Source organism: Aegilops tauschii, chromosome 4 (assembly GCF_002575655.3).
Source record: "Aegilops tauschii subsp. strangulata cultivar AL8/78 chromosome 4, Aet v6.0, whole genome shotgun sequence".
In the NCBI taxonomy this organism is placed as follows: domain Eukaryota; kingdom Viridiplantae; phylum Streptophyta; class Magnoliopsida; order Poales; family Poaceae; genus Aegilops; species Aegilops tauschii.
This window is the reverse complement of record NC_053038.3, coordinates 524,869,207-524,940,390: the sequence shown is the minus strand read 5'-3', so window position 1 is coordinate 524,940,390 and position 71,184 is coordinate 524,869,207. Positions and strand designations below refer to the sequence as shown.

General features: G+C 43.0%; 4 protein-coding genes across 5 annotated transcripts; 1 reads left to right on the top strand and 3 right to left on the bottom strand.

Moving 5' to 3' along the window:
• Positions 1 to 29,502: 29,502 nt before the first annotated feature.
• Positions 29,503 to 36,903, bottom strand: LOC109732947 (protein ACCELERATED CELL DEATH 6). Its single transcript, XM_045232080.2, has 8 exons — positions 36,819 to 36,903; positions 35,941 to 36,007; positions 35,609 to 35,843; positions 34,943 to 35,011; positions 32,987 to 34,873; positions 32,126 to 32,696; positions 31,485 to 32,014; positions 29,503 to 30,282 (listed from the first exon to the last, which is right to left on the bottom strand). The coding sequence occupies exons 5-8, from the start codon at positions 33,029 to 33,031 to the stop codon at positions 29,683 to 29,685; spliced, it is 1,746 nt and encodes a 581-aa protein (XP_045088015.1). The 5' UTR covers positions 33,032 to 34,873; positions 34,943 to 35,011; positions 35,609 to 35,843; positions 35,941 to 36,007; positions 36,819 to 36,903; the 3' UTR covers positions 29,503 to 29,682.
• Positions 36,904 to 37,111: 208 nt separating this feature from the next.
• LOC109732948 (polyubiquitin 11) lies at positions 37,112 to 40,239 on the bottom strand. The gene is made up of 5 exons (XM_020292161.4): positions 39,600 to 40,239; positions 39,423 to 39,495; positions 39,133 to 39,206; positions 38,779 to 38,913; positions 37,112 to 38,061 (listed from the first exon to the last, which is right to left on the bottom strand). The coding sequence occupies exons 1-5, from the start codon at positions 39,783 to 39,785 to the stop codon at positions 37,345 to 37,347; spliced, it is 1,185 nt and encodes a 394-aa protein (XP_020147750.1). The 5' UTR covers positions 39,786 to 40,239; the 3' UTR covers positions 37,112 to 37,344.
• A 4,814-nt stretch (positions 40,240 to 45,053) lies between these two features.
• LOC120970283 (DNA (cytosine-5)-methyltransferase DRM2-like) lies at positions 45,054 to 50,164 on the bottom strand. Of its 2 annotated transcripts, XM_073497273.1 has the most exons (8): positions 49,928 to 50,164; positions 47,839 to 47,955; positions 47,631 to 47,739; positions 47,507 to 47,553; positions 47,250 to 47,405; positions 46,623 to 46,722; positions 46,448 to 46,539; positions 45,054 to 46,357 (listed from the first exon to the last, which is right to left on the bottom strand). In XM_073497273.1, exons 1-8 carry the CDS (start codon positions 49,931 to 49,933, stop codon positions 45,179 to 45,181), a joined length of 1,806 nt encoding a protein of 601 aa, XP_073353374.1. In that variant the 5' UTR covers positions 49,934 to 50,164; the 3' UTR covers positions 45,054 to 45,178. The 2 variants fall into 2 exon arrangements, with proteins under 2 accessions (XP_073353374.1, XP_073353373.1); XM_073497272.1 differs by lacking the exon at positions 49,928 to 50,164 and having other exon boundaries at positions 47,839 to 49,892.
• A 7,465-nt stretch (positions 50,165 to 57,629) lies between these two features.
• On the top strand, positions 57,630 to 62,838 carry LOC120961868 (DNA (cytosine-5)-methyltransferase DRM2-like). Its single transcript, XM_073497271.1, has 8 exons — positions 57,630 to 58,007; positions 59,965 to 60,081; positions 60,181 to 60,289; positions 60,367 to 60,413; positions 60,515 to 60,670; positions 61,198 to 61,297; positions 61,381 to 61,472; positions 61,563 to 62,838. Exons 1-8 carry the CDS (start codon positions 57,945 to 57,947, stop codon positions 62,739 to 62,741), a joined length of 1,863 nt encoding a protein of 620 aa, XP_073353372.1. The 5' UTR covers positions 57,630 to 57,944; the 3' UTR covers positions 62,742 to 62,838.
• The last annotated feature ends 8,346 nt before the right edge of the window (positions 62,839 to 71,184 follow it).

Sequence of the window (71,184 nt, the reverse complement as noted above, 5' to 3'; positions counted from 1 at the left end):
TTTTTCAAGTACTTCCCATTAAGAGCTCTGGGCAATTTTTCTCCTTGCAAACCTTGCACTAAATAGGAATTTCCAGGGACGACTTCTAAAATTTTATATGGTCCTTCCCAATTTGGTGACCACTTTCCAAACCTATTATCTTTGGACCCAACAGGCAAAATCGTTTTCCAAACCAAGTCCCCAATCTGAAACGATTTTTCTTTTACTTTCTTATTATAAGCCTTGGCTACTCTCAATTTATCTCTCTCAATCTCTCTTAAAGCTTTCATCCTCTCATCTGACACTTCATCTATTCTATCCATCATGAGGTTATGATAATCTACGGCCGACAAATCATCTTGTTTGGCCAACCTAAGTGCGTCCAGATTTACCTCAATAGGTTAAACGGCCTCTTGCCCATATACTAATTCAAACGGTGTCACTTTCGTAGCACCATGTTGAGATATTCGGTGAGCCCATAATGCTTCATGCAACACCTCATGCCACTTTTTTGGATGTTCCTCTATTTTCTTTTTGATAAGCTTAATCAAAATCTTGTTACTGGACTCGGCCTGACCATTGGCCTGAGCATAATATGGTGATGAATTCAAGAGCTTGATCTTAAGTGATTCGGCAAATTCGCGTACTTGATGCGATATAAAAGATGAACCTTGATCTGTGGTTAAAGTTTGTGGTATGCCGAATCGATAAACAATATGCTCTAAAATAAATTTAATAACCTCCTTATGAGTCATATTTTTAAGAGGAACAGCCTCTGTCCACTTTGTAAAATAATCAGTAGCAACCAAAACAAAACGGTGACCTTTGGATGACTTAGGGTGTATTTGGCCAATAAAATCCAAACCCCATCCACGAAACGGCCATGGCTTAATTATAGGATGCAACATAGAAGCAGGTGCTAACTGTATATCCCCAAATTTTTGGCATGAATCACACCCTTTATAGTATCTAAAACTATCTTCTAACATAGTCGGCCAATAAAACCCAGCTCTTCTTAACAACCACTTCATCTTATGAGCCGACTGATGTGTACCACACATCCCCTCATGTACTTCACCCATAGCAACTTTGGACTGGTCTGGACCTAGGCATTTTAAAAGCAATCCTTCTGGTGTCCGGCGATATAATTCACCATCTAATAATGTATATTTCAATGCTTGGCGTCGAACCTTTCTGTCTACTGATTGGCTAGGATCTTCTAAATATCTAATTATGAGTCTTCTCCAATCATTAGGTTCAGCCATAGAAATTTCAGCACACTGTAACACCGGCTGTCCCAGGACATATAATTTTCCTCTACTAACTTGATAACCTGATGCTTGCTGTGCTAGATCATTAGCTTTAACATTCTCTTCTCTAGATATATGGCTAATGGCAAAATCATCCAGGACTGCTATGATTTCCAAACACTTCTCCAAATAGTTATTTAGTAACCCATCAAAGCATTGATAATTCCCACGAATTTGCTGTACGACTAATAATGAATCACCAAAAGCTCGTACACTCCTCACACCCATGGATTCTAAAATTTGCAAACCTAACAAAAGAGCTTCATACTCGGCCTGGTTATTGGTACACAAATATTCTAAGCGTACTGATGTTTCAAAAACAGCACCCCTTGGTGAGACTAAAACAATACCAACACCTTGTCCTTCTCTACAAGCCGAGCCATCAAAATATAATTCCCATGGATATATCTCAATATAGCCGACCTCTATATCATTTTCATCACTAACCCGATGATCAACAATAAAGTTAGCTACAATTTGGCCTTTCATGGATTTTAAAGACTTATAAGCCAAATCATATTCTATCAATGCATATGCCCACTTACCGATTCTGCCACTCAAAATCGGTCTTTGTAGCATATATTTGATAACATTGGTCTGGCATGCTATTTCACAAGTACTAGATAGCAAATAGTGTCTCAATCTTGTGCAAGCATGATATAAGGATAAACATAACTTCTCAATAAACACATACCTTTGTTCTGTTTCCAATAGACGTCGGCTCAAATATGTTATCACATACTCCTTTTCATCAATTTTTTGTGTTAGGACAGCACCAATAACATTATCTTCCGCAGCAACATACATCCGAAACAGTGTTCCGGCTTTAGGTGCCCTCAACACAGGATGCGTAGACAAATATTTTTTGATCTCATCAAATGCACGTTGTTGCTCTGCCCCCCAAGTAAATTCATTTTCCCTCTTCAACCGAAGTATAGGTGTAAATGCACTAACCTTTTCAGACAAGTTAGATATGGACCTTCTCAAATAGTTAACTTTGCCTAAAAATCCCTCTTACATTGCGGCGCCTCTATTTTCTTAATAGCTTCTATTTTACTAGGATCTATCTCAATGCCTCTCTCATGTACTATAAATCCTAGAAATTTACCAGCCGACACACCAAAAGCACATTTAAGTGGGTTCATCTTTAAACCATACCGACGCATTCTCTCAAAGGCTAAGCGTAGATCGGCTAAATGATGATCCACACTATCCGATTTGACAACTATATCATCAATATATATTTCTACTACTATACCAAGTAAATCATGAAAGATTAGGTTCATAGCTCTTTGATAAGTCGCGCCGGCATTCTTCAGACCAAATGTCATAACAACCCATTCGAATAAACCAACAAAACCGGGACACCTAAAGGCCGTTTTAGAAGTATCCTCTTCGGCCATAAAAATTTGATTGTAACCAGCATTACCATCTAAGAAACTAATAACTCTATGTCCTGAAGCATCATTAATTAACATGTCGGCTATAGGCATAGGATATTCATCTTTAGGTGTAGCCCTATTTAAATCTCTGAAGTCGATACATATTCTCAACTTACCAGTATTTTTCTTCTCAACCGGGACAATGTTAGAAATCCATTCAGCATACCTACAAGGCCTTATAAAACCAGCTTTCAATAATCTCCCTATTTCTTCTTTAATCCCATCATACATCCTAGGATTAAACTTTCTAGGTGGCTGTTTGTGAGGCCTAAATCCAGATTTAATAGGCAACCGATGCTCTACTAGCTCTCGGCTAAGACCCGGCATTTCATGATACTCCCAAGCGAAGCAATCAACATATTGTTTAAGTAACTCGATCACTTTCACCTTGTAATCGGCTGTCATATTCCTATTAATAAAAGTCGGCCTAGGAATAGTACCATCACCTATATCAATCTCTTCTAATGGATCAGCCGACGAAAAACCTTGTCCTAACTTTTGCACTTCATCAAAATCACCAATAGCCTCACAAATATCGTTCTTATCAGACCGATATTGTTCCACACGTTTTTGTAACCAATCTAAGTTATCTTCTTTACCCATCTATAACATCATATTCTTGAGCCGAGCTACAACAACCGGCTTTACAACTACGGGTACAAACCCATCTTTGGTTACACTAAGAAAATCAAAATCTGAAAGATCTAGCCCTGACAAACATTGGGCATCACCATGTTGCCAATTAGCTGAAGCATCAGCCATAGCAATATAGGTCGACGTATCCGCATGAACAATTTCCACATCATCATCGACCCACTGTATCAAAAACTGGTGCAAAGTAGAAGGAACACACCGGTTTGCGTGTATCCAATCACGACCCAATAAGACACTATAATTACCTTGCTTATCAGCGACGAAGAAAGCCGTAGGTATGGTCTTGCTTCCAATAGTAAGTTCCATAGTGATAACCCCTTTTGCTTCTGTAGGCTCTCCCCCAAATCCATTAAGTGTCAAATTGGTCTTCATAAGCTCGCTGTCCTCTCGTCCCAATTTCTTAAACAGTGAGTATGGCATAAAGTTTACAGCTGCTCCGCCATCAACTAACATTCTAGATATTGGTTTCCCATTAATATGCCCCTTAACATACAGTGGCCTCAAATGACGGCTTGATTCATCTGGCTTTTCAAAAATAGCTTCCTTGGAACCAAGACACAATTGTGCCGCTTCACTTTCTTCCACAGCCCGGAATTCTGAAGGCAATACAAATACCATATTAATATCCATACCATCGCATGTTGGAGAGCCATTTTTAATCATCGGAGACCCTTCATCATCCAGCAGATCATCTTCATCATCACTAGGCGTTGGATCGGGTACATTGACTTGTTTTACTCTCCACTCCTTTCGGACGGGAACCATAGGCTTCCACTCATTGAACAACTTGTCCCTCAATTTTTCGGCTTCCTCCTCCCTCAATTTCTCCGTGCGTAGCCTCTGTAATCGTCGTTTTTGTGAATTGGAAAGACCCTTGGGGCACCAACGTGGTTGCGGCGTTGTCCCAGACAGCAAAGGCACATTCCTATCAACCTTCTGTATTTCTGAACCGTTGCTCAGGTTGGCACAATGTGATATTTTTGGTGCTCCAGAATCAACACAGGAGGTAATCAAACCAGTTTTTACTGTAGCAGAATCACTATTCATGGATGGTATTGTGGCTTCCTCACTGTTTGTTGTTCCTGTAGCCTCATCCTTCTCATGTGTTGTTGTGGTACGCTGTACTCCATTGTTGGCACCTGCAAATTTGCATCCTGGTTGTCTTTCACCTGTAACCGAGCTTGGTTCCTCATTCACATGCTTAGTCTCCTTCACACGGTATACTTTTCGATTAAGCTCACCTCTACCATAAGACCAATCCCTTTGACCATAACGGTTATGATTTGGATGTGACAATCTATCAAAAACCGGCCTTCTGTGAGGAGCCCAACCTAGATGAAACTGTCCAAAAGGCATTACCGGAGGAGGCGGCATCCATGGTCCGCACCAACCCCACGGCGGACAAGGAGCAAAATCGAATCCCCATGGCATAGGCATTGGCGGCCCGTTAAATGGATATGGGGCTGCTGCATGAAAATCTCCACGTCGATATTCTGGCCCAGTAAATCCCTGTTCTGGTGATCTCGGCCGCTTAAAGTTTCTCGGCCGATCAAAATATTTTTGACCTGCCTTGCCATGTTCGTACTTAGCCAGAAGCTTATCAAAAGTGACCTTTGGCTTCTCTTTCTTTTTTATTGCCTTACTCTTTCCCTCATTAATTTTCCAACGGTTAACTTCGGGGCTCTTTGGTTTGATCATTCTTGGCCTGGCACTTTGCATAGCGTCAGAGCCTAATACTGGCACTGCAATTTTAATTGATTCACCACCCCTAGAATTTTTCTCAATCTGCACTTTTCTGGCCACCTCCCTGGTCTCTTCCAGAGACTTTGAGCTACTCTCAGCCACCACCATATTTTTTCCTCTTGCTGATTCGGCCTGAGATGGCCGAACAAGAACTTTCTTATTCTCAAAATCAATCGTGTTGACAGGGAAAGGATTAGCATCTAATTGCATCCGCTCATCAAACTTCAAACGTCCTTCATTAATGGCCGATTGAACCTGTCGACGGAAAACATTACAGTCATTAGTAGCATGAGAATAAGAATTATGCCATTTGCAATAAGCACGCCTTTTTAGTTCTTCTGGTGACGGTATAACATGGCCATTATTCAGTTTAATTTTTTTCCATTGTAACAAATAATCAAAGATCTTATCACACTTGGAAACATCAAATGTATATTTTATTTCTTCCCTCTTATGTGAAATTGGCTTCAGTGCAGAGCAAACAAATGGTTTAGACTTAGAAGCCCAATCCCATTCAGCCACACACATATCTGTACCCTCATCATCTGATGACTGAGAATCATACTCAACCATGTTCATACCAGGCCGATCATTTTTACTAGTTTTATCACTAGACCTATGAAAATTTCTAGATTCTTTTGCCCGGCTTTCTTGAGCCAGAGCCTTTTGCAAAACTTGGCTAACATCCACAAAATCATGTCCTTCTAGCTTTTCTTTAAGATGTACAAGCAAACCTGAATAAGCTAGATCAGCAAGATCCCTATCAGAAATTACCAAATTAAAACATCGGTTTCGTGTATCTCTAAACCTTCTAATATATTCAGCAGTAGATTCTGTATGCTTCTGTTTAACCGATGTTAAATGTGACAATCTGAGTTCATTATCTCCAGTATAAAAATATTCATGAAACTTATGTTCCAACTGAGACCATGTATGAATAGAATTGGGTGCAAGCGAAGAAAACCAAGAAAAAGTTGTGCCAGATAAGGACAACGGAAATAATCTCAGCTTTAGCACTTCACTAGCACTAGTGAAAGATCGTGGATGTCGCCTAGAGGGGGGGTGAATAAGCGCTTTAAAATAATTACGGTTTAGGCTTGAACAAATGCGGAATAAACCTAGCGGTTAATTTGACAAGCACAAAACCTACAACAACTAGGCTCACCTATGTGCACCAACAACTTATGCTAAGCAAGATAAACAACTAAGTGATAGCAAGATATATGACAAGAAACAATATGGCTATCACAAAGTAAAGTGCATAAGTAAAGGGTTCGGGTAAGAGATAACCGAGGCACGCGGAGACGACGATGTATTCCGAAGTTCACACCCTTGCGGATGCTAATCTCCGTTTGGAGCGGTGTGGAGGCACAATGCTCCCCAAGAAGCCACTAGGGCCACCGTAATCTCCTCACGCCCTCGCACAATGCAAGATGCCGTGATTCCACTAAGGGACCCTTGAGGGCGGTCACCGAACCCGTACAAATGACAACCCTTGGGGGCGGTCACCGAACCCGTACACTTTGGCAACCCTTGGGGGCGGTCACCGGAACCCGTCAAATTGCTCGGGGCGATCTCCACAACCTAATTGGAGACCCCGACGCTTGCCCGGAGCTTTACACCACAATGATTGAGCTCCGAACACCACCAACCGTCTAGGGCGCCCAAGCACCCAAGAGGAACAAGCTCAAGGGTACCAAGCACCCAAGAGTAATAAGCTTCTCAACTTGTAACTTCCACGTATCACCGTGGAGAACTCAAACCGATGCACCAAATGCAATGGCAAGGGCGCACGGAGTGCCCAAGTCCTTCTCTCTCAAATCCCACCGAAGCAACTAATGCTAGGGAAGAAAATGAGAGGAAGAACAAGAAGGAGAACACCAAGAACTCCAAGATCTAGATCCAAGGGGTTCCCCTCACAAAGAGGAGAAAGTGATTGGTGGAAATGTGGATCTAGATCTCCTCTCTCTTTTCCCTCAAAAACTAGCAAGAATCCATGGAGGGATTGAGAGTTAGCAAGCTCGAAGAAGGTCAACAATGGGGGAAGAACACGAGCTCAAAGGATAAGGTTCATTGGGGAAGAAGACCCCCTTTTATAGAAAGGGAAAAATCCAACCGTTATGTGCTCAGCCCGCACACGAGCGGTACTACCGCTCCACGAGTGGTACTACCGCTCTGGCGGAAGAAGCAGGGAAAAGGAGCAACCAAACATGAACCTTGGGACGGTAGTACCGCTTATAAGCGGTACTACCGCGCACCCCAGCGGTACTACCGCTGGAGGAGCAGAACACGGGACCAAAAATGCAGTAGCGGTACTACCGCCCGACCGGAGCGGTACTACCGCTTACAGGCGGTACTACCGCCCATCGGGGCGGTACTACCGCTTATAGGCGGAACTGTCGTGCCTTACTGCCGTGCAACTACTGCAAAACTCGACACGAAAAATGCAAGACCCAAAATCGAGGCGGTACCAGCGCGGAACCGTAGCCGTACTACCGCTTATGGCCATAGGCGGTACTACCGCTTTGGACAGCGGTACTACCGCTTTGGACAGCGGTACTACCGCTTGGGGCGATAAGCGGTACTGCCGCTCTGGCCGCGGTACTGCCGCAGGGAGAAAACCAGAACTGCCATAACTTCTTCATATGAGCTCCGAATTGAGCAAACTCAAGCTTGTTGGATTGAGAAAGACGAGTAGCATAACCTCCAACATCGAAAACATCATAGAAGATGCGAGTGAACTCCGTTTTCGATGAACTCGAGCTTGTCATCAAGATGACCATAAGCTCCAAAACTCACAAAGAGAAGAACCAAACAAGAACCAACAAAGATGATGCAAGGATGCAATGGTTTGAGCTCTCTATGAATGATACGATCAAGCTACTCATCGAGAGCCCCCCTTGATAGTACGGCAATTGATCCTATAACCCGGTCTCCCAACTACCATCATGAGACCGGTAAAATAGAAAACCTATCAAGAGCAAACCTTTGCCTTGCACATTGTCCACTTGAGCTAGATGATGACGATCTTGACTCCCTCAAGATGGACCACCTTTCTTGGTTGTGTTGGCTCGATGAAGTCTAGTTGATTGCTCCCCCATACTCCACTATGGGTGAGCCACTCTTCCGCACATCTTCACCAGTCCATTGTCACCACAATGGACGGCAAGCTTCAAGCATTTGATCTCTTCATGATGCTTCACTTGAACTTGCACACCGCAACCTAACCCCACAAAGAACTCTCACGAAGATCATGGGTTAGTACACAAAGCGTAATCGACAATGCTTACCACACCATGGGATCGCTTGATCCCTCTCGGTACATCTTGTGCGCTTTGTGTGTTGATCAACTTGATTCACTCTTGACTTAGTCTTGATCAACCTTGACTCTTTCCAACTCTCTTCATTTGGATGATGTCTTGAAGGTAAACATGAATGATCACACAATCTTCTTCTTCAAGACATGCTTGCAATAAGCTCTACTCTCACATGACCAATCTTTGGATAATTCCTTAATAACACCTTGGTCACCACATAAACTCCTTGAAACCAACACATGGACTTCAAGAAATGCCTATGGACAAATCCTTCAAATATAACTCGAGGCAACCATTAGTCCATAGAGATTGTCATCAATTACCAAAACCAAACATGGGGGCACCGCATGTTCTTTCAACTAGCCTCACCGCACTGTACAATAAATTGAGCAATATGCTCCAGTGTTGTTCTGCCATCTTCTCCCGTAAATTTAACAAACTCCGGTAACCTGAACCCCCTAGGATACTGAAAAGTATCATAATAATCAGGATACGGCTTTCTATAAGCTCGTGCATTCCCCTTTGGTTTCAGCCCAAATGAATCCTTCAAGACAGTAGCCAACTGTTCCTTCAGATTATCAGCCCCTGTGTGAGGCTCGGCCATAGGCCGATCTCGTGCCATCTGCTGTTGCTGCCCTACAGTACTAGGTTGTGGAATACTATGGTCATGCTGCAGTGCTTGGTTCGGTTGTGCGGGTGGCAAATTTCTGAAAGAATTATTAAAATTACTAGATGGTAATTGACCATGTGTACTGGTTAAATTCGGAGGTGGCATTGTGGGCATATAATGTATCATAGGCTGGTATGAAGACACAGGAATGCTTGCTGGAATAACATCTACTCGGCTTTGATTATTGATCATCGATGGAACCGAGTTGTAAGGGCTAGCTGTAGGACCTGACGAAGAAAATGCAGGAGGTGCATATGCATGCCCTGATCTAGCAACACTTGGTGAAACACTAACAGCCGGACCACTACTATTGTGGTTAGCATACAAATTCATCGGCAAACCATATTGTGGTACTCCAGGGGGTGTGAAGAGCGCCGATGAATCGAAAGGTATAGCACCGTGCTGCATATTAACAGCATTATTATTTGAAGTTGAAGCCTCGGTTGCTAAGGGCTGCCTATCTCTTTCTCTGTCAGAATACGACACTGATGGCATCACAGAGTTACTAACTTGCATCTTTTCAAACAGATTTTTAACATGACCAGCGATCATGCTGTCTAGGTTTCTAACATAATTTTCATGCGTATTATGAACAGATGCACCTACTGATTGATCAATCATAATAGCCATCTCTTCCTTGAGACCATGTGTAATTTCACTTACCGGTCCTACCTTCGATGCTTCGGTGATGGATGGCAGATCAGGTCCCTTCATGATGACACCTTCGCGAGTCTTCTGGAAGCAGGAAAGCATTGTATCTTCAAACTCTTGCTTGCGCCGGCGCTGAGCGTCTTCAAATTCTTGCAAACGTTGCTCATACTTCTGACGATATTCTTCTGACAACTCATCTAATGTGGGTTTGATGATGTTGCCGGAATTGAGTTCGGCCTTGTCGTCAGACATGATAGCCGATTGACTCGATTCCCCAGCGGAGTCGCCAAATTGTGTTGATGGCAAAATCGTTTGCATGGCAACACAACAGATCAACAATCTGGTTGGTCTTTTCTTTTGCTGTCTTTTGCTGTATGAGGAACAGAACGGCCTTGTTCTTACCGATCTCAAAGAAAACTTGATTCTTCTGGACGATTCTTCAACCGATCAACGGCAAACGGAACCTAAGCGACGTCTAGGTCCCGTTTTCTGGGTGCAGCAGCGTAGGATCGACCTACTGCCACGGCGATCTCTGAACTTGCAGGCAAGAACAGAGAAGTCGAAGGGGAAAAACGAACGAAAGAAAGAAAAACTATGTGTAGAAATAATAGACTTGCTTTTGTCGATGTTGGGTGTGTCCCTCTACCGGCCTCTGACCCTACGTATATATAGGGCGATCTGGACTTTGATCCTTTGATCGATCAGGAGACCGATCTGGTTACAACTCTGTTTTACCAAGATTTGGTCCTTTTCTGTACATTTTGAACAGGAACCTGGTTTCCTTGATAATAAAAACAGTATAACCAGCGACGTCCGCTCCTCTCCGTGCTCCAAATAATCAAGCATATCTCAACCGTAGCCCCGTCTTCATATTATACCTGATGGTGGTTGTACGTGAACAAAACTGGAGTCTAAATCTTCAACTTCCTGTACTCTTACCTCCCCAACTCCATCAGCGTGTGTATATCTTCAGTTAAAAAACAATCTTCAGCTTAGCACATTAGCATCACGATCCATATTTTTCATCTGCCAAATTTGACTATCAACAGTCTGATTGATCCATTTGTCTCGCTTCAAATTCTTAATTTCTTGGTGAGGTTTTGGAGCAGCTAAGTTTCTCCTCTACATACTTGCACATGTCTACATGTTGTAAACCTCTCCTCGGTTTACCACTCATCCAGTCAACTGCTCGGTAGCAAGAGCATGGTGAGTTCATCCTTGATTACATCAAAAGAGAGATATTAAACCCATATATTTTAATTTGACAATTTTTAGAAAAGATCTTGTTGATTTGGCTTTTGTTGTAAAAAGAAAGGCTAGAGTACTTTGAGTTTCTCAGTATTACTCAATTGTTGCAAAAAGCTTTGGTCAACGAAAGCCAAAGTAATATTGGAGAATCTCATAAGAAATATTATCCTAAACTGTAAACGGTAAACAATCGGTCAGTTGCTATTTAGCCATTGTTTGAGCTAAATAGCCACTTAAACAGGCAAAATAATGGCCAATTCAAATGGGATAAACAACTAATTAAATGGAAACAACGTACTATCATGTAATTTAAATAGTGTGTAAATGGACTAAACAACTATTTAGGCTAACAGTGCTCATAAGTCACATTATGCTAACATGTATGCTAGTGAGTAATCTGATAGCCCGGACCATGAAACTAAAGATTGTTTTATTGCTGAATTTTTATGCTCAACACAAGCCAAATCAGTTGCTTACTCTTCCCTCAAGCCGATTCACAAGAATTGGCAAGAGGAAATAGAATGTACATTTCATGTATCCAAGTGCGATCAATTTTATGAGAGATTGAAAAAACAGACACATAAAAATATTGTCACATCCTTTACCGCTCCTCAATGAATTGAAGCACCATGCATATTGTAAATGGTATAATTTTGCTTCTTATACTACTAATAATTGCCATGACTTTTGGCAGTAAGTCCAATCAGCCATTAATGAAGGATGATTGAGTCTTTGAGGGATCTAAATAGGTACATTGTCCTACCTAGTCAATACTTTGGAATTGAAGAATCTTGTTGCCTTGGTTTGGTCCAATCAAGCCGAATCTACTACTAGAAAAATGTGATAATTGGTAATCACAGGGAAGACGACAAAATTGAGAAGGCCTCGAGATGTGAAATTGTGCTCAAGAGGTCTGTTAAATTCTAGACATACATACTCAGCGAAGGGGTATCCTTTGCTTGAGGGTGGAAAAATCTGGCCAATCAAATCAATTCCCCAGCCCCAAAACGGCCATGGCTTGATTATTGGGTTCATGGCCGATGCAGGCGATTTCTGAATATTACCAAAACGTTGGCAGTCTTGGCACCCCTTGTAATATTCAAAACAGTCCTCCAATATTATTGGCCAAACATATCCAATTCTGCAAATGATCCATTTTATCTTACAAGCCGATTGATGAGCTCCACATATCCCTTCATGCACTTCGCCCATCAACACCTTAGCTTCTTCTTGATTCAGGCATTTGACAATGCCCCATCGATTGTTTTGTAGTACAGCTGATCATCCAGTAAAACATACTTAGTCGATTTATACCTTAGTTTTCTGGTAACTTTCTGTGACGGATTCCTAAGGTAGTCGGCTTTTTCAACTCTCCAGTCACTATTCGAGGTTTCATTACTCAAGATTTCTTGAATCACTCGATAACCTGAAGCACTTTGAGCCAAACGGTTAGCTTCCTGAGACCTGCCCCCGCGTCGTCCTCCTGGGCGACTCGGGTGGCGACTAGGGTTCCACCCGCGCCGCCACCCCCTTTTCCCCGCTCTCCCTCGTTGCCACCTGAGGGTCTCGCCCGGAATTTGCCCGCGGACGCCGGGGAAGGTGGCGGCGAGGCCTCTGACGCTTCGTCCGTGGCGGAGGTCTTCGGATCTGGGGCCGTGGCCCTGTTTGGCAAGGCAGCGGCGTCCTCTCGGCTGGCGCCGGCTGCGGGTGCTTCTTGCCGGATTGCTCGACCACGCGGGTGGTGAGCCGCCGGCGGGGGCTGGCTGCGGCGCGGAGTTTTCCCCTCCTCGCCGGATCTGAGGTCTGGCTCCCTCGTCCTTGACTCCCTCTGCACCGCCGTCCCCTGCTGCTTGCGTCTCGTGCGCCGGATCTGGAGCTGATGTGTGCTCGCTGGTGAGGCTTGGGACTACGGGAAACCGTTTGGTTGGCTTGTCCAGCCCGGCGGCAGCGACGCCTTTGGCGCCGTTCTTCCTCCCTGGAGGTGCCGCCGAGGTCCTCCCCTCTCCACCCTCGTTCCCCCTCCCGGGTGAAAGCCCAAAATCCGGCTAGGATTGGCGGCAACGGCATGTTTCGTGTCGTGCTCCTCCTTGGAAGTGCCGCCTGGGGAGGGCTCGTGTTCAGGTGAGGTGTGTCAAAGGTCCGAGCTTTGGGCGGCTCTGGTTGTCTGGCGGCGGCGGTTTCGTCGGGATTCGCATGGCCGGCATTGTCCCCGTTCCCCTCAAGGGTGGTGGCCACTGGTTGTGGCGTGTTTGGCTCAAGGCTGGCGGTACGGCGCCTTCGATCCGGCGATAGGGGATGGGGTTCCCCTTCCCAGCATTAGCAACTCGGCCCCGGTTGTGGGCTCCCGGTTCTCTTCTTCAACGGCCGACGGATCTTGCTCCTCGACGTTCTGCGGTCTTCCTTGATGTCCTTGCTGCCTTTCTTCGGCAGCTGCTCCTGGTGGCTTTCCGGCAGTCTACTGGTGTCCTTGGTTGCGGCGGTACAGTGGATGTTGTGTGCTCATTGTTCATGGTGTTGTGCTCTGCGGTTGCTCCTGGCCCCGAGGTTGCCATCGCTTCTACTCTAGGGTGAGCGCTTCTCAGGTCTGCTGGTTCGATGCCTTTCGATCCAAGGCGAGAGGGAAGGGTCCCTCTGCGGCGCGAGAGGAGGAAGACGCCTGGTTTTCTTCATCCTGCGAGTCAGCCCAGCTCATGCCCACACTCTGTTCTAGCAGGTCTTCATCCTGCTGTGCCTGTCGCTACCTTTGTTATCAGTTTTGCTGCTGTCTTCGGCTAGTACAAGCAATGGGCTCGGTTGTATTTTCCTTTCGTGCTTGTGCGCTGCGTTGAGTTGTAAGCTTCCTATAGTGCTCCCTTGTATCGTTGGGCCGGTGTGGTTTGCTGTATGTTTGTAATTCCTGTCCGGTTGATGGCTTTGTTAATTCAAAGTCGGGCTCTTCGCGAGCCTTCGTTCTAAAAAATAATAATAATAACGGTTAGCTTCTTGATTCTGTGCTCTTGGAATATGTTGAAATGAGACATGAGGAAATTCCTTGAGCAACCTTTGGCACTCGTCATAATATCTTCTCAAAGTATCTTCTTTGCACTCATGCTCGGGTGGGCCGGACTAAAAACATGTGAGCGAGCGGTTTTAGCGTGCGGTTTTAGGAAAGTCCTACCTATAGTTGGGATTAGTTTTATTGGTTTTAGCAACCTATCCGCCCGGTTTTGGGAAGATTTAGCGAGGTTGTTCTTTTTTCTGTCCTTTCCTTTATAGGTTTTCATATGTTGGTTTTCCTTTGATTTCTTTCATGACTATTTTTTCTTGTTTGTTTTCTATTTTTTTAATATAATTTGAACATTTTTGTCTACATGCTGAACAAGTTTAGATGCACGTTGCACATTTATTAATACACAGTGAACATTTGTAAACACAAGTTGAAATTTTTTCACGAATGTCATTAAAAAAATTAGACATACGACAATTTCTTAAGAGTTTATGAACATTTTTTCAAATGTCACACACATTTTTATATGTTACGAACATTTTTAAAAATCTGTGAGATTTTTTTCATTTAAGTAACATTTTTCTAAAATGTCAAGAACATGTTTTTAAATGTATGAATAATTTTATGAACGAAATGATCATTTTCTAGAAATTACAAAAATAATAATTTATATTATCATGAGCATTTTTTAAGTATGTGAAAATTTTCATAAATGCTGTGAACATTTTTTATTTCTTATGAACATTTTCTGTATGTCAGAAATATGTTTTAAACATTGTACAAAAAATAGTCCTGCAAATATAGATTTTTTGAAGCATTTCAGAGCATATATGAATAAGTGGAAAGTGTGTAAAGGCTGCACCAACTATCGCTGCACTACCATGAGCATACACTGTAGAACTGGGCTTGGCCAGTGATCGATGTAGTTGTAGGCGAGACTGACCGATTACTCTCAATAGGCGCGAGTCATAGACCCGCACATCAAATAGGAGGGCCCGTGCCAATGGCTAAGCCGGTCCGGCCGAGCTGACGCACATGCTTCACCCCCCCCCCCCCCCCCCCCCTCCCAAAAAAAACCACAACCACCCACCTATTGCGCCGGCCCATTGCCATCGCACTCTAGCAATTAATTTTGTTTTTCTAGCATTTTGTTTTTACTTTTAGACAGTTTTTTTCAGGATTTAAAAAACTATTCTTTTTAAAAAGTATTTTTTTAAACAATGAATTTTCTTAAAGCGTCTAAAGTAATTTATGAAATTTCCAAACATTTAAAAACATAGATGTATCATGAAAAACATGATTACTTTTTATTTCCTAACATTTTTCGAATTTCTAGAAAAAAATTAACGGAAATATCTTTAAAATTTGGAAAATTTCAAAATAAATAAATAAATATGCAATAAAAGAAAAAACGAAAATAAAAAACCCATAAATGAAAAACAAACATAAACAAAAAATCTAGGACAAACCTTTGTACCGGTCATGAACCTTCTAGAAGGTAACCAAAACCGGGATCCGTGCAACCTGAATGGGACGGCCCAAAATACATTGCTAGGTGTGAGTCGTTTGTTTGTCCAACAACTTGACGGATCAAGCGTCAGTTAGGAAATACCTTGCCAATGAGTAACTATTGTATGCGCCGAATAGATGGCAAAACGCCCGCATAGGCTCTAGCGCTCGATCGCTGGACTTGGCTCGCACTCTCGCATAGTTTTGTTTTTCTTCCACTTGGACGGAAAAAAACGTAGATCTCAGACCAGTAGAAAACAAATGCTAGCCACGCTAGGAAAAATTGGCTATCAATTTTGTTGGAAGATATACAAATGGAATGATTTAAGAAATGTTGTTGAATTGGAAAAACTGTTCATTAATTTCAAAATAGTCCCAAATTTTATAAAAGGTGTTCACTTGTTAGTTTTTAATGAAATTAATGTTTCTAAATTCTAGAAAATGTTGATAATTTCAAAGGTGTCCATGAATGTAATAAATATAAATGCATATGAAACAAAAATAATAAATTTTTAAAGTTTTATCAAAATTAATGCCCGCAAATTTGAAGACTATTTAAAAAAATAAAAAATTCTCAAGAGAAATGTTCATGGATTTTAAAAGCATTGATGAATTTTAAAATGCGTTCGCGCATTTAAAAAATGGCATGATTTGAAAATATAAAAAATTGTAGAAAATAAAAAGGAGAGGTAAAAACAAAAAAGTAAAACAGAAAAAACGAACAACAGAAGAAAAAAAACAGAAAACAAAACAGCCGAAAGAAACCAGTAAAAGCGGCAGGAAAAACACAAAAATAAAGAAAGAAAATGGAACAAAAAATAATGGACGGAACCTTGTAAAAATAGAAACCAATTTGCTCCAGCTGATCCTTCTAGTTAGGCAGGCCTACGAGGCCCTCTACCCTCCGCAAGCTTTGAACCGGACATGCATTATTCCACGCAATGGGCGAGGATTACAAAATTCCTATCGCACGAGTCCCTCTAGCTCATTGGTTGAAATAGGTTGGTACCTGGCAAGCACATTGTTAGGCTAGCCAAACATGTTAGGCCTAAAATAACTTATTTTTAAATTTATTTATGTTCTTTTGTTTTTATATAAGAACTATATAGTATCAAAAAATATTGCTAATGTTTATTGAAATATCAAGAAAATGTTTCAAAAATTGTAAAGCTTATTTGCAAAAACATATTCTTACAATTAAACGAGGTGGTCATGTATTAAAAAAATGATGTCATCCTGTATACCTAAGAGTTTGATCCCCGTTACTTCTAATTATCTCAACATGCATGCTTTCACACCATCAAAACTGTTGTAGCCGTTAGATTTACTAGCTAGATCCGCTAGGATCCGTAGGATCTACACATAAGAATTATCTACCATGCCACATGCATTAGTGGATTCTCATTGGATTTTAAATCACATTAGATTTAATTGTGACACAACTCACTATCTATTTTTCATAGCCATGCAACCATGCCACATCAACATGCAATGCATGTATGTTACAAGTTATATTTTTTACATTAGCTTATCCATGCAGCACTACCACATCATCAGTTCATTCATGTAAGTCATCGATTATTTTTTTGCATTACATTTTGTGCTCTCATAGACACGGTATATGTGTTGGGCATTTGGAGCATACCTATATAACTTATCCTTTAATTCTTTTTAGAAACAATACTCTTTTTCTCTATTGTTGCCACAATTCACTACTTATTTTTCCCAGGCATACAATGATGCCACATCAGCAAGCCATCAATGTAAGTTATACATTATACTCCTTTTTTGTATATCCATGCAAGTAAGTTATACTCCTTTTTGAACCCCTGAATGTTTTTCCATAATACATTAATATTTAATCCTTTTTGAACCCCTGAATGTTTTTTAAACATGAAAACTTTTCCTAACTATTTGAAGTCCTCTTTAATATATGAACATTTCCCCCTAAATCTGTGAGTATTTTTATAACTTGAGACGAATATTTTTTTCCAATATATGATTATTGTTATTTTTGCGGCATATATTTTTATATACATTAATAGTATTTACTAAAAAATATTAACAACAAAATTCAGAAGTAATAAATAAAATTTCTGTAGTCATTGGGCTGGCCCGTATAGCTAGTCTTGAGTGTTATAGGACCTATTTCATGCACTAAACGCTGAATGTGAGCTCCCCGCTTTGTGTGTGATTTCGCTTAAGGGCCAGTAGGTGGGCCTACTACTGGAGCTGGCCATAATTAGGTTTTCTTTACGTCTAGACATATCTCAAGATAAACTAAAAGTGATTCGTCAAAACATTGATAATCCCTGGATATTTGTTGCACTACTCATAACGAATCACCAAAAGCCTCAATATGTATAGCACCTATAGCAAATAAAATATTCAATCCGAATAACAATGTATATTCGGCTTTGATTAATCATGCATAAAAATATTCTAAGCGGCATGAGGCTTAAAAATGGTACCATAAAGAAATATATAAACAACACCAACACTTTGGCCATTGCTACGAATTGAACCATCAAAACATAATCTCCATAGTACTAGAAAGACAAGGCTAATATCAACATTATGCATGTCATTAATACGATGTTCAGTAATAAAATCAGCTATGGTTTGGCCTCTTATAGATCTCAAAGATGCATAAGCCAAATCATATCCAAACAAAGTATAAGCCCACTAGCCAATTCTGCAACTATGAATTGGCCTATGCAGCATATATTCAATGACATCGGTCATGATGTCTCAACTCCATTTAATCATAATATAGGCATCAATATAAGTTTCCATGAGCACGTACCTTCACTACTAGGAAAAGGGCTAAAGATAATATGGACACTAATGGCGCACCACACATGTGGTGCGCCACTACTATATACTAATGGCGCACCATGTGTTGGTGCGCCATTAGTGTCCAAATACTAATGGTGCACCACATCCACGGTGCGCCACTAGTAAATTTTTTTTTTCAAAATTACTAATGGCGCACCAGAGGACAGTGCGCCATTACTAGTTCAACTATATTAGTAAAAAAATACTAGTGGCGTGCTACTAGTGGCGCACCAGTAGTGCGCCATTAGTAGGCAAAACTGGTGCGCCACTAGTAGGCCTTTTCCTAGTAGTGCTTGTCTCACTCTCCAATCGAACTAAGGACGATGTTAGAGTACTACACCGGCCATGCATTGACATAATCTTAGGACGATAGATAAATATCGGCCATTACCATGTAAACTTCATTCAAAGCACATATAGTCGAAATAAACAAATGAAATGACAAATCAAGTATTTCTACTCTTTGGATCAGCAACAAACTTGTAGCTAATCAAATATATAGTGATTTGGCAATACCCTTTCATGATGTAAGAAATTATATTGCAACCATGCATCATTATAAGCCCATTGAGGGTAACCAATCATACCTGATGACGAATTCCATGGAATAGACATTAATGGCATAGTTGAAGAATATGGATAATGTGTGGGCCGAAGATGTTGAAACCTTCGGCTTGGTCCTTCATAGTTTTCACTCTTTTCCCTCTTCACCTTTGCTGCACTTCTTGTAATGGAAGCTTGCACATAATTCTTATTTTGAGTACTTCCTTTGGGAACCCATGCCATGTTCCTTCCTTCAAGTTCTTGTGCACTAAGTTTTTGTAATTTCTTCTTTTGCCAATATGATAAGCCGAGTGGGCATTTCAACTGTGATTCTGTTTTGACCAATGGCAATTCTTTTTTGGCTTTGTGCACCCTCAACTTCTTTTCTTCAGATTTGGCAATTTTATTTTTAACAATTGATTGCTCCACTTCTTTGCCTTTTGTAGCCAATGTCAACACTTTAATTGGCTCTTTGTTATTTGATACCAAATCTGAAGTAGCACACTTACGACCATCTTTCCTGACCCGGTATACTTGCTTGACCACCTCTTTCTTTGTCCATGGGGTCCGGACCGATTCCTTATGATTGAAACGGTCTTTGACATGTGATTATTTGTGAGATGGTCTAAAATAAGATGAAGAATGTGCCCTTGTATCATACCTGTCCCATGATGGATATGGATCTATATGAGTATAGGGAGGCATCCACGGCATTGGCATTGGCGGCCCAAAATAAGGATATGAATATGTTGCATTAAAATTCTCACTTTGCCAATACCAATCCTCATATCTGCGCCTTGGGGTTGATCTTGGTTTCTTTGCATGATTTGGCCGATAAGCATTCGTCTCTTCACTCTTCTTATGATATTTATCCAATAGTTCAGCGAAGGTGATTTTTGATCTCTTACACTTGCGCTTATTTCGGCCTTTGTTTTCTTTTGGTTTGCTTTCATCGATCATTGGATTTTCTTGCTGCCCCCTAGTCCTTGGCGTCTCCATTGTAGCTTCGATGGAATTCTCGCCCTCAAGATTATGTTCATTATGCTCTTCAACAACTTCTTTACTTGAAAGCTTGATCCTATCACCTGCAGTTTTTACCTTCTCTTTAAATGGATCGGCTTGAAGCAGCCGATGCAAAAACTTTCTGCCATCGGGACCAATCGGAATAGATTGGTCATCTCTTCGTGTCTCAACAAATTTTAATCGTCCTTTATCAATGGTCGATTTAACTATTTGAAGAAACATGTTGCAATCCTCAAAATTATGCTTGGACGAATCATGCAACTTACAATACATTTGTCCCAGGATAGATGGCTCAACATGGTGATCAAGAATTCTAATATAATTATTTCTCAACAACAAATCAAATATTTGATCACACATGCTTGAATTGAAGCTGGCCATAATTAGGTTTTTCTTTTGTTTTTATCTTTTGAAACTTTTGTACTTTTATTTTATTTCATCTTTATTTTTTATTCTTATTTATTTTTTGTAAATACATATGACTTGCCTATTTTTTGGATGCATGAATATAATTTGAGGTAACTCAACATTTTATTTAAAGTCATAAACTTCTATTTTCAAATAGATGAACACATTTTTCTACAATATGCAAACACTTTTCTTGTTAAACTTGTGCATAGCAATCTTTTAAATACAAATACATATTATTTTTTAAATTCTAAAAAATGTAGTACATTGTATATGTTAATGGGCCAGGTTAGTGCCCGCTCCACCTACAAAGTTGATGCGATAGAGCACATGTTCTTTGCTTAAGACGGAGAATGTGAGCACTCATGACGTGCTTCAGAAATGCATTTCTCCCTTCACAACAAAGAAATCCATAGAAAGATGAATTTGCCTCTTCTAGTAAATGGAAATTCTGTTTCAAATTATGTGAAATGCATTCTAGTATAAGAAAATGTGATATATTTTAATAAAATTTCATATGGACATGATGTAACATAATATAAGATGACCAAATCAACATCCGGGTCAACAGGCGCCGACCGATCCCCTCCCTCCAAGCCGAAGCCAGGAAACACCGGCGCCACGAGCGGCAGCTCCACGGCCGCCGCCGCATGCCCTACCTCGCCATGCTACCCATCCTGCCAGATCTGGGGCCGATCTGCGTGCCACGCACCAAGGCGCACGCCCCGCAACCAGTCGGAGAAGGGCCCCTCCACTGCCTTCCCCGGAGCCATCCGGACTTTGCCGGAGGGCCCCTCAGCGGCGGCGAAGGGAGAAAGGTGCGGCGATGGAGGAAGGTACAACGGGGGAGGGGGTGGCGGTGGAGGAAGGATCCAACGGCGTTGTTGGTTGGCGGCAATGCTTGGACGCGAGTCGCTTGGTCATGGTAGCTAGGTTAGTTACCCCTTCCATATGTGTTTTTTTTTCTTTCTAGAATCTTTTCTGCCAATCAGGAGCAGGGAGTTCCCGCATTACATTATGAGAAGAGTTGTCCAATTCATTTTGGAAAACCATGGGAAAACCCAAACAAGAACAACAGGGAGGCTTAGTTACCGGGCCTCGAGCACCGCATGTTACCAAGTTGAGGCAAGAAACATAACATCTACTCAAAATACACTAAAGAAGGCTGCAAGATGTCCAACACCATGTCATCATCATCACTCACTGCGCAGGACCTTTTATTCGGCGACCCACGCGCTGGAAACCAGTCGCGCACGCACCCCTCTCCCCTTCGCGCCGTTCTGGGCCGGCCCATGTGTCGGCAGGACACCCCCTATTTTTCTTTTCCTTTTGTTTTTTCTTGGCTTTTTCAATAATTCGGTGCCTCAAAAAGTACAAAAAAATTAAAAATGAGAATTTTATTAAAAAATGTTCACGATTTCAAAAAAATATGCTCCTGAATTCAAAAATTGTTCATGAATTAAAAAATTCTTCATGATTTCAAAAAATGTTTATGATTTCAAAAAATAGTTGCAAAGTCAAAGAATATTCACGGTTTAAGAGAATGTTCATAAATTAAAAGATGTTCATGATTTTTAAAAATTGTTCAGGAATTTGTACAAATGTTCACGATTTAACAGAATGTTCAGGAATTTGTACAAATGTTCATGATTTCGAAAAATTGTTAGTGAATTTTAAAAATGTTCATGATTTCAAAACATGTTTAGGATTTAAAAGAATGTTCGCAAATTTGTGATTTCTTTATCATTTTCAAAATATGTTGGTGAATTTAAAAATGTTTATAATTTCAGAAAACGTTCATGAATTTGATAGATTTTCGTAAAATGAAAAAAATAGAATAAAAAGGAAAAAAATAAAAAATAAAAAAATGTAAAATGAAACAGAAAAGGGAACCTAAAGGAAAATGAAAAAAAAAGAAAGAAACCAAAAAAAGCGGTTGGGATGTAACACGGAAATGGGCCGGGCCATACAAAAACCAAAATAGGATTCCCCCCATCGCGCCTGGAAACTGGCGACTCTGACCCCGGCTATAGCTTCCGAAGTGCCAAACCCCATAATGGCACTGCATGTCTTCCCTCCTTGATAATCCCACGTGACATCTCATTGGGACTGCCCATGTTTTCTGATCCACGTACGGTTGCCTGAACAAGATTTCACTCTCCTTGGTTAATATAGTCAACATTACAGATTTGGAGCTTCATCGAAATGTTACCGTGCCAAGACACAGAGCCCCGTCGAGGAATTCTGCCACCACGATCCACTCAAAGAATGCTTGTACGTAAAATGGGCACCCAAGACAAATGAGAACCAGCAGAAGAGGACATGCAGTGCAAAAAAAATCATATATGTGTGGAACATGATTGTGGCTCAAGGTGTCGAATGCAGCAGCGTACGGGGTCACTTCAGTGAAGAAGACAGTAAGGAGTTGCCCTTCATTTTTAACAAGGTGATTTCCCTAATCAAGCAATGCTTTATTTTTACTCTCTTTTCTTTACTCGTGTAAAACTTTTGCCTCTCCGATCCTGACTAATAAAAAGAAAGGAGCTTAGTAACTGGCATCTGGTTTGACATGGCATCGTAATTGGTCAGTCCCACTCCCATATGCCATCCCCTGTAGAAAATTATAGGATGGATAAATATTTGTGTTGTTGTATTGATCTGACCCTCGTAGGGGTATATAAACGTGCTGGAGTCGCGCGGCTGTAGTTGAGGGCGGTCGTCGATGCAGATCGGGTCAAGCTCGTGACACCCTCCTGGTGTACGCGTTGTGGGACCTCGCCGGCCTGGTGCATGTCCCTCCTGTTGTGCACACGCGCTAGATGCGCATGGAGGGACCCGGCTGGATTCTTGTAGACGCTTGTGGCTTTGCTTTCCTCCGTTGGTGCATGCATGCACCGCGAATCGAAGTAGCTTGGAGGCTGGGGCCTTGGGCTGATTGTGCGGGTCGATGAGGTCGCTCGATGGAGGAGAGACGTGGAGGCGAGAGTCCTGGCCGTCGACGCACTCGTACGCGCGGCTGGCTGCCGACCGCCCATGGTGTTGATGTAGATTGGATCGGGAAGGTGTCAGCCATGGGCTTACGCGCACGGCCAGAGGAAGAGGAGCGGCTGCTTGCATGCATGCGCGCGGCTTTAGAGCTCGGAGAACTTTTCACTCGAATCGCTTCCGCGCGCAACAATGGATCTGTAGTAGGACTTGAGGGTCCGATCAAGTTTATTGATGGCCGAGAAAATCAAACCTAGATTGGAATTTGAAATTTGTAGCTAAGCTAATCTAAAGAACTGATCTAATCTTTGATCGATTGGGTGCCGCGTTCCCGGGGAGAGGAGATTGATTCTCCCCGGGGACGGCGCGCTGCGGAAGAAGGGGAAGGTCCTAGGATCGGCGCCATTGGACAAACCGCTCTGATACCATGTAGAAAAATTATTGGATGGATGAATATTTGTGTTGTTGTATTGATCTGACCCTTGTAGGGGTATATATAGAGTATAATATGAGGAGAGAGACTTGAAGTAGAGGACAAATTCTACATAGTTTAACCGTATCCCTCTCTCTAATTCCTAATCTCTAACTAAATATAATTATACTTCTAACACCCCCATAAGCCTAGCTAGTTCCTAGCTTGGGATTAGATTAGCTGGTAAGTAAGTTAGTTGGTTGAGCTTTGCATCCGACTGCGCGAGAGGCATCCTCAGGCTGAGGCGGCATGCATGGCAAAGAAAGGTGAGCCGGCCTGATACACACTTGTGTCCACTTTGTTTTTGCAGATAAGCAGCCCATCATGTACCTCAACCTCAGGGACGAGCTGCTGATCGGATTGGACCATCCTGCACGGCTCGTCTTTCCGCGAAACCACACAGGCTTGTCCTCGATTAACATTGTCAACGTCACCGATTACTATGTTGGTTTTCGTCTATTTATTAAGCCTGAAAAAAAAAATGCGGCCGTGACCTACCATATGTTTACTGAAGTAGGAATTTTGGCGCCACGGTCTGATCAAAGACTCGTCGTAGCAAGGCTAATAAATGAAAAGGAAACAGAAGATACAACATACAACGACGACAAGCTCTTTATATGGAAGAGACTGGACTTTCAGCTCCCGGGTGCAGGCGCACCCTCTTGAACAGTAAATTCAAAACGATATGAAAAAATAGTCGAAAAAATCTGAAACTTTGAGGAATGAAGTCTGACCAAACATTTAACGTTCGTGCAAAGTTTTAGCATCAAAAAACATTTGTGGAGCCCTCACAAAAAAAATCAGTGTTCAAAGTTATGTGTACTTTTGAGCAGTAATTTTGTTTTTTTCCGGTGAGGGCTCCTTGAGTGTTATTTCTGGCCGAAAATTCGCAAGAAGATCAAATGTTTGATCATATTTGATCCCCCAAAATTTCAGAATTTTTTTTCATATTGTTTTGAAGCTACTGTTCATGAGGGTGTCCCTGCACCCGGGAGCTATCACACCTTTCCCTTATATGGAATGCCATTGTCAGTGAAGGCGTCAAAGTCAGCGACCTTCGTTGTTCCTGTCTCTGCAGATAGAGCAGAGTATGGAGTTGCCCTTAATATTTGATAAGGTAAGTTGAGATCTAACTAAGTTGTCTAATTAACTACAGAACACATTACTCTTACTCTTTTTTTCCTTCTTGTACCATTGCTCGGAGTTGGCGCCTATGAATGAAACTGATCGCCTGTTTCTTTTGTCCCCAATTAATCTGGCGGCCTGTTGATCTCCTCCACGTGCGGCAGCATCGACTTGACCCTCGCTTTCGTGTGCTACTAGCAACCCAGCAGTGACCCTGGAGCGGGGAAGAGATAAGATGAATGCATGTCAACGAGGCTTGGATCGATGTGGGAAGCTAACGGAACGAGGAATCCGACGGTGTGGTGCGGGTGAGGAGGGGATTCGGGTTTCTCTGGGACGAGCGAGCATCCATCCATGGCGGCTGGGGAGACGATCGAGAGGGTTTGGGGCCGGCAGTGCAAGTGGAAGCGTGGCCAAATAAATACTGGACCCTCCTTTGACTCCTCCTTGACCGTCTCTCTCTCTCTCTCTATTCCTTTCCTTTTCTTTTTCTCTTGGTACTATAAGAAATGACGAATTTGCCATTAATTTATTCACTTCCCATAATTTGCAATCCCCTTTTGACCCCCTGACTGCATCTTTGATTTTTTTCGATCCTTTTTCTTTCTTCTTTTGATTTCTTTTTTCTGTTTTCGTTGCTTTTCTTTGTCTATCTTTTGTCCATATGAATAAATGTTAATCACGATTTTTAAAAATATTAAGCATGTATATAAAAATGTTGATCATGTTTTGAAAAATGTTAAACATGTATATACAAACCTTCATCATGTATACAAATAACGTACAGCATAGATTAAATAAAAGTAACACAGTATAACATAATTTTATTAATGTTAATTTAATAATTTAAAAATGTTAAAAATTTATATACAAATGTTCCTGATGTACACACAAATGTAAACTGTGTGAAAGAAAATGTTTAATTGCATTAAATACATTTTTAAATCATGAAAATATATTTATACATGTTTAACATTTCAAAAAATATAATCAACATTTGTTTAGACATATTTAAAAAATTTAAATACATTATCAACACCTTTAAATACAAATTGTACTTTTTTTATACATGGGAAACCTTTTTTCTATACATATTTAATATTTTTTTAAATACTTGATTAACATTTTTCTAGTTCTTGACTAACATTTCGCAAATGCTTAATTAATATTTTTTAAATGCATGATCAATATTTTCATACACATTATATATTTTTCTATACTCCCTCCGTCCGGAAATACTTGTCAGTGAAATGGATGTATCGAGACATATTTTAATTTTAGATACATTTATTTTTATCCATTTATACGACAAGTATTTTCAGACGTATTTTAGAAGTTATTTTCTTAGTCTAAGCATTTAGAGGTACAAACAAAAGTAAAAAAAATAGAAAGCAAAGAACGGCAACAAAAAAGTTATTTGTTTATTTTAAACAAGGTTGTGGCTTCCCAGGTGACTGGGCCAGCCCAGTCTGGTGCTGGCCTTGAGGCGAGGCTGCGCTCTGTCTCGCGTGAAGCGAGGCATGGACGTGCCCGTATCCAAGTTCTTCAGGGAGGTGCTGGCGCGTCCTTGCAAACCCAAATTTCCAACAGAACACGGCGCCAAATTACTAGGATTCCCTCGAGCACAAACAGTAAAATAACAAAGCCCCATGGCACTAAAGCTCCTGATCGCTCTGCAAATGCTATTTCTCGTAAATTACAAATTGTACTAGGACTCGCCTACAACACGGCGCTACCAGTCTGGCCCGATATTTATCTGCACGCGAGTTTTTTCTCTGGTTTTTTTAATGATTTTTCCACTGTTTTTTGTTGGTTTTGTATGGTTTTCTTTGTTCCTTTCTTGGTTTTCACCGGTTTTCTTTGGGGGGTTTTCAACACATGTCCACATTTTCCGTACACATTGTACAATTTTTTCGTATACATCAGCAACATGTTTTATATATGATTAACATTTAATATTTTTTAATATATGATTAACATTTTAAACTATGTTTTGATGTGTATTTTTTCGTATTACTGTACTTTTTTTTAATATACTCCCTCCGTTTCTAAATATAAGACCTTTTAGAGATTTCAATACAGACTACATACGGATGTATATAGCCATATTTAGTGTTTAGATTCATTAATTTTGCTTCGTATGTAGTCCGCATTGGAATCTCTAAAAAGGCTTATATATAGGAACGGAGGGAGTATATAACATTTTTTTATACTTGTTAAACATTTTCTAAATACATGTTTTGATCTCTATTTTCATACATATTGTATAAAAATTTATACATGTTTAAACTTTTTCAAATATATGTTTGATGTCTATTTTTTCATACACACTATACATTTCTGGTGCTCATAAATAAATTTGTATACACCTTTAACATTTCAAAAATACATGATTAATATTTTTATAAATATAATTTACTATTTTAAATGGTATAAAAAAATAAATTTCATGAAATGTTTTTTGCATTGCATAAAAATATTTGTGAAATGTGATGCACATATTTTTTGGATGCACGTGAAATTTGTTTCAGTTTGACAAATTTACACTATCAACATTTTTTTATTATACTGACAATTTTTCCCCTGTGCTAACATTTCTTAAAATTCACTGTAAATATTTTAAATAATTAAGTATATCAAGTTTTTTGTAATATATGAATTGATAATGTTTTAGAAAATATAGAAACCAACAATAAAAATAACAATAGAAACCTGTATATAAACGATCAAACCTAAGAAATATCAGATTTATATTAACTGGGTTGTCCAATTTGAAACTTCCGTGAGGCGACGCGTGCTTTTGTCTCTCTTGAAGCGAGACATAGACTCGCCCATCACTCCATGCCTCCTCCTTTTCTTTCACCAAAAGGTCGGCTCTGATATATGTCAACCTGTTGCAAGCAAGATGCCCGTGTTCCTCAAGCACGAGTCCCTATGAGCTGTACCCGGCGCAAGGGGAAACTCCCACCGGAAGAGTGTGAGTTATTTGTATTATTTGTTCATATATTAATTTATTTATTTTTATTTAAATAATATTCATGACTTGAAGAAGTATGTGAATTAAAATATGTCCTCAAAATCAAAATATGTTTTGCGATTTTAAAAATGTTTATGAAATGGGAAAAACGTTTAATAAAATTGAATATATGTTCATGAATCATTAAAAATCATGAATATGAAAAATATTTGCAAATTCAAAACATTCATGAATTAAGAAAATGTTCACAAATTCAGAAAATATTCATGAATTTGAAAAAAATCAGAAAGCTTAAAGGATAGTGATTTAAAAAACAAATTGTGTACTCAAAACCATGCTCGTGGAATTTGAAAAAATGTTCACAAAATTTTAAAATATTATACTTCAACAAATGTTCTTGAATTCAAAAAGTATTCTCAAATTTAGAAAAAATGTTCATGAATTAGAAACTAAAAAGTAGAAAAAACAAAAATAAATAAATAGTAAAAACTGAAAAATCAGTGAAAAATGAGAAAAATTCCTTCAAAAAATGCCCAATGGTGGCTTAATTATAGCGTGGAGGGCGGCCACCTGCTCATCAGTGGTCGTATATGCCATTTCATCCAACGGTTTGATCCCTAGCGGTTTCCAAATTAGAAACGTCTGGTTAGTGGTTACCCCGATCGCCGACCACCCTGCCCAGGTGCCCCGACCCTGTACGAGGCGAGTGATCAGAGGGGCGTTCCGCCGGTTGCATGACGGCGAGACGCCTATGCTGCAGCAACGGTCGGTGCACATCTCTCTTTTCTTTTTTGTAGCCCAAGGTATCCATCCAATAAGATCCAATTAAAAAGAAAAATAAATGGAGTTTTCTGCTTCAGGATTTTTAGGGTTTCATACTTTTAATGACCTTAACTTCTCCAAATATGTTGTTCTGGTTGTAAAACCCATGCCATGACACTTGTGTCAAAAAAAGGTGGATGAGCTTGCATGTTAAAGAAAAACTGAAACTGCATTATAGGTCTCGGCGTGGCAAGTGCTATTTTCAACGACAGCTATTTTATGTCTTTAGATTTTAATCATGTCATCTATGAGCATTGTAATAGAGAGAACAATATGGTGGCTCATGAATTGGCTAGAATAGCTAGATTCTCCCCTCCTAGTGTTTGGTTGGAATCACCTGTTGAGGTGATACCTTTAATTGTAAACAACACAACCCTCGTGATGATTGAATAAAGGATGATGATGTTTATAAAAAAGAAGTTGTTCTGATAGCATGGGCACTCAGTAGGAACTCGTAGTTGGTGAACTCCAAGATCTGTCATTCGGTTGCAAGACCTATATCAAAACAAATTGTGTGTACGTTGTGTGCATCCTTGGCTTGATTATATGCTGACCCAGTGTTGTAAGATGGACCAACTGTATCAACACCCTACTTGTACCACCGGAGATTACAGTTGGTAGCGATAAACAGTATCAAGTTATTCAGAGGACAACACATTTTGGGCAGCTTTTTTTAGCATCTTTGTTATGGTTCCTGTGGCAACTCTCATCTTTCATATTCTAATGGTACATGGCAATTGTCATTGCAGATGTCACGAACCATCTCTAGAAAGATTGAATGACTGCATCAAACTTGAGTGGAATATAAGAATAACATCACAATTAATATTTTGTCCGAAATTTCAAAGGTATACAAGAATAATACTTAACTATTTTCTCGCCACGAGTCGACAACACAAAATGAGTAGCCAAAAAATGTTGATTACCTATAAATTACAAATTATTGTCTGAAATCGGAACAATCAGACAAATTGTTGAGATCACACCATGTCTAAGAGATCGGAGTTGAAAGTTTTTCCCAATCGGAATCTGAGCTTCAAAACAGGCCATTCGCCAAGAAGTTTAGTTAGAATGGGCAGTAAAGCTACCAGAACAGAAATTGCAGTGGCCAACCAATGGAGACGCAAGGCTAAAACCGTGTATAAACCAGTTGAAAAAGCCGTCGTAGTTGCCACATATGCAAACCACATGAGCTTCTTAGTGAAAGATGTGTAATAAATCAAGAACTCGTAATCCTCCCACCTTGCTATGACACATATGAAGGCAACGGCAAATGAGGAGCACATTGCTAAGGTGTCAGAGATCAAGAATGCTTGAAATGCAATCTTCTGAGACATGATCGGAAGTCCCTCGCTTCCATCAACACTGCTGTATCCTCCAGGCAGGGTGAAAGCAGCAGCAAAGGTGATTGTCGTAATGAGAATGGCCACTAATGAAATGTTGGTTGTGTATGTCTTTGTTAGTGACTTCGCATCCTTCCTTCCAGCATCGATTGCTTGTTGCTTGGCTTTCCCGTGAAGATTATAGAGAGATGTGGCATTTTGGGCATCTGCTTTTAGCATAAGCATCAAGACTTCATTCTGCATGAATTCAAATGAAGGTATTAATGCAGCTCATAAGATAATAAAACTTAGCTATTCTATATGTCTACAAGTTTTTGATGCCAAACTAAGCTGTGTCTACTTGAGCTGATAAATGAAATAATCACACTTGTTATTATATTAAGTGCAGAACAGCAATAAATCATACATTTCTGCACCGTAGAGCAGCAGCACCGTTGGGTTGCCAGGTTGCCAGAAACGACATCGGTTGTCTTTCTTGAGCCGGCTCAGCCTGGAGTCCGAGCCATTGGGGCCTGTGGGTAGCCTGTTTTTAATTGCTTCTCCTTTACCGTTGTTGGTTGTTAGGGACATCGGCGATTAGACATTAGCCGAGTAACTGGTCGCATATGGCATATTTGGTCCGTCAGTGACAGGCATGTGCACTAGTATTGTGGACACTAATTTATCTAGATTAATGTTTACATTGTCATGAATTTTCTTATAGCATGGAAAGATTTGCCCAGAAAAAGGGGGAGGAAGCAGGCATGCTCTACGGCCCGGAGCAACAGTTGGGTAATAGGCTTGGACTTCGACATTAAATGTGTACTAAAACTGTGTCCAGATAATTACAATATACTCCCTCTGCAAACTAATATAAGACTTTTTAGATCACTAAAGCAGTGATCTAAAAAAAGTCTTATATTAATAGAGGGAGTATCTAGCAAAACTCTCACGCATTTAACAAATAATTGGCAAGGATATGAATAAAAATGACCAAAGAGGTCATTGACAAGCAATAGCTTGGTAGTATAGCAAAGTGATTTATATTCTTGGGCGCTAGCGGGTGGTAGACTGATTTACGCACAAATAAAGCGCAGCCAGCTAGCGGGTGGGTCATTTTTCTAAACATAACAATCTCTTAAGATGATTATATGGCCAAATATGACTCCAGTACCTATATGATCGATTAACCTTTGCTAAAAGCCTGGGGTGAGTAGTCATTGTAAGTAACAAACACAGGAAACAAGGAGCAAGAATGTTCCTTCATCCGACCACTAGCTAGGATTAGATTCCCAGGATTAACAATCAAGGCATACTATTAAAGAACATATACATAAATAAATTTAAGAGCCATGAAATGTCAAGTATCGATATGTATATGTGTATTTAAGCGAACAGTTTTATTTGAACAATGAATGGTTAACTAGACTTGAAAACATAGGTCTAATATATGTGCGTACCCAGTTTAAAGTCTTGGCATTCTCCATGACGTACTTCAGTTCCCAAGCCGCTGAAACACCAATGTTGTCAAGCACTGTCGCATCTATATCCTCGTGAGATAGTAAAATACTAACTAGTTCCGGATCACACTTCCGGACTGCATAATGTAGAGCGGTTTTTCCAGTCTTGCCCTGCATGTTGATGAGTTTGCGAAGTAGCGGTGTCGTCAGGACAAATTTAACGAACTTTATTTGGTTATCCCATACAGCTCTATGAAGCAATGTCCCACCATTTTCTTGGCGATAAGGAGCATCAGGACAGTGTTTCAGAAGCTCTCGAGCAGCATTACTTCGACCTCGATATGCGGCAGCAGCAAGGAGAGGATCACCCATGCTGTTTATTTCGTATCCTTTGGTTGGATCATGTAACAGTATTACTCGTAACATGTCAATCTTGTCAAAAAGTACAGCATGTCTTGTTGGAGTAACTTTATTAATGTCTTCAGTGATCATTAGTCCATGATACTTTTCCAGAATCTGTTTAGCCATTTCTGAAGACAAATTATCAAGAAATGACTGTTAACATCATGAAATGATATTGTAACAATTAAGTTGATGTTTAGTGACTGTAATTTGCACTCCATGTATTGTTTAAGACTTACCTGGATTCCCATTTCTGACTGCAGCATGTAGGCAATTGCGACCGTGTAGTCCTCCCGTATAAGAAGAAAGAGGATCTTGAACTAGTTGCTCATACACACGCGTAAAATTCCTTGTCAAGGCGAAGAACATGGGTGACTCGTTGCATTCGCTCACAGCTCGCGACAGAGAAGGCTCTGCTGTAATCAACTCCAGCGCAAGCTCCTCATGACCGTTGCGAATGGCATGGTGCAGTGCGTTAAATCCATATTTGTCTTGCTTTAAGATTGCTTGCCCCATTCCTAGGTGATGGCAGCTTCCAAGTAAAAAAGAAGCCAAAGAGACGTGACCATTTCTCACCGCCGCGAGAAGTGGCGTCTCCCAATCTAAGTTTACAGTGGTGAGGAGAGACTCCTCCAGTGCCACCACATCCTCGGAGAATCTCTGGTGACCATGGATGGAGGATATGTGAAGGCAGGTGTTCATCCGCAAAGTCCTTCCGAGAAGAATGCCTGGATTATGACAAGCATAGTGCTTCATGGACGTGGAATCACCATCAGTCGCTGCTTTCAGGAGGCGTTTGTCCATCTGTGCCTGTGATGAACTAGTTGTTTGATGTACTGAATGACATCTATCTTTTGGTATTATTTATTACTACGGGAAGAGAAGAATACAATGATGTCGTGTGAACAATAACGATGACAATTAAATGAATAGGCACTTATTATTAAGGGGAAATCATTAAACCAAACCACACCATATTTAAGATCAATGGAAGAAAATTCTGTAAAAAAATTAAAAACAGAAAAGACAGTAAAAAATCAATCAACTGAAGGAAAAAGAGACCTCGTCATTAAGCATAAACTTTGAAGAAAGTGACACACCTTGTACAATAGCACCGGGTAGTCGAAAGATGAAGATAGCTTCATAGTAATGCTGTGTCGAGATGGCAAGTACTTAAGGCAGCTGGAAGTCAATGTACACTTCAACTATTCATGGACGGAAACCAAGTTAGTTTATCATTTGCACATGTACACAACGACTTGACTCGTTCGACAACACAGTAAAATTGTCTAGGATTACCACTTGCCAGTTATTTTAGCAATTACATCCCAATCATTAAGTTTTAAAGAACATCGCAGTCGTTCCTGTTTACGAATCACAAGTTGTTTTACCAGACAAAAGTCAAGTGGTTTGTTGAACCTGATAATTAAGGACAGGCTAGCTTGTGGTTTGTTGAATTCAGCTCCCCCTATGGGAGTGGGAGGCCTATATAAAACAATTACTGCATAATATTAACAAATTGTGGCCATGAATTAAATATGTAGTGAATACCATGGTCTAATGGATGTGCAATTTCTCAGAAACTGCCAATTCCATGCACGCCATTTCTTGCTGCGTCTGCAGGCATAAAACAGTCCTCGAATAGAGTATCACTTCATACTGTCTGTGATGGAGAACCAACGCAGGAATGCTTTCTCGTCGCTTTGCTTGTAATGGCTCATCTTGTCTGTAAGGAACATAACCATGGTTTTTGAGTCGCTGATTAGTCGCTGTATAGTCGCCGACTAATCGCCAAGTCGTTTTCCAAAAATCAGGGCGACTCGCGACTATACAGCGACTTATGGCGACTATACAGCGACTTTCGTCGACTATACGCTGAGCCGCAGGGCTCGCGGCGACTCGCCAAGTCGCGACTCAAAAACCTTGAACATAACGGCAGGGTGTTCATTCTTAAGGTGTCGAGCTTCTTCGACATCTGCGATTGCTTATGAAAATGAGCCGAAGACCTACGCGATAATGCTGCGATCAAATGAAAAGAGCATTAACAGTTCCAACAGATAGAACCAAATACAAAAACCTACGTGTTAGCTGCAATAAATCAAAAGGTTCCATGGTGATAACAGTCAGTCTTTCATAGATGTAAAACAATTTCTTGAGAAAATCAAATATGTAGCACGAAGTTTAAAGGTATCGTGATAAAGTCATACTCTTCATCCCAATTTACGTGGCACACGCGTTTCAAATTACAAGTTTGACCATCAATTTAACCAACTAAACATTAGTTATCTGTCACAAAATGTGAATCACCAAAACTGTATCCAGAAAAAGTTTTCAATGGTATGATTATTATGACACATACTCCCTCCATATCAAAATATAAGACGTTTTTGTAGGCTAGTTTAACCTATAAAGTCTTATATTTTGGTACAGAGGTAGTATTATTGATGAAATTAATGGTCACAGTTAAATCACGAAACGTGAGGACGCCGTGTAAATGGGGATGGTGGGACTATTACTCGAGAATCCTACAGATTAGTTATTTTTCTTCTTTCAGATACGAATCGAACATGGACAAGTTTGAAATCGATACTCCCCATCTAACCAGTACTAAGATCTGGTAAAACCTATGAGATCAACCATGTACATGATACATCACCCCTCCAAATTAATCAATGGATGGCAAATATACAAACAGAAATACTAGCTAACAAATACAATCTAGATCACCCGCAATGCAACTGGTGGACTCTACAAGAGAACGGGACCAAAATTTCCATGTACAAGGTTAATTGATCAGTGTGTGTCAGCATCGTTGGATCCACTTGGATGGAAAACAGAGCAAGAAACCGTATAATATCTTATAAGGAACATGTACACTTAGATCACCTCGATTTCCAGAAAAGATGGCACTACAAAAATATTAAGCAGAAAAATAGCCAAGATAATTGACTAGATCTTGAGAAGATCAGTACCACCAAATGCTGGATCTGTGATGCATCGAGCAAATAAGTAGTAGTATGTGAGCAAAGGAGTAAAACTGTAAAAGGGAGACTCACCATGCACTGTTCAAGCTGCAACTCACTGGTATTGCTCCTGCACTTTTGACGACTCTTTGGACTAGTCACCTGTTACAAAACAAACTCTACACAATTAGCACTCCCAGAAGTAGAGGTTCCTACATAGATATTACATATCATAGAAAGGAAACATAATTCCTTACTTTACAATCAGTTTGTGTCTCCAATGGCACATGTTTCATGCAGGTAGCATATCAAGAATCTAGATGTTTATGCCTTTTAGCAGCAAAAAGGAAAAATAAAGCGGCACACAATGAAACATGATTCTTGGTCTATAAAGGACTAGACTACTGTGTATGCATATCAGAAAACAGCCAATGATCACATGTCAAGAGGCAATCAACTAAGCTGCAAGCAGTGATTAGTGAATTTGGTTAAACATCACATTTTATTAGTGTTACCATCGACCGGTCAGATTTACCTATAAACACGATATCGTCCATGGACTACATATGTATCTGTAGAGAGGTCTGCTGTGGATATGCCGCACCATAAACAGATCATTCCGTCACTGGGCAAATGACAGGGAAGGAAAACAAGGTCATTTCAGAATCTCAGGTTGCCCATTTTTGTCTTTCTGGATTCCTTTTTTTTCTTAGTTAAGAGTGCATTTCTAGTAATGTACCCTCAATAGCAAATCTGTACCTTGTTTTCTGCATCAACTGCTTCTGCTCTCAATCTGCCAATCTCATCATCCTTCTCTCTGGCTGCCACTTGCAGCTCCTGTATGTTCTGCTGAAGCTTTTGTGCTGCTTCAGTAGCTTTTGCTGCCTCCACTTCTTTTAACTTGTTTATCTCTGCTCGTAAGTCTGTTGCGATGTCCTCGTGAGCAGAATTGTTTTGTATGCTCTACATGACTTGCAGCTTCCTTCAGTTACATCTACAGTGTTGAGAACAGCCATGCACGCAAAACATGATTACATGCACAAGCTAGATTGAATACTTTTGATCTACAGAAATAATGTTTCTGTAAATACCTCTGGTCCTGCAAAGAAAAGAGCTACACATGTAATGGAATCCTCCAGGTCGCTCTGTTGTTCTACACTGAACACATAAGGTAATGATATCAGCAGCAACATAACTTGATAGAAATTCAGTGTTTCCTTCTACAAGTTAAAATCTCACAGAGGTGCACAATAAAACCCTCAATTAGCAAGGCATAAGCCTACACAAACTCCTCCCTCAGAGATCGAGCCAGAACAAGGCAAAAATAGTGACCGGTTTTTCCACCACAAGCAACACGCGTCATTGAAAATAACTAATTAAGTCAAGAGGAAGGCATCAAAGCGAGCTTGGGATTAGCACCAGGACGCATCTCCGTGTAGGCTGCCTTCCATCTCACAAGGCGAACATACAGATAAATCATACTGAGATGGAAGCATTTGAAACAAAATCAAGCATAGTGCTTCCGTACATTGTGTTCTTGCTGTCAGCTACAGCAATGGGTAGAGTTTCAGTTTCAGAGTTGCACTTTGGTGTCTCCTGATTTCAGGTAATTAATTAATCATCGTCATTCGATGAGCCTACCTTGAGCTTCTGATTTGTAATGCACTAGGTAAAGGTCAGTAGGTAAATAAGATGCGAGATCCCAGTTTTCAGAGCTATTATGTACTGAACTTAAGTTATGACTGAATGATCAAATTTCAGGGCAATTATTTTTAGAGTCCCAGGAAAGTAACCACGACAGGCTCTAGGATGAATTTACTGAACTGAAGTTGAACAGAAAGGAAGACAGTTTTCAGAGCAATTGATTACTTTTGTCAATATCTCTTATCCCCTACCAAATCCATTCAAGGCAGAATGTAGCAACTCCAGAATATATATGCATGGATGCAAGCGCAGAAGCCTTACTTACATCCTTGTATGACGTGCTCTCCTTGAATACTTTGATGCAGGAGACAAATAAAAGTTGTAGTGATCAGCCCTGGTGATTGGTGAAGATCTCCATCTTCCAATTTTGCTCTGCATCTATATGGTTTAGGGATTTTGAAAAGAAACAGAAACAAAATGCAAGCCAAACAGGGCAGCACAATGCTCATCAACAGTTAATGTCTGGACACCAAGGGAATACATATATATCCTTCTCTCCTTAATACCAATCTCAAGATTACTTGTTAGGCTACCGACACCATAAGCGCCACACTGAAATTATCAAGTACTTACACACAAGCATATATATTATTTCCTTCAGAGAAACCCCACGTGCATACCTACGTACACAGGTCTGTTATTACGAGCCCAGAAACTACAGCACTTCACTCATTTTACACCCTGCATATTGTTGTACTAAAATATATGCCCTTCAGGTGCAATCGCTACCGAGCCTGACTGAGCTCTCACTAATGGTACCACCAAAAGCAAAGGACCAATTTACTTCCATCTCACCAACCACCAGGAGGACGGATCTGCAGAACAACGATGCACGAACGACGGATCACTTCCGCCAGGGGGGCGCCGTCCTCGCCAGAGAGCTGCTGCTCCTCCGGGAGAATGCACAACTCAGAGTAGATCCACGCTTTGATGTTGTCAACGGCCTGTCTGCGCTTCATCGCACGTTCAATGACTTTCTTCCCCGTCACCGTCCTGACAGAGATGCGCATCTGACCGCTCCGACGCGTGATGCCGCGAAACGCAACATGAAGAGTAGATTCATTTTGCACGTCGTAGTCAGCCAAGGTGCGGCCATCCTCCAGCTGCTTCCCGGCAAAGAAGAGACGCTGCCTGCCTGGGGGGATGCCGGTTTCATCGAAAAACTTTGCCTTGACACTGTATAGGCTATCTTCTCCGTCAACACCAATAGTCATGATCTTGCCACTCCGTGCCCTGATAAAGATATGCATCCCTTGGGGAACAAGGTCAAGGGTGAGGGTGGACTCCTCCACGATGTTGTAGTCCTCCAGGCAGCAGCTGTCCACCAGCAGCTCACTGCCAAACATGAGTCTCTGCTGGACTGCAGGGATGCCCTCCTTGTCTTGTATCTTTTCCTTGACATCGTAGATCGTATTTGATCTCATGACCTCAAGAGTGATTGTCTTTAAACAGTGGGTCTTTCTTTTTTTGAGAAAAATTGAACAGTTGATCTTGACAAAGATCTGCATCTGTTGAACGAGCACACAAAACATTAGCATCTTATTAGACAAAGGCTTTCTTTGAAGACACCAAACGGTAAATAAAAAGAACAGTAGCAGTTCTAACAGATAATAGAACTAAAAACAGAAATCTGCACATTAACCACAACAAACCATCAGGTTCCACGGTGATAACTGTCGGTGTTGCAAATTTAGTGATAAATATAATCATCAGGACTGCTTGGGCTATGTTGTCAGTCCTTCACGTACAACCATGTTTTAGGAAAATCAAGTATCTTACACAAAGTTGACAGATATTGTGATATAAATACATAATACTCAAGAATCCTACAATTTGCAAATTAGATGATTCACTGGCCAGAAACAAGTGTGGGGCAATGTCAAGTGATGAATTGAACAGAAGCAGGAAGACCTTCAAGTTGCTATAATCGTATAAGGCTGATCACGGCCACAGTTCTCATGTGCAACTTGCAAGGTTAATTCATTAGGGAGTCTGTCAGCAATGTCGGATCCACTCAGTTGACTAAAGGTGAAAGAAACAGCTATCTTATAAGGAATATGAACACTTAGAAAAGACAACACTGCAAAATTGTTTACAGCAAATGAACCAACAAAATTGTCTAGATCTCGAGGATATAAGCAACACAAATGCTGAATCTGGGATGCATCAGGCAAAGGTGGAGCAGGGCGAGGGCATGAGAAAAGACGAGTGAAAGGGAGACTCACCGTGCACCGTTGAAGATGCATCTCATTGGTAAGCTTCGTGCACTTTTCTTTACTAGTGTCCCCATTGGTAAGCTTCATGCGCTTTTTTTGACTAGTCTCCCCATTGGTAAGCTTCCTGCGCTTTTGACTAGTCACCTGTTAGAAACAGACTCCAGTCTGTTAGCACTCCCCCAGAAACTGATTATCCTATATGGACATCAGATATCATGGAAATCAAACTTGATAATTCCTAATTAGATTTCCCGTAACCTTCCTTCGGTTGTATCTTGCACCACTAAGGAAACAAACATGAATACAAAACAACCATGGACAGAATGTTTTTTTGATTTATGGAACTGATGTTTTGGTAAGTACCTTCAGTTGAGAGTTATCAACATCAGGAAGAGCTTCACGAGCTTCCGAATCCACCAAGTCGCGCTCTTGAAGTTCTGCATTGCACACAAAGCCGTCAGTGGCAGCAGCATGATTTCACCGAAATTGGGTGCTTCGTCGTACAAGTTAAAATGACAACCAATTTTTTATTGAGCAGGTCATAAACCTACATTGACAACTCCCTAGCAAAATGGGAAATGATGCCATTTTCTTTTTCCACCCAAATCATTCATCCAACATAGAGAAGAAGAGGAGAGATTGCTCTCTCTTACCGGCGAGCTTGGGATTGGCACCGGGAGGAAGCTCGGTGTAGGCCGCCTTCCACCTCTCCCTGCTCGCCTCCGCCTTCAATCGCATCAGGCACGATTGAGTCAGATTTATGAAAACCCCAAATGAATAAATAAATAAATAAATAGAAACCCTAGAGGGAGGAGAGGAAAGGAAACCACCTGGAGGAGGCGGGCATGGAGGCTCTTCTCGCGGGCGTCCGACAGCTTGATGGCTTCCTCCAGGCGCGCGCGGTCGGCGGCGAGCGCCTCCACCCGCGGCAGCAGCCCTTGGAGCCGGTCGTACACGCGCCGCCACTCCGCGGAGGGGAACTCCAGCGGCGCCGCCTCCGGACCGCCGTCGGTCATGGAGACGACCGACAGATGATTTTCTTTTCCCTTCCTCACTTTCGTGTGCTAGCACCTAGCGGTTGCCCCGGAGCGCAGAGCAGATCAGATCAATGCAGGTGAGCGAGGCTGGGATCGACGGAGAGCTCGCGGGACGGGGAATCCGATGGCGTCGCACGGGTGGGGAGGGGATCTGGGCTTCTCGGAAAGAAAGCAATTGCAAGGAAGCTCCTCATCCATCCATGGCGGCGGCAGGAGGAAGGGGAAGGGGGAGGGTGGAGAAGAGAAGAGATCAGTCCTCTTTCACTCCTTGACCGTGTCTTTCTGTTGCAATCTTAAAATGACTGATTTGCCCTTGATTTACTATAACATGTTGGCTCTCCCCCTCTCTCCCCTGGCGGGCGCGAGCAATGTCATATGGGCGGCGACTCCAATCCTCCCGGTGAGGTTGTTGGTCCCATCTCCCTTCACTTGCACTTCGGCGGCGAGAGGATACTGGCCCTCTGCTTTGGCATTGTAGGCATGTAGTTAGTTAGGGTTTGAGCCGACGTGTCATTAAGCAGTGTTTTACATGACAATAATGGCGCTGTGAAGAAATAAGTCTCCCTTTGGGCGGTAAATGTAGGGGTTATCGATGTCGTGGTGGAGTTTGTGAAGATTGCTTCAGAAGCATGCTCAACGGTTGTTGCCTTGTCGACGGCGGCGTTGGCGGGCTGGAGATGTTGGTGGTGGTTGATGTGGGCAAGCGGCTAGTGGAAAGGCAGATCCAACGCCTTTTCTCCAACAAGGTTGAACCGGTGTGTCAGATCTATAGAATTAAGAGGCACATGGACAAATAGCCATTCGACGTGCAACGGAAACCAGGGCTCCTATATTCACGCCGACATCTTTGTCGACTCACAAAATGTATGGGCAATGATGCATCCCGACTCCGTGGGATCTCCAACGAACGCTCGGACATGCCGGGATTGTGCGTGGTTTATCTCTCAAGGACAATTTCATTTTCCTTTTTTTTTGCACCCGTAGATGAAGGCATAATAAGGTTTGCATTTTGATGTGTGAGAATAATGGTCATCTTACTTAATTCACTTCACATGATGCACCATTACCGGTTCTATGTCACTGCTTATTTTTTTTCAAAGCATTATTTTCCAGAAATTAATAGTGCATTTAAATCACATTTCCCAAAAAAACAGTTACTCCATCTATCCCATAATATAAGACGTTTGTTTGACACTAGACTAGTGTCCAAAAACATCCTACATTATGGGACGGAGAGAGTATCATTTTGTAGCAACTTATAATTTCGACTTGTAGCAACTCATTACATCATCCTAACTAGTACTACTAACCATCTGCTTTCGCTTTCGCCTCTCAATGATTTTATTTTCCATTATACACATCCATTTTTCTTATAACATTGAGCCAGTCTATTCATACTGAGCAAGAAGAGAGACCTTGCAACCACTCATGCCGAGACGGTGAGAACCCTGCAAAAAAAAAAAAATTACCGAGCCAATCGGCGAGTGAGACTGACTCATGGGGCCCAATTTGGACACAAGCAGAAGATAACCCTATCAGTAGCAGTGACAGGCCGAAGAACACTGCCTAGACAACAACATTCACAGGCCGAAGAAGTGTGCTGACGAGGTTCAGGTTCAGAGCACAAGGGCTCAGGGATCTACATCAGCCGATTGCCCACGGGACAGGGTCGACGACGAAATGCAGCTCCGTGTCCGGATCAAACTTCGATGCCCGCAACTGCTGCATCTCACAGCGAAAACACAAAGAAATTAAATCGAGCATCGACACAGTGGAGCATAGCACTAGCTGTCAGCTAGAGCAAGGTGTAAAAAGTTTCAGTTTCGGTCTTAGGTCACTAATCGCCAGCGTTCTGCACGCCTAGCTTGAGCGTATCTGGTTTCCAATGCGATAGGTAAGATCAACTAAGATATCCCGGTTTTTTTCTCTCTCAAAAAGATATCCCAGTTTTCTGAGCAATTATTTACTGAACTGACGATGGATTCAAAATCTGCAGAGACCAAGCAATGTAAACTATCCAAGCAGTGACGACCCTCACAATGCTATGAGCATAACGGTGTTAAACACAATATGTTGTGTAGCGTGACAGCCTTGGAGAGGATATAGACTTGTGCGGCATAGTTAGGTAGTTAGATGAGATAACTCAACTATGTAACCATATATTCTGATCTCTATCTTTTCTTCTCCCTCAAGTTGTAATCTCCAACTGTATGCGCTATCCAGGGAGGTGCGCCCCTGTCTATAAACACGCAGCACGTCCCCTCTCGTTGAGGTAAGACGCTTTCGCCTAACGCACAAACGGATCTGTATGATTTAAGAACTGGAAAGAAGATTGCACGGTGAGACGTACATAGGAAATGGTTTTTACGAGTTCATCAAGAAGTTTGGAATAGTATGAGCTACTCTGGAATTTTGCAATGTCTTCTTTCTGTTGGAAACACAAAGACAGCATGCATGAAGTTCTCGCTATTAGGGTCCTCCATGCGGCCTGCATCCAAGCCAAGAGACACATGTGTGAATCAGAGTGCAGTTCATAACTTAAATGAACAGAACAAAATGTGATGAAAACTTAATGCAAAACGGACAACGGCAGCGTGGCTGTTCCATTTCAGCTTCATCAACTGGTTGCCCACGGGACGGGGTTGACGACAAAATGCAGCTCAAGACACATCTACCCGCAACCGGATCAAACTTCGATGCCAGCGTCTGCATCACACGAGACAAACACGATGAAATTATATTCAGATGGGAATAGATTAGGCATTCGCAACACACTCGAGCATAGTGCTTGCTGTCAGCTAGAGCATATGGGCAGAGAGTTTCAGGTTTTAGCTGACTAATCATCATCGTTACTCTGTGAGCCTAACCTGGAATGGTTTTGCAATGCAGTAGGTGAAGGTAACCAAGATGAGAGATCCCAGTGTTCAGAGCCACTATTTACTGAACTGAACTGAATGGTTCAATTTCAGAGAAGTTATTTTCAGAGCCCCTAGAAAATAACCACAGCAGGTTCTAATGCATCGAAGTACGGATGATCTAGTAATTTACTCTACTCTTGTAGTCTTGCTAGTCTCTTAGCACTGGTTGATGCTCAATTAAACAAAGCTCCCCTTCAAAATCCATTCAAAACAGAATTTACCAACTCCCAATTTTTTATCTATGCAAGTGCAGAAGCCTTACATCCTTACACAGAATTTACCAACGCCCCGCTGTTTGGCCGCGCTCGCCATTTTTCTTATAACATTATGCACATCCATTCCTACTGAACAAGAACAAAGATACCTTGCAACACCACTCTCAATCAGTCAGTGAGTCACTGATACTGCCCACTTTGGACACGAGCAGAAGATAACACCAGCGGTAGCAGTGACAGGCGAAGAACACAGGCTACAACTACAAGCAGCAGCATTCCCAGGCCGAACAAGTTCCATTTCAGCAACACGAGAACTCTGCATCAGCTACGGCTCAGGATCTATCTTTCGGATGTGGCAAAATTCCACTTCAGCTTCAGGTTCAGAGCATGACCGCTCAGGTTCAGAGCTTCAACTTGATAATTGAGTTTCAGAGTTTCAGTTAGAGCATCTCTTGCTGTCTGCTAGAGCGATGTGTAGAGTTTCAGTTTCAGAGTTGGACTTGGTGCCTCCTGACTTTAGGTAGCTATTCATATAAGGAGTATGTAAAAGTGCCATTTTTTATTATTTTTTGAGAGAGAAGATACCAGTTTTCCGAGCAACTACTTACTGAGCTGAAGGTATGGATGGTCTAATTTCAGAGCAACTGTTTTCAGAGTTCCAGGAAAGTAACCACAACAGATTGTAGGGTATGAATGATCCAGTAACTTACTCAACTGAAGTCACACAGAAGCGAAGCCATTTTAGTGAAGATGTCCATCATCTATCTTTTCTCTACAATCTACAATGCTCTAGGGATTCTGAAATGGAACAGAAACAAAACGTAGTGAAAACTTATGAGATGGAAAACTGACAACGGCAGCGTGACTACATATTGTCCCTACGATCCAAACAACAACCTGATTTGGAATATACAACATTAGGATTGCTTCTTTCAGTTCAGACCAAGGAAAAATTATGCACGGGGAATGTCTGTCTAGATTATAAGTTGTCAACATGATCAAGATAGAGGGTGCAGTCAACTGCAGTGGAGATTCAGAGTCATATCAGCAATATGACGGCAGAAGCAGAGGCCTGTACTGTAATGGAACTCCAGGTATCTCTCCGCGGCCAGAAAAAACTTTGACGCCCACATCTGCATCGATTTCACAAGTCAAACACAATGAAATTATATTCAGATGGAACTTGATTAGGCATTCGCGACACAATCGGGCATAGTGCTTGCTGTGCATTATTCTTGATGTCAGCTAGAGCAAATGGGCAGAGTGTTTCAGATTTCAGCTAACTAATCATCATCATTATTCTGTGAGCCTAGCCTAGCTTGAGCTTCAGGTTTTGCAATGCAGTAGGTAAAGGTAACCAAGATGAGAGAGATCCCAGTTTCCAGAGCAATTATTTACTAAACTGACGGTATGACTGAATGATTCAGTTTCAGAGGAATTATTTTCAGAGCCCCAAGAAAGTAACCACAGCAAGTTCTAGTGTATCGAGCTAAGGATGATCTAGTAATTTACTGTACTCTTGTTAGTCTCTTAGTATTATCTGATCCTTGATAAAAACAAAAATTCCCCATCAAAATCCATCCAAAACAGAAGTTACCAACACCGAAATTTCTATGGATACAAGTGCAGAAACCTTACATCCTTGTACGCTGCACACTCCTTGAATAATTTGAAGTCGTCAACTGTAGAAAACAAGAAAAGGTAGTAATCAGCCTTGGTGATTGCTGAAGATCTTTCTCCATACTTCTAGCTTTGCTCTACATCCGGATGGTATAGGGATTCTGAAAAGCAACAGAAACAAATGTAGTGAAAACTTACTTGATGGAAAACGGATAACAGCATCGTGACTCTGCATATTGTCCATATGATCCAGACAACAACCTGATTCGAAATATAACATAGGATTTGCTTTTTCAGACCAAGGACAAACAATGCAGGGGAATGTTTGTGCAAATTATAAGTTGTCAAGCAGATCAAGGTAGAAAGTGCAGTCATGTGCAATTACTCCCTGCCTGTACAAAAGTAGGCTCTGGAAGATTTGAAGGGGGCAATAGTGCTTTTCCAAATAAAGATGAACAGGCCATAAATTAGTTAGCAACAATAGATCATGCAGCTAAATGTTAATGTGATCTTTCTCCCCAATAAACATCCTCCACATCAACTCAATGTTTAAACACAGATCGGTTACAGTTCCTAGATATAAGCATTAAACGATAGCATAGGTACTACAGCGATTAGGCTACATGTTCGCCATAGCCGACTTGACGGAATTCAAGATCCTAAAGTAGTCATAGAACAAAGATGAGTGCTCGCCCTCCAAGCCATCACGATGGTGTCGGTTGCTTCCGGCAAGATTGTTACATGGGCTGCCCCCAATCACCAAGTCGAAGCCGCCAAATCTATGAACATATGATGCAATTTCATCATCCTTGAGGGATTTCACATCATCAATCTCAATCAATGTCCCTGTCTGGGTCTGATCCCACCAACTCCTCAAAATCTTCCTATTAGCTTTGCATATCTCAATAGAAACTACTGCCCTCATGTGGATCCCAAGCTTGTGCAAGGCAACCTCTCCTCCTCCGATACCGGTGAACAAGGACAGCACAGTAATACCATTGGGAAACATGTCCCTCAGCACTGACAAGTGGTAAGCGACCGTGTCGACTTGGAATGAGTTGCCGAGAGACTTGTATCTCTGTGTCTTGCCGAAGCCTCTTGTGTGGTCCTTTGGGAAACCAAGAAGATACTCCATCTCATGAGGTTCCAATGGAGCAGCTTTGTCTTTGCCAACCCAAACAAGGTTCCATTTTGAGCACTGATGCCTGACATATTTCTGTACACTTTGAGGTGGTGGATTGCCTGAGCTTGAAAGTTTCTGCTGGATCCGTTCTGTCACCGGTGCACTTGCCGTACATGTTTGCAAGCAATTGAAGTGCGTTCTCTGGTCCCAGGATGGCCACCACTTCTTGTAATGAGGGAATGCCTCAAAAATTGTCTTTGGAGGCAGAGGGAGAAGCGGTGATCTGTTCTCGGTTGGCAAATTGTGGATATATCCCCTTTTCCTGGCAGCTGCACACAGATGAAGAGAATCCACAAACTCAGGCTGGATGTCAAACAGAAATCTTGTAATTTTTGCCCATACACCTTTCGGAGCTCTGGCCACATTTTCATAGTAGAAATAAGGTGGTCCGGTAGCCAGTTCAGGAAGCACTCGGGTCATTGATGGTCCCCTATAACCAGGAAGGTTAAACCCAACCATCGGATTTGGGAGAGGCATTGATTCCTCATCGCTGCCATCCGAGGAAGGTCGTTTGCCTTGTGCTCCACCTCCATATCGCTTCCTCTTTTTCTTGCTCTCTTCAATCAATCTTGCCCTCTTTTTCCCTCCAAAGGAATCGAAGCATCTAGCTGTAACCTGCCAATGTACACAGATTCCAGTGTCCTTCATCAAATTAAAAGAGCGAAAGCATTTTCCTGTTCGAATGTGCATCAAACCACAAGATACCTGATGGTCAGATAAGTTTCTAGAGTGACAAACTTCTGTAACCTGTGATGCACTAATCGAGTCGACCAATACAGAGAGATCAGCATCCACACCTAGGAAAAATTCAAACAGAAGTACATAGCATAAGGTGGTGCCTTTTCCATGAAGAAAGAATGACGGTCAAACAGAGGCATACCGCATATCGTAATGGCCATGTTTGCTTCATCTTCAGAAAAGCCCATGTCTCGCAATGAGTTGATCTTCTCGTCCTTGTCTGACATCTCTCGTAGAAACTCCTGCACAAAGGTACGACAAAAGCCGAGATTAGATGTCAGCTCTAACAGGTAGATGTTGCTTTCCTGAGGTTGGTCTTGGACGGCAGTTTGATGCAACTAATTAATGTGGTAAGTGATGTTCTTTTCCAGCATTATAATCATTTTCAAATAATTTGCTTGTAGAAAAATAAATCCACAAATCGTAAGACTTGTTACTGACTTTCAAATGCATACGAACTGAAGAGAAAACAAGTGGTGTCTAACAGAAATTAATTTTCTGATTCATGAAATTCACAAAGAAGCAGGACAATAATACACTCAGTTTCTACTGTTTTCCAGTTTGTTTGATTACTCTGCGGGAGGTATTGTCTAACGTTATTAAACTCACTCCTTATATTACTCTCTTATAGGAAAAAAAAACTTTAACATGGTGAAAATTCTATGTAGAAAAATCAAGTGCTCAAACTTCACAATGCAATACTACACTGATGAAAGCTCAAAACAGTAGGAATTCTTTGCTGCTGAACTGGAGATAAGAAATCATTTACCTCATAACCAGAATCATCAGAGCTTGACTCTCTACCACCAGTATCATCATCGCCATCCCAGTTCTCAAAATCAAGATCATCATCATCTTCAACAATAGGGAGGTTGCAGCCAGAAGTAGAGTGATTGCCCAGTGCATCATCATCATCACCTAGTGCCTGCATTTCACATCTCAATCGGAATAAATGATCCTTGCCATGAATCAACAGCACTACAGAATAAATTCAGTAATAAAGCACATGGATAAATAGTCAAATACCTTATACGTGAGGAGTAGCTCGAGCAGCGCATCTGCATCACCATGTCCTGAAATCAGAAGGTGTTAAAAAAAGGTACAAACACAAACAGGATAAATAAAATGGAACTGATTACTTCTATATTACCAATCTCCTTAATACTCCTCATGACCATCTCTTTTGGGAAGCCCATTTCCACATATCCCTCGATCAAAGAAGTAGGCGGCGCTTCCCCGTTGATCCACCCATTGGAACTCTTTAGGCAGTTACACGAACAAATACCACACCATGACCATAATTATAACAAATCATGGATAGCTCTTGCGCTGAAATACGAAATTTATGTCTGACTTACGAGTGTGGATGGGCCAGGAGCATCGAAGTTCCTCATAGCCGGAGCAGATGAGGCCTCGGCCTCACCATCACTGTCCCACTCAAACTTATCACTGCCATCACTATCACTGGTCCAGTCCTGTGACATGAGTTAGCACAACTGGATTAATATTGAAAGCAAACCACCAGAAAAGCAATTATAGAGAATAAATTGATGCGAGAAAATCATAATTTTGTTATGCCACAAGTCCACAACAGCCACAAGATATCACAATTGAAATCTCTGCCATGAAATCAGTACAACTACATTTGACTCTAGAGTTTAGAATGCATCAAAAGGGAAGAAAAGAAAAGGTTTTTTTTATTGAACAAACTCCCTCGACCACTGTCACAAGAAGAAATTAATGCCTGGAGAATATACATCGGTGCAGTTAGAAACAGTTTGATTTGTAGTTTTAGATAGTGGGATTGTGGGAAGGATAGTTCGCTGGGCAGTATGACACGACATGCATAGTATTTACAAATCATGATGGAGTAAACTAAAGTGATCAGGTAGCTAATTCTAAAAAGGTGAGCAGATTGACCAGGATTGACCATTATCATGCCTAGAGTAAGATTAACTAAACAAGCACTACTGCTGTGCCATTTGATGCTTTCACCAAATGGATAAACAACGGTGTTTGCAGTCCAAATGAACCGTGCAGATGCATGAGCTGAAGCGCTGGACAAGTAAGAGTTTTCTTCATTTTACCATATAGGTGGATCACGGTAACATAAACTAAGACAACAGAATCCCGGCATTAAAAAGTGTCAACCTGGTCATGCTATGGTTGACTACAAGAGTGTCAATGCGTCAACATGAACATCATATGAAACAAGAGATCTTGCGACAATCGTAATTCGGGACGCAAAATCAGCAGTCTCATTCAACTCTAGGGTCCAGAATGCATCAAACAAATCAAAAGAACATAGATTAGAGCAAATGGACTGTAAAAAAGATTCAGATGAGAGTTCCCAATAAAGGTGTTTTGCTTGTGGTGCTCTCTCTGCTATACAGACCTGTATTCTTGACAAACTAGTACAAGCAATGGCGGATCAGATACATGAACAATGTGGGAAAATGCAGATAAGGACTAACAACAGATCGAGGAGTTCACCAGCCAATGCAAGATGGCGTCTGGTCTGTTATATGGTATGGTGGATCCTATTCTAGTGTCTGGAGCGCATCAAGGAACGTTTTTTTTTCTCCTTTGATCGAACAAACAACAAAACAGCCCATATGCAAAACAGAGTCGCGGGCAGAGATATAAGTCAACAATACCAAACGCAAGAGCTCTCATGAACTAAAACAACAGGACCCCGGCCGATATTAAACAGTCTCCACCTGTTAATGCTATTGTCTGATCAAAAGAGTGCCAATGTGTCAACATGAACAGCAGAACCTCGTTCAACGCTTATATAGGGACCAGAATGCATCCAATAAAATCAAAAGAACATTCAATGCATATTAGACAGAATGGACCCTTAGGAAGAAAAGAAAAAAGCCAGATGAGAGCTCTCTACAAACACATACAATTGCCTGTATCATTTGGACAGACAAGTGCAGCATCCCATCCTGATGCATAACAACTTAGCAAGTGTGTGAGGCAAAATGCAGACAAGTTGTGGTGAACTGCTGACCACACGCTGTGAGGAACAGATCGAGGAGCCAATGCAGCATCAAATCCAGTTGCTGCTAAGTGGCAAGGCCGGCCCGATTCTACTACTACGTACCTGTAACTGTAACGCATCGAGGAAGGGGGGAAGAAAAACCCCATCCATATGCAGAACCAAATCGCGCACGCACGGAGAGAGAGAGAGAGAGCTACGTCGACAACAGCAGACAAACACTAGAGATTTTTCCCCTGCATCGGAACGGAGGGTCTGTACGGTCGAGCGGCAGGAAAAAAGGGGAACCTTTCACGAATTTTCTTACGGCAGAGGAATCGCTCGCTGAAGATAACAATCCCCGCTCCGCTCAGGAGGCACTACTAGCAACGATTTCTCCCAAAAACTTTGAATCGGAGTGGCTGTGAAATCGAAGAGAAGGGGGGGAAGGAGGGGTATCCCACCGCCATTGTTGGTGCCGGAAGAAGAGGCGCCCCCCTCCGTCGATCCCCCTGCCGCGGGGAGGAGGAGGAAGAAGAGGACGAGAGCTCGAGGAGTAGCGGGGGCAGAGGCGGCGGCCGAGGAGGAGCAGATCGCGACGGCGGCGGCGGACGAGGAGGAGGAGGAGGGGAAGAGGAGACGCGGCTGCGGCGAGTTTGCTGCTGCCCCTGCCGGCCGCGGCGTGTATGGGGGCGCGTGGTTTTGGAAAAGAGAAGGGGCACACGCGGGCGGGAATGTGCCTCCGACGTGTGGGCCCTGGTGGGGTGCTTCCTCTGTTTCCGCACACAAAACTGGCCGCATAGTTTTGTGCGCAGCACACATCCCAATAATGAAGGAGAAGAAAATGAGAGGTGTAAACCGGAGAAGGTGTGTGTAAATATAATGATGGTGATAATAACGTTGCTACGTACATTAGGGTTGGTGCAAAGTTTGGGCATAGTTGTTAAGCACCGAGCTTAAATAATTGCCCGTGCTGTGACTTTTTGGTCCATGTTAATATGATTGTGTAAACATAATAATATTGTTTGATACGCATATTTATTGGTTTACCAAGAAAAACTTAATTTTTCGAATCACCAAAGTGACTCATCAGGGGAACGACGACCCCGGTGAGCGACGACGATGGCAGCGGCATCACGATCCAGATCCAGAGCCACTCAGAACCAAGACTTGGGCAGCGTCGATGGTGGTGAGCGGAGACGGAGAGGAGTGGATCGGCGGTGAATGGATGATGTGAGGTGTGGTCTGGATGACGGCATACAGTGGCGGAACTACGAATAAAAGGCTGGGCGGGCCAAGCTACATGGCAACACATTTTTTTCATTGTGTAAACAACATGATTTCAATGTACTCCCTCCGTAAACTAATATAAGAGCGTTTAGATCACTAATCTTATATTAATTTACAGAGGGAGTATTAATTTACGCTAGGGAGAATAAATTTTGGGGAAATCAAGGGATTGACTAAGGAAATTTAGGTATTTTTGGGGGAATAATTCAAAGAAATTTGACTGTGCAACATGCATGTAGAGATTCAGGCCGATTCAGGTACTAAATAAATTCTGAGATGAGCATTCATTGACTTTTCACAAAACGTGAGTCAGGAGCCACGAGCCGCCGTCTTTTCCTCCTCCTCCTCCTCTTTCTCAAAATAAGCTAGGGTTCCTGCCTCTCGCCGGCGCCGTCGCAGGTCCGCCTCGTCTCCGGTGGCCCTAGGGCCATGGGGCCATGGTGGATCCTGGCAAGGGCCGGCGGGAGGGCTTCGATTTTTGTCGTTCCTTTCCGTTTTGTTAGGGTTTGTGTCCTACTCAGGAAGATGAGACGGCGGCGGCTCCCTGAAGATGGAATAAAGGTCTCCCCGCCTAACCCCCGTTCCGGTGGTGCGTCTAGTATCGCTGGTGCGCGTGTGGAGGTATGTCTCCGCCGGATCTATCTTTGGTGGATTTGCTCGGACCTAGTCGTTGTTCATCTACATTTGTGTGTCTTTGGATTGGATCCTTTCGATCTACGTTATTCTTCATCGGCGACGGTTGTTGTTCTGGTGCGTTGGTCCTATGGGGCCTTAGCACGACGACTTCCTGACTGTCTACTACAACCAATTGTGCCTGACTCCGGCGATGGAGGCGCGATGACGGCGGCGCGCCTTCGGCTCGCTTCAGTCCTTGTAGTCGTCGCTGCGTGGTCTATGAATCTGGATGTAATTATTATTATTTTTGGTGTTCGTTGTACTATCATGATTGAAGATGAATAGATTGAAAGTTTTTTAAAAAAGTAAAAAAATGAAGGAAGGGCCCAGCAAACTAGTTAGCCGCCTCGCCGGCTGGCCGTTGCTAGCTGCGGGTCGTGGCCTCATTAGTCGGCCGACTAAGAGTGCGACGTGGGAAGTGACTGGTATGTGTGTTGTGCCAGTGGCCGGCGGCCGGCGTGCTACGAGTCTGTGACCTGTGTGGGGCAGTCGTGGGCGGCTGCTCCGCTGCTGAGTAGTGTGCGTCTGTATTTAGGAAGTAGCAATGTGTGTGTGATGTGAGCCAATTTCAGTGAGCAGCTGCTTCTTGTATTGCTCTGTGTCAGAGGCGTTGTGGGCTGGGCTAGTAAAAAATATTTTTCTGCTCCAGCACTGGGCGGGCCACGGCCCAATCAGCCTTGATGTAGCTCCGCCAGTGACGGCAGAGTGGTGCTTCAAGTGGCCAGGCGAACGGACGGGCAGCCGGCTTCAACGTGGCGCACCGTCCAGAGTAGGGTTCTCGGTCGTCGCGTCAGCATTGAAGTGGCTCGTCCAGTCACATCGCTCTGGCCGGTGTTAATGCCATTGAGTGAGTCACTTATGCTCTGGAGCAGTTTGACCGTATGAATGTGCGGCAACCATTTTGCGCATAGAAGGTTTCTACGTCGAGATGTTTTTGGATGAGAGCGAGGTGTTATCGTGGTGGCGGTCTAGATGTCTGCAAACCTACCATCCCCTTATCTGCGTCCGGTTACGAGAAAACGGATGCGAGGACGCGTGTCCACGGACAAATAGGCGGCTACGTTGGATGAGAAACTACCATGTTGGTGCGTCCGAATGCGTGTTGGAGATGAGACGGAGTAAACAAGGATGAAAAACACAAGGGTTGCCGGGGCGCATGCAGTGCAGCGCCGGCCGAGCCCAGTACACGCGCGGGCCGGCCAGGGTCATCGATCACCGCATGCACGCGCGCGCCATCGAACAGGAACAGCCATTGCCGGCCGCGTGCCACAGGCCCCCATAGCTCGTCGATCATTGTCATGTGTGTCGATCATCGTAGCTAGCTAGCGGACGGTGGGAGGGATGTAACGACGACGGTGCCGCATGCTACGACGTCTTCTCGTGGGTTCGACAACTCAACTCAGGGTCACACCTTGGGGGAAAGAGGATGGGAACCTTTATGCTATCCGTTATCGGATCACCAAAGGGACTCGTCACGAGAACGATGACCCCAGAGAGCGACGGCGGCGGCATCACGATCCGGATAAGAGCCACTCGTCGGCACTGAGAACCCAAGATTCTTGCAGCGTCGATGGTGGTGACCGGTGACGGGGAGGAACGGATTGGCGATGAATGGAGAGAGACAAAATGTGAGGTGTGGTGTGGACGACGCCAAAGTGGTGCTTCAAGTGGCCAGGCTGACGGACGTGCAGCTAGCCGGCTTCAATGTGGCGTACCGCTCGGAGTAGGGTTCTCGGTCACAAGCACAACATCAGCATTGAAGTGGCGCCGCCCGCTCATCCGGTCACATCGCTATGGCCGGCATCAGTGCCATTGAGGCACTTGGGCTCTGGAGCAGTTTGACCGGTAAGCATGCAGCAACCGTTTCGCGGCGCAGAGAGTGTTTTGCACGCCGAGATGTGCTTTGGGTGAGAGCGAGGCGTCGGGCAGTCTGGCACGTACATGGATGGCGGTGGTCTGCAATCCTTCCCCTGGTCTGCGTCCGGTTACGGAAAAAGGGATTCGCGGCTGACAAATAGACGGCTACATTGGAGAGTTTAAACACGATGGGTACAAGAGTTTTCCTCGTCTGGCCTGCCCAGTACACGCGCGGGCCGGCCAGGGTCATCCATCACCTCAATCTGGAAGGGAATCCTTGCAGGCGGTGACAATGTTTCTGAAACGCTCCCTCATCTCCTCGATCCCGTCCTGCTGATGATATATAGATCTACAACCCGGGTTAAAAACTCAACTTGTGCAGTATTTTTTGATTAATGGTGTCAACCATGAGACCCATCTTATGGAAGAGACCATCGAACTTGGCCTCAGGGTCTTTACTCATCAACCAATAAGAGTTGTGTGAATGAGAGAAGGTGTGTGTCAATGTATTGAAAGAAGGAGGAGAAAAGGGAGGTGTGAATTGAAGAAGGTGTGTGTGAATATATTGATGGCCATAATAACCCACCTAGTTTAGGGTTGGTGCAAAAGCTTTTTTCTTTCTTTTGCGAGATGGTGCAAAGGTTGGGCATAACTATCAAGCACCGAGTTTGACGGCTCCATTGCATGGGTGAAACAACTAAGATGGAGGGTTTTGAAAAAAAAAACTTTGAAATCAATTTTATGCGAGTTTATTCTTATCCCTGTAGAACATGTTTGACCGATCCTGGTACACTAGTTAAGATCCTAGTTAATCTACTGTTTTTATTGTTATTGATTTTGACATTTCCATCATTTACAGGTAATGGTTACCTCCATTCGAAAATACTTGACGTGGTTTTAGTTTAGGAGTATTAAATAATTGTCCGTGCCGTAATTTTTTTGGCCCATATTAATGCGATTGTGTAAACTAATAATTTTATTTGATAAGAATTTATTGGCTTACCAAAGAACACATAATTTTTCGGATCACCAATGGGACTCATCAGCAACCAAATAGGGAGGACAGGCCATACTATATGGACAGACAGAGCCACCAAAACTCCCATCAACCAGTAACTCAAACTTGATGGTCTCCAGTGAAAGGGAGAAGAACCAGCAGCGGAGCGTGCGAGCACGGGTTATGCATGTCGCGGACAAGTAGACGTATCCAGACCTAACTTGCACAACTTTGAGGTTGACCCGCAAGCCCAGAGGCCAGAGCACACTCCCCAGTGACCTCATCAATTTCTTCACTCAAAGAGATCAATTCCATCACAGTCCTCCAGACTACGGATCCAAGCATGGAGTTGGAAATCATCAGATGCATAGACAATGCAGGTTGGCCATGAAATTGCAACCCTTCACAATCACCTGCGAGGGTAGATCCAAAATGGTGATGTCCATGGTGGCTGTGTTGATCCTTATCATGCGCCCTTGGCCGTGGAAAGGCCAGTAAACGAAACCACCCACCAGCGAGCCATCGCTCAACTTGAGGCTGTTGTGGCCACCAATGTGCACCCACGGGTGGATGACCCAATCCCTCGTCTCCGACGAGAAGACGGTCTTTGCTTGTCAGCGCAGACGCAGACCGCTCCAAATGACCGGGGGTTCTCCTCGGAATACAGGAGATGGAAGCCGAATTAAGGAGAAGGTATGAAAAAGATATTATAACATAGATGTAAATACTAGCTTAGAATTTATTTTTATTGAGTTAGACCTCTTTAATCGCGTGTCTTAACCATTGAAGTTTCGTCCATATATAGTTGGAGCTTTTCGTCAGTAATTATTCATGGACGAAAAACCTCTAAGGAAGAAGTTGACGAAGAGACCAACGTAGGCAAAGACGGCGAATCATATGACCGGAGTTGGTCGTATGGGCAGTTGTATGAGAAAGAAACAGAAATGATGATGATTTCAGAGAGATTGACGGCGTTTCATGCGAGTGCCCGCGGTCGCATGGCTCTTCTTCAACAAAGGGTTTGGCGACAGAACAAACGACGGCGTATCATACGCCCAATGGAGATTGTATGAGTGGTCGCATGGACCCATCGCGGTAACATGTTAGTTTTTTTTTTGAAGAAAAAAGAGAAAGGGCTCAGCTCAGCGGCCATGCAAGCGCTCCTGCTTGTATGGAAGGCCGTCGATTGGTCTATTACCGCGATTCTTTCCTGATTTTGTTTTAATCTCTTTCTAACTAACTCTTTATGCCTAATCTCGAGATTACCAAGGTGCTAAACCTTTATAAAGGGCAGAGAGGCACATCCCTCAGCCTCAAACCGATCTAATCTCAAGTCTCTTTTGATTGCCACCTCCTCCAAAAAGCTTTAGTTGCAGATGATGAGCACGGGCACCGCCATGACAAACAAGTATTCATCAACCACCAACCGCATCATCCCTTTCCTAAGCCTTGATGAAGTGGTACCTGCTGGATGTGAGGAGTTGAGGAAGCCGAGCCTTAAGGATGAACCACGCCTGGAGAAGGAGACCGACAACAAGGTGAAGGTGTTGGAGATCAAGGAGGGAGAACTGGCACAAGAAGGAGATGCATGATGAATCCACTCCAGATGAGTATCGTCCAAACCTTTAATTATCGGCTCAACATCTGAGGATCTATTCCGCTATTTTCTCTTGGGCCTCCCCAAAAGGAGTGGGGAAAGGAACCACCTACCCCGGAGGAGATATCAAGGATTTGGAGCAAGTTTCGAAAGCTTTGTGTGAACACTATTGGAGAGGGTATTGACTCTTATTGGTTGACGAGCAAAGATATTGAGGCAAAGTTCGATGGTCTCTTCCATAAGATTGGTCTCATGGCTGACGTCATTAATCAAAATACTGAACAGCTTGAGTTTTTTTAACCCAGGTTGTAGATCATCAGCAGGACGTGATTGAGAAGATAAGGGAGCGTTTGAGGAACATCTTCACTGGCTGCATGCGGCACCATAGGTCTCTCGTAGCAGTAGCATGCGGCACCGTCGTCGTCGTCGTTACATCCCTCTCTCCGTCCGCCACGATGATCGACGACACACACGACAATGACAATGACAACTTTGATTATGACCCTGGCCGGCAACCTATTATTGCTCCAACCGGACGCCTGACGTACGTCTGCATGCCTGTGCCGGTGAGGACAAGGCCAGGATTCTTGTGCGTGCGTCCGTGTGTCTGCTAAACTCTTCTATCTCACCCAAAACACATCTCCGCGGTAAAACCCTCTCCGCTTGCTGCACACTCATATCGGGCGGGCAGACTGCTCCAGAGCGCAAGTGTCTCAATTAATGGCATTGGTGTCGGCCTGAGCGAACGAGCGGGCGGCGCCACTTCAATGCTGACGCGGCCGCCGAGAACCCTTTACTCTGGGCGGCGGCGGCGGCGGCGTTCTCCTTGTGGGTCCCTTGGTGATTCGATAACGGATAGCACGAAGGTTCCCAACCTCTTTCCCCAAGCCGTGATCCCGAGTTATCAAACCCACGAAAGGACGTGCATTTGTGACAAGGTTTCCAACGGAGTTTAATTTCATTTTTTCCAGACTATATGGTAATCAAAGTTGCTACTGCAAACATTTATAATAAACACACATGCATGGGTATAAGGACTTGGTTCTTACAACTGTATGTTTGTGATCATGATCACTGTGATCTTAATTTGTGCTCTGAAAGACACCCGTTAAGATGTGTTTGTAACGACTTGAAGTGGAGGATGTATTCAAATTACGTCTTGACCGGAACACACCTTGTATCAAGAGCCAGTTGTCCAACCAAAGGCTAGCATTCTGTTATTTGTTCAGTTTTGCCAGGTCGATATGTACGTGACTTGTACTATGATCCTTACGATAAAAATAAGACACGTATTACCGTGCAAAAATATTTATTATTTGTACACAATCACATTAATATGGCCCAAAAAGTCACAAACACGGATCATTATTTAAGCTCAGTGCTTAACAACTATGCCCAACCTTTGCACGAACCTTAACCTAGCAACGTTATTATCACCATCAATATATTCACACACACCTTCTCCAATTCACGCCTCTCCTTTTCTCCTCCTTTGTTGGACACAATTAATACATTCACACACACCTTCTCCCACTAACACATTTTTTTCTCCTCTTTCGTTATTGAGATGTGCGCTGCGCACAAAACTGTGCGGCCAGTCTCGTGTGCGGCCGCACATCCCATGAAAACGGAGGAAGCACCCCCATCAGGGCCCACATGTCGGAGGCACATTCCCGCCCGCGTGTGGCCGGTTCCTTCTTTGTTTCAGCTACAAACCACGCGCCCGCATACACGCCGCGGTAGCAGCACACTCGCCGCAGCCGCGTCTCCCTCTTCCCCTCCTCCTCCTCGTCCGGGCCAGCGAGGGCCGGACCAGCCCGCCGCCGCCGCCGTCGTCACCTCGCGATCTGCTCCCGCTCCTCCTCGGCCGCCTCTGCCCCCGCTACTCCTCGAGCTGTCCTCCTCCTCCTCCTTTTTTTCTCGCGGCGGGGAGATAGACGGAGGGGGCCTCTGCTTCCGGCACCAACAATGAGGGGGCCCCTTCTTTTCGATTTCAACTTCTTGGGTGAAATCATGGACGGTTAAAGCGTTCCTAGTAGTGCCTCCTGAGCGGAGCGGGGATTGTATGCCGCAGAATCTTGAGCGAGCGATTCCTCTGCGCAGCGTCCGTACGAAAAATTCGTCAAAGGTTCCCCTTTTTTCCTGCCGCTCAATCCTAGAGACCCTCCGTTCCGATGCAGGGGGGAAATCTCTCGTGTTTGTTGTTGTCGACGTGCGTGTGCGATTTGGTTCTGCATATGGATTGGGTTTTGAGGGTTTTTCCGATTCCTCGATGCGTTACAGTTAGCAGTAACTGGATTTGCTGCTGCATTGGCTCCTCAATCTGTTCCTCACAGCGTGGGGTCAGTTTACCTCAAATTGTCTGCATTTTGTCTCGCACACTTGCTAAGTTGCTATGCATCAGGATCACACCAAATGAGATACTGCACTTGTCTGTCAAGATACAACCAATTGCAGCAGAGGTAGCACCACAGGATAAACACCTTATTTATCTCTAGAGAGCTCAAATCTGTTCCTTTTCCTTCCCAAGGTCTATTTAATCTAACATATATCGAATGCTCTTTTGATTTTACTGGATGCATTCTGGTCCCTATATAAGAGTTGAACGAGACTCTGCTGATTTCGCGGAAGACTGTCACATGGTCTCCTGTTTCACACATGCTGTTCATGTTGACACATTGACACTCTTTTTGATCAGGCAGCAGCATCAACAGGTGGATACTGTCTAATACCGGCCGGGGTCCTGCTGTTTTAGTTTATGAGAGCCCTTGCGTTTGCTATTCTTGATGACTTGTATCTCTGTCCGCGACTCTGTTTTGCATATGGGCTGTTTTGTTGTTTGTTCGGTCCAAAGAAAACAAGTTCCTTGATGCGTTCCAGACACTAGGATAGGATCCACCATATAGGAGACCAGACTCCATCTTGCATCGCTTGGTGAACTCCTCCATCTGTTGTTAGTCCTTATCTGCATTTTCCCACATTGTTCATGTATCCGATCCACCGTTGCTTGTACTAGTTTGTCAAGATTACAGGTCCGTATAGCAGAGAGAGCACCACAAGCTAAACACCTCCATCTGTTAGTATTTGTCTTCATTTTCTCACATTGTTCCTGTATCTGATCCGCCATTGCTTCTAGTAGTTTGTCCAAAATACAGGTCTTTATAGCAGAGATAGCACCACAAGCTAAACACCTTCTTTGTTGGGAGCTCTCATCTGAATCTTTTTTACAGCCCATTTGCTCTAATATATGTTCTTTTGATTTCTTTTATGCATTCTGGACCCTAGAGTTGAATGAGACTGCTGATTTCGCGTTCTGAATTACTACTGTCGCATGATCTCTTGTTTCATATGATGTTCATGTTGACGCATTGACACTCTTGTAGTCAACCATAGCATTACCAGGTTGACACTCTTTAATGCCGGGATTGTGTTGTTTTAGTTTATGTTACCGTGATCCACCTATATATATGGTAAAATGAAGAAAACTCTTACTTGTCCGGAGCTTCAGCTCATGCATCTGCATGGTTCATTTGGACTGCAAACACCGTTGTTTATCCATTTGGTGAAAGCATCATCAAATGGCACTGCAGTAGTGCTTGTTTAGTTAATCTTACTCTAGGCATGATAATGGTCAATCCTGGTCAATCTGCTCACCTTTTTAGAATTAGCTACTTGATCACTTTAGTTTACTCCATCATGATTTGTAAATACTATGCATGTCGTGTCATACTGCCCAGCGAACTATCCTTCCCACAATCCCACTATCTGAAACTACAAATCAAACTGTTTCTAACTGCACTGATGTATATTCTCCAGGCATTAATTTCTTCTTGTGACAGTGGTCGAGGGAGTTTGTTCAATAAAAAAAACCTTTTCTTTTCTTCCCTTTTGATGCATTCTAAACTCTAGAGTCAAATGTAGTTGTACTGATTTCATGGCGGAGATTTCAATTGTGATATCTTGTGGCTGTTGTGGACTTGTGGCATAACAAAATTATGATTTTCTCGCATCAATTTATTCTCTATAATTGCTTTTCTGGTGGTTTGCTTTCAATATTAATCCAGTTGTGCTAACTCATGTCACAGGACTGGACCAGTGATAGTGATGGCAGTGATAAGTTTGAGTGGGACAGTGATGGTGAGGCCGAGGCCTCATCTGCTCCGGCTATGAGGAACTTCGATGCTCCTGGCCCATCCACACTCGTAAGTCAGACATAAATTTCGTATTTCAGCGCAAGAGCTATCCATGATTTGTTATAATTATGGTCATGGTGTGGTATTTGTTCGTGTAACTGCCTAAAGAGTTCCAATGGGTGGATCAACGGGGAAGCGCCGCCTACTTCTTTGATCGAGGGATATGTGGAAATGGGCTTCCCAAAAGAGATGGTCATGAGGAGTATTAAGGAGATTGGTAATATAGAAGTAATCAGTTCCATTTTATTTATCCTGTTTGTGTTTGTACCTTTTTTTAACACCTTCTGATTTCAGGACATGGTGATGCAGATGCGCTGCTCGAGCTACTCCTCACGTATAAGGTATTTGACTATTTATCCATGTGCTTTATTACTGAATTTATTCTGTAGTGCTGTTGATTCATGGCAAGGATCATTTATTCCGATTGAGATGTGAAATGCAGGCACTAGGTGATGATGATGATGCACTGGGCAATCACTCTACTTCTGGCTGCAACCTCCCTATTGTTGAAGATGATGATGATCTTGATTTTGAGAACTGGGATGGCGATGATGATACTGGTGGTAGAGAGTCAAGCTCTGATGATTCTGGTTATGAGGTAAATGATTTCTTATCTCCAGTTCAGCAGCAAAGAATTCCTACTGTTTTGAGCTTTCATCAGTGTAGTATTGCATTGTGAAGTTTGAGCACTTGATTTTTCTACATAGAATTTTCACCATGTTAAAGTTTTTTTTTCCTATAAGAGAGTAATATAAGGAGTGAGTTTAATAACGTTAGACAATACCTCCCGCAGAGTAATCAAACAAACTGGAAAACAGTAGAAACTGAGTGTATTATTGTCCTGCTTCTTTGTGAATTTCATGAATCAGAAAATTAATTTCTGTTAGACACCACTTGTTTTCTCTTCAGTTCGTATGCATTTGAAAGTCAGTAACAAGTCTTACGATTTGTGGATTTATTTTTCTACAAGCAAATTATTTGAAAATGATTATAATGCTGGAAAAGAACATCACTTACCACATTAATTAGTTGCATCAAACTGCCGTCCAAGACCAACCTCAGGAAAGCAACATCTACCTGTTAGAGCTGACATCTAATCTCGGCTTTTGTCGTACTTTTGTGCAGGAGTTTCTACGAGAGATGTCAGACAAGGACGAGAAGATCAACTCATTGCGAGACATGGGCTTTTCTGAAGATGAAGCAAACATGGCCATTACGATATGCGGTATGCCTCTGTTTGACCGTCATTCTTTCTTCATGGAAAAGGCACCACCTTATGCTATGTACTTCTGTTTGAATTTTTCCTAGGTGTGGATGCTGATCTCTCTGTATTGGTCGACTCGATTAGTGCATCACAGGTTACAGAAGTTTGTCACTCTAGAAACTTATCTGACCATCAGGTATCTTGTGGTTTGATGCACATTCGAACAGGAAAATGCTTTCGCTCTTTTAATTTGATGAAGGACACTGGAATCTGTGTACATTGGCAGGTTACAGCTAGATGCTTCGATTCCTTTGGAGGGAAAAAGAGGGCAAGATTGATTGAAGAGAGCAAGAAAAAGAGGAAGCGATATGGAGGTGGAGCACAAGGCAAACGACCTTCCTCGGATGGCAGCGATGAGGAATCAATGCCTCTCCCAAATCCGATGGTTGGGTTTAACCTTCCTGGTTATAGGGGACCATCAATGACCCGAGTGCTTCCTGAACTGGCTACCGGACCACCTTATTTCTACTATGAAAATGTGGCCAGAGCTCCGAAAGGTGTATGGGCAAAAATTACAAGATTTCTGTTTGACATCCAGCCTGAGTTTGTGGATTCTCTTCATCTGTGTGCAGCTGCCAGGAAAAGGGGATATATCCACAATTTGCCAACCGAGAACAGATCACCGCTTCTCCCTCTGCCTCCAAAGACAATTTTTGAGGCATTCCCTCATGACAAGAAGTGGTGGCCATCCTGGGACCAGAGAACGCACTTCAATTGCTTGCAAACATGTACGGCAAGTGCACCGGTGACAGAACGGATCCAGCAGAAACTTTCAAGCTCAGGCAATCCACCACCTCAAAGTGTACAGAAATATGTCAGGCATCAGTGCTCAAAATGGAACCTTGTTTGGGTTGGCAAAGACAAAGCTGCTCCATTGGAACCTCATGAGATGGAGTATCTTCTTGGTTTCCCAAAGGACCACACAAGAGGCTTCGGCAAGACACAGAGATACAAGTCTCTCGGCAACTCATTCCAAGTCGACACGGTCGCTTACCACTTGTCAGTGCTGAGGGACATGTTTCCCAATGGTATTACTGTGCTGTCCTTGTTCACCAGTATCGGAGGAGGAGAGGTTGCCTTGCACAAGCTTGGGATCCACATGAGGGCAGTAGTTTCTATTGAGATATGCAAAGCTAATAGGAAGATTTTGAGGAGTTGGTGGGATCAGACCCAGACAGGAACATTGATTGAGATTGATGATGTGAAATCCCTCAAGGATGATGAAATTGCATCATATGTTCATAGATTTGGCGGCTTCGACTTGGTGATTGGGGGCAGCCCATGTAACAATCTTGCCGGAAGCAACCGACACCATCGTGATGGCTTGGAGGGCGAGCACTCATCTTTGTTCTATGACTACTTTAGGATCTTGAATTCCGTCAAGTCGGCTATGGCGAACATGTAGCCTAATCGCTGTAGTACCTATGCTATCGTTTAATGCTTATATCTAGGAACTGTAACCGATTTGTGTTTAAACATTGAGTTGATGTGGAGGATGTTTATTGGGGAGAAAGATCACATTAACATTTAGCTGCATGATCTATTGTTGCTAACTAATTTATGGCCTGTTCATCTTTATTTGGAAAAGCACTATTGCAGCCCCCTTCAAATCTTCCAGAGCCTACTTTTGTACAGGCAGGGAGTAATTTGTACACCTGATGTGGTGGGGAACATGTTCTTAGAAAGGTATATTTAATCACGTTCTTTGTTGAATGAATGGTCATCGCCACTAAATTTGTAACAGGTATCAACTTGCAGGTTTGTCTCGAATTTATGGCAAATGGTGGGTCCTTCTGTTTTACTGTCGCTGTCTAGTTTGTTTTATCACTATTTCTCTTGAACTCTCATCGTTATATCTGAATCCAGCATGACAGCCGACAGCGTTGTTCTTCAGTCTAATTTGGCCTTGCAAATCTACAACACTTGCGAGTTGTGATTAATGCTACTGTTTTTTTAATTATTCCAAGAGTTTAGCAGCGAAATCTGTTGTTTGGTATATAATCTTGTTGTTACCCTGTTTGAAACTTTGATAAAATGCATGGAGCTTGTAGTGTAGTGTTGCTTGGTTTAAGCTGATCTGCTTGTGCCAACTTGCAGTGAGACACTGCTTTGTTTCTGAATGTACTTGCTTGTTCGTCTCTGGAGTTTGGTGTAGAAAGCAGTACTTTATTACTACTGGAAACATCTTCCTTTTTGTGCAACTCGGCCTAAAAATGTCAGATAAATAAATAAGTTTCCCCAACAGGATTTTAACGAGTCGAGTTTATGTTGTTGATATCCTTCTTGTAGACTGCATCCGGATTTTAACTTGCAGTGCAGGATGCATTATCTCATCTCAGAAGCTGACCATCCATTACAGTGCAGGCAACCTTAGGTATGACCAAAACGGATTTCTTTTGCTTCTGCTGTCACATTGCCAATATGACAATGAATTTGCAGTGCACATGACTGCACTTTCTACCTTGATCTGCTTGACAACTTATAATCTGAAAAGCAAATCGTGATGTTATATTTCGAATCAGGTTGTTGTCTGGATCATATGGACAATATGCACAGTCACGATGCTGTTTATCCGTTTTCCATTGAGTAAGTTTTCACTACATTCGTTTCTGTTGCTTTTCAGAATCCCTATACCATCCAGATGTAGAGCAAAGCTAGAAGTATGGAGAAAGATCTTCAGCAATCACCAAGGCTGATTACTACCTTTTCTTGTTTTCTACAGTTGACGAATTCAAATTATTCAAGGAGTGTGCAGCGTACAAGGATGTAAGGTTTCTGCACTTGTATCCATAGAAATTTCGGTGTTGGTAAATTCTGTTTTGGATGGATTTTGATGGAGAATTTTTGTTTTTATCAAGGATCAGATAATACTAAGAGACCAACAAGAGTACAGTAAATTACTAGATCATCCTTAGTTCGATACACTAGAACTTGCTGTGGTTACTTTCTTTTTTTTTAGAAAAGGAGGATGACCCCCGGCCTCTGCATCTGGGAGATGCATACGGCCACTTTATTGATTATTCTCGAGGACCTTACAAAGTATTACAAACAATATACCTGAATCCACCATCACTAGTAGAAAACAGGGCTTTGGTCACAGGGCAATATTCACATTAGTCCCGGTTCAGCATTGGTCCCGGTTCGTGCGGCTAAGGCATTAGTCCCGGTTCACCTGAGCCCTTTAGTCCCGGTTGGTGCCACAAACCGGGACTAAAGGGTGCGATGCCCATTAGTACCGGTTCGTGGCACCAACCGGTACTAAAGGTTAGACCTTTAGTCCCGGTTCGAGCCACCAACCGGTACTAATGGAGTTTGAGGCATTAGTACCGGTTCATGGCACGAACCGGTATTAAAGGTCTCATTTTCAAACTCTACCCTAGTTAGGAAAATTTAAAAACTTAAATTTGGACATGTTTTGCAAAAAGTGTAGGGAAAATGTAAAACGTCTATAACTTTTGCATACGATGTCAGAAAAAAACGTATAATATATCAAAATGTTGACGGCCTACGGCCTGTTTGCAAAATTTTAGAATCCTCAAATTCTAAAAGGAAAAAAAGTTATGCTCAAATTTCAGTTTTTTTTAAATTTTTGTTAAATCTGGTCAAACTATGGTCAAACTACTTATTCAAGAAGTATTAGTGTTACTAAATAATTATTCAAGAATATTAGTGTTACTAAATAATTATTTTAGTTTTTTTGAATTTTGGTCAAATCTGGTCAAACTGTGGTCAAACAATGGTCAAACTAATTATTCAAGAATATTAGTGTTACTAAATAATTATTTCAGCTTTTTTGAATTTTGGTCAAATCTGGTCAAACTGCGGTCAAACTATGGTCAAACTACTTATTCAAGAAATATTAGTGTTACTAAATAATTATTTCAGTTTTTTTGAATTTTGGTCAAATCTGGTCAAACTGTGGTCAAACAATGGTCAAACTAATTATTCAAGAAATATTAGTGTTACTAAATAATTATTTCAGTTTTTTTGAATTCTGGTCAAATCTAGTCAAACTATGGTCAAACTACTTATTCAAGAAATATTAGTGTTACTAAATAATTATTGTTTTTTAAAACAATAGTTTCAAACTCAAACAGTGAAATGTGTGACTTCATGCTCAAGCTAAATTCCTGAGGGTTAATAGAATTGACATCTTACTATTGTGAGGAAAACAACAAGTGCAGACTTGGAAACGAGGGAGAATAGAACCCGGAAGTTAAGCGTGCTCAGGCTGGAGTAGTGAGAGGATGGGTGACCGTCCGGGAAGTTAGATGATTTGGAATGATGAGGGTTAGGGATTAGAGGTTAAATTGAGCAGTGATGAGGGGTGGTGATTAGAGATTAGAGGTTAAAAAAATTCAGAAATTTGAAAATCAAAAAAATTCAGAAAAAAAATTTGAAAAAAAAATCATAAAATTTCCTTTAGTCCCGGTTGGTGTTGGTGGAGCTCCAGGCTGCGGCCACGTGGAACCGGGACTAAAGGGGGAGGCTTTAGTAACAACCCTTTAGTCCCGGTTCCAGAACCAGGACTAAAGGCCCTTATAAACCGGGACAAAAGGCCCTTTTTCTACTAGTGCATCTTGGCAACATATGCCGCTACTCCTATCCATATAATGAAGGATGCTAGCTGGGCCACTACCCAAACCACTCACCTAAACCTAACATCAAAAGCCGGAAGCCCCAGCCGAACCACATACCGGGTCTGGGGCACAATCCGGTCAGACGCACTCGTGTGTCGTCGCAGCCATCTTCCATAGTTCCGTTTTCAGATTATATTGAGGCTTCTACCTTGTCTGGCCACTCTGCCATCGACGTCACCATGACGCCAGACAGCTAACTCCTCCCGCGCGAGTCCATCTCCGCGCATCGGACGCGGAGCCTCCACAGCGCCATGCCGCCGATCTTCGCCGCCATCAATGTGTGAGATGAAGTACCGCTCCACCACGGCAGGTACAAGGTAAGGAAGGGCGAGGTCCCCATCGGAGACACGGCCGGAAGAGGAGCACCGCAGCCACGAGACAGAATCACCTGCCCGGAGCTGCGACGCCGTAGATCAGATGGGCCGCCACCAGGAACCAGACAAGCTCGCCATGCACGCCCAGCATCCCCATGCCCAAGTCGGCGCCTTCAAGAAGGTGACGACGCTGTGGCGCCGCCGCCGCTTAGCCACCGGAGCTAGGGTTTTCACCCAGGCGCAGGGGAAGGGGGGAGGCAGGGGGAAGTTGAGCCTCGGCGCCGCCACCAAGGAGGGAATGGCGTCTGGGACGCCATCGATGCTGTGACCGCCACCGGCGGCCAAGGGTTTCCCCCGGCCAAGCACCCTGCCGCCACCTCCGAACCAGCCACAGCATCAGCAGGCGCGTGCACGCCGGAGATCCAGGCCGGCCGGAGGTCATGCGTCACGAGCGGACCAGAACGCCTCAGATCTGACGAGGGGAGCCCGGGGCCTCCCCGCGCCACGACCAGCGCCCACCGGAACCTCGCTGCCCGCGCAGCCGAGGGGACCCGGCCAACCTCACCGACGAGCACTCCCCGCCGCCGGAGGAGCGCCGTCCTCACCAGCGAGGCCGCCGCCTCAGATCCGGGCCCTCACCACCGAAAGGGAGCGGCCAGAGGCCTCGCCGCCGCCCTCACAGGCAGCCGCGCGGGGGCCCCGGCGACCGCCTCCGGCAGCGGCGAGGAGGGGAAGGGGGAGGTGGCGGCGCGAGGGAACCCTAGGTCGCCCCCGAGTCGCCCTCGGGAGAGCGACGCGGGGGGAGTCGCGGGAGTCGCCAAGCAAAGATCTCGTGCCAGACGGTCCTCTGAAACTGAATCATTCAGTCATACCGTCAGTTTAGTAAATAATTGCTCTGGAAACTGGGATCTCTCATCTTGGTTACCTTTACCTACTGCATTGCAAAACCTGAAACTCAAGCTAGGCTAAAATCTGAAATACTCTGCCCATATGCTCTAGCTGACAGCAAGAATAATGCACAGCAAGCACTATGCCCGATTGTGTCGCGAATGCCGAATCAAGTTCCATCTGAATATAATTTCATTGTGTTTGACTTGTGAAATCGATGCAGATTTGAGCATCGAAGTTTTGTCTGGCCGCAGAGAGATGCCTGGAGTTACATTACAGTACAGGCAATCTCAGGTATGACGAAAACGGGTTTCTTTTGCTTCTGCGGGTCATATTGCTGATATAACTCTGAATCTCCACTGCAGTTGACTGCACCCTCTATCTTGGTCTGAACTGAAAGAAGCAATCCTAATGTTGTATATTTCAAATCAGGTTGTTGTTTGGATCGCAGGGACAATATGTACAGTCACGCTGCCATAGTCCGTTTTCCATCGCACACTACGTTTTGTTTCTGTTCCATTTCAGAATCCCTAGAGCATGTAGATTGTAGAGCAAAGATAGATGATGGACATCTTCACTAAAACGGCTTCGCTTCTTCAAGTTGAATAAATTACTGGATCATTCATACCCTACAACCTGTTGTGGTTACTTTCCTGGGACTCTAAAAACAGTTGCTCTGAAATTAGACCATCCATACCTTCAGCTCAGTAAATAGTTGCTCTGAAACCTGGTATCTGTCTGTTACTTTTACTTACTGCTTAGATGAGGCGCCAAGTCCAACTCTGAAACTGAAACTCTACACACTGCTCTAGCGGACAGCAAGAGATGCTCTAACTGAAACTCTGAAACTGGATTGTGTCGCGAGTGCCTAACCATGTTCATGATGCAGCTCTCATTACAAACTCTTTACTTTTCCTTGTGAAATCGATGCACATGTGCATCCGGTCGTGGAGAGATGTGTGGAGGTGAATTTCGTTTGTCGCCAACCCGGTGGCCGTGGGCAACCAGCTGATGCAGATAGATCCTGAGCGGTCGTGCTCTGAACCTGAAGCTGAAATCGAACTTTGCCACATCTAAAAAATATATCCTGAGCCGTAGCTGATGTTGAGTTATTGTGTTAATGTGCTGTGTGTGCCACCTCAGTATACATCTTCAGCCTGTGAATGCTGCTGCTTGTAGTAGCATGTGTTCTTCTCCTGACACTGCTGGGGTTGTCTTCTGCTCGTGTCCAAATTGGGACCCACAGGGCAGTGTATCACTCACTGACTAATTGATGAGTGGGTGTTGCAAGGTCCCACAAGGCAGTGGAGGATGCATTATCTCATCTTCAGAAGTTGATCATCCATTACAGTGCGCGCAACCTGAGGTACGACAAAACGGGTTTCTTGTGCTTCTGTCGTCATATTGCACTTGATCACACCTTCTATCTTGATCTGCTTGACAACTTATAAATTGCACAAGCATTCCTCTGCATAGTTTGTCCTGATGATACGTTTCAAATCAGGTTGTTGCCAGGATCGTGTGGACAGTATGTACAGTCATGCTGTCGTTATCCGTTTTTCCATCGAGTAAGTTTTCAGTACATTTTGTTTCTGTTCCATTTGAGAATCCTAAACAATTTAGATTGTAGAGCAAAGATAAATGATGGACTGCAAAAAAGAAAGAAAGATAAATGATGGACATCTTCACCAATCACCAGGGCTGATTACTGCTACCTTTCTCTTGTTTTTAACAGCTGACGACTTCAAATTATTCAAGGAGAGCACGGCTTACAAGGATGTAAGATTTCTGCACTTGCATCCATAGAAATTTGGGACTTGGTACATTCTTTTTTGAATGAAGGGGAACTTTCTTTTTCATCGAGAACAAGACAATAATAAATATTAGCAAAAGTTAATAAGTGCTCGGAAAACTTTCTTTACTTTTGGGCAAGTTCAGTTCAGTTATGGGCATCTAAGTTTGATCCGGACATGGAGAGGTATATATATGGAGCTGCATTTCGTCGTCGACCCCGTCCCGTGGGCAATCAGCTGATGTAGATCCCTGAGCCCTTGTGCTCTGAACCTGAACCTCGCTAGCAAACTTCTTGGGCCTGTGAATGCTGTTGTCTAGTCAGTGTTCTCCTGTCACTGCTACTGATAGGGTATCTTCTGCTCGTGTCCAAATTGGGCCCCACGAGTCAGTCTCACTCGCCAATTGACTCGTTTTTTTTTGCGGGGTTCTGACTGACTCAGCATGAGTGGTTGCAAGGTCTCTTCTTGCTCGGTATGAATGGACTGGCTCAGTGTTATTAAAAAAAGGATGTTGTAATGGAAAATAAAATCATTGAGAGGCGAAAGAGAAAGCATACACAGTTAGTAGTACTAGCTAGGATGATGTAAGAAGTTGCTAAAAAAAATGAAATCGTCTTTGAGAGATAAACCACGCATAATCCCGGCATGGCAGAGCGTTCATTGAAGATCCCATGGAGTCAGGATGCACCGTTGCCCATACACTTTGTGAGTCTACAAAGATGATCACCGTGAATATGGGATCCCTTGTTTCTGTGGCACGTCGAATGGATATTTGTCCATGTGCCTTCAATTCTATAGATTATACACACCAGTTCAACCTTGCCGGAGAAAGGCGTTGGATCCGCCTTTCCACTAGTCGCTTGCCCAGATCAACCACAACTAACGTCTCCCGCCCGCCAACACCGCCGTCCGTCGACAAGACAAAACCGTTGATCATGCTTCTGAAGCAATCTTCACAAACTCCACCACGATTTTTGATAACCCTACATTTACCGCCCAAGGGAAGACTTATTTCTTCACAGTGCCGTCGCTGCCATGTAAAACATTGCCTAATAATAGGTCGCTCAAACCCTAACTACAAGCCTACAATGCCATGTGCCTCTCAATTCTGGCACAATGATTCAACCTTGGCGGAGAAAGGCGTCGTCGCAGCGCCGGGGGGGGGGGGGGGGGCTTATCCCTACATTTACCGTCCAAGGGGATACTTATTTCTTCACGACGTCATTGCTCCCACGTAAAACAATGCCTATTGACACGTCGTCTCAAACCCTAACTACAAGCCTACAATGCCGAAGCAGAGAGCGAGTATCCTCTTGCCGCCGAAGTGCAAGCAAAGGGAGAGGGGACTAACGGCCTCACCGAGAGGATTGGGGACGCTGCCTATATGGCATTGCTCGCCGGGAGAGAAGGGAGAACCAACATGTTACAGTAAATCAGGGGCATATCGGTCATTTTATTGTTGCAAGAGGGAAAGAGGAGGGGAGAAAGGCAGAAAGATACAAGTCAAGGAGTGAAAGAAGACTGATCTCTTCTCTTCTCCACCCTTCCGCTTCCTCCTCCTGCCGCCGCCATGCACTAGTAGAAAAAGGGTCAAATGTGAGACACATTAGTCCCGGTTTGCATTTGAGCCGGCACTAATGTGTCCATTAGTGCCGGTTCAAACGGCTAGGCGGGAGGAGATCTTTAGTACCGGTTCAGTGCGAACCTTTAGTACCGGTTCATGCCACAAACTGGTACTAAAGGGACTGGGGCCCGACTAGCCCCTTTAGTACCGGTTCGTGGCATGAACCGGTAGTAAAGATGTTGTGGCAGAGGCTGTTTTTAGTCTCACCTCGCTCCCCTAGCAAGATTTTTACCACCTTAAATATGTTACTTCTCAAACTATCACAAGCACTTGGTCGTCATTGAACTCTATGTGTAGAATTTGTGGTCGCAATATGAGTCTTCACCGGTTTCTAAACCGTTGAGGACTCATATTGACAATTCAGATTGTACACAAAAAGATCATTGATAATCAATGTATTTTTTATGTATATTTTGACAATGTTTACGCCCTCACTCTCTCCACTCACTCGGTCTCCCCCTCAATCCCCCGTGCCGGTCCTCCCCCGCCGGCCGCCCCTCACTCTCTCCACTCACTTTAAAACTGGACGCACTTTGTGTACAAACTGGACAATCTCTTTCGGAGTGTTAGAGTTTCGGACGAGAACTCA

What these genes read in the sequence shown, in the direction of transcription:
- LOC109732947 (XM_045232080.2), bottom strand. Translation starts at nt 33,031, where the DNA reads ATGAAGCTATCTTCATCTTTCGACTACCCGGTGCTATTGTACAAG. An exon ending in ACCCGGTGCTATTGTACAAG is followed by an intron (nt 32,697 to 32,986) that starts GTGTGTCACTTT and finishes AGTTCATCACAG; the next exon opens with GCACAGATGGACAAACGCCT. An exon ending in ATGCCAAGACTTTAAACTGG is followed by an intron (nt 30,283 to 31,484) that starts GTACGCACATAT and finishes GAATTCATGCAG; the next exon opens with AATGAAGTCTTGATGCTTAT.
- LOC109732948 (XM_020292161.4), bottom strand. Translation starts at nt 39,785, where the DNA reads ATGACCGACGGCGGTCCGGAGGCGGCGCCGCTGGAGTTCCCCTCCGCG. An exon ending in TCCATGCCCGCCTCCTCCAG is followed by an intron (nt 39,496 to 39,599) that starts GTGGTTTCCTTT and finishes ATGCGATTGAAG; the next exon opens with GCGGAGGCGAGCAGGGAGAG. An exon ending in TTGATAACTCTCAACTGAAG is followed by an intron (nt 38,914 to 39,132) that starts GTACTTACCAAA and finishes TGTTTCTAACAG; the next exon opens with GTGACTAGTCAAAAGCGCAG.
- LOC120970283 (XM_073497272.1), bottom strand. Translation starts at nt 47,964, where the DNA reads ATGTCACAGGACTGGACCAGTGATAGTGATGGCAGTGATAAGTTTGAG. An exon ending in GAGGAGTATTAAGGAGATTG is followed by an intron (nt 47,554 to 47,630) that starts GTAATATAGAAG and finishes TTCTGATTTCAG; the next exon opens with GACATGGTGATGCAGATGCG. An exon ending in CATGGCCATTACGATATGCG is followed by an intron (nt 46,540 to 46,622) that starts GTATGCCTCTGT and finishes AATTTTTCCTAG; the next exon opens with GTGTGGATGCTGATCTCTCT.
- LOC120961868 (XM_073497271.1), top strand. Translation starts at nt 57,945, where the DNA reads ATGCCGCAGAATCTTGAGCGAGCGATTCCTCTGCGCAGCGTCCGTACG. An exon ending in CTGATGATTCTGGTTATGAG is followed by an intron (nt 60,671 to 61,197) that starts GTAAATGATTTC and finishes ACTTTTGTGCAG; the next exon opens with GAGTTTCTACGAGAGATGTC. An exon ending in GAAACTTATCTGACCATCAG is followed by an intron (nt 61,473 to 61,562) that starts GTATCTTGTGGT and finishes GTACATTGGCAG; the next exon opens with GTTACAGCTAGATGCTTCGA.